Genomic DNA, 72,089 nt, shown 5'->3' with positions numbered 1-72,089 from the left:
TCTATGCCTTCACTTAGTTCTTCAATCTATGGGAAACTTTGGGAAGGCCTTTCCAAGTAGAAGCTGACCTTCGAAATTGTTGTGCATGATTTTTCGACGGCTAGATTTGTGCCACTTGTCTATACACCATACCATCCCACATGTCGCTCCAATATCAGGTGACTTCACCAACAAGCTCATCAGTATTAAGCATTGGTGTTCAGACTTAAGCATAGGCAGGGGCTAACTCAGATTAGGGGGATTATGCGTGTTATCCACCCTGTAATACTAACCCCCAACCACTATTAAACAGTGTGTATAAAAGGAGGGCACTACCTCCATTTTGGAAGATGGATTATTCACACAAACACAGAAAATCACCTAGAGAGAGTCTTAGCTCGTTATTACGTATGATCTTCTTGTAATCACCTTGTGTGTAATCCGAGTATAAGTAATAAGATAACAGTTGACATAGGCTTGTGTTTTCACATTACGGATTCTTCAATCCATTCCTAGCTGGTTATTTATAATCACTTACAGATCCTATCCAATCCTGTTGCGATCAACTGGGTATCTCTTGTTGTTGCAAGTTTTCGTAACAATATAAATCATGAATTGCATTGCTTATCAAGTAGAATTCCTGAAAATTAGAGCTGGAGATCTCCACATCACAAGCAAATCAATAGAACATACTTAGATTGATCTTCTAGAACAGATAAATGGAGAAAAAAAGCAATGGGCAATCGGACCATTAAACCCAGTAGCAGTCTGCAAGTACAGGAACTCAAATAGCCTAGATAAATGCTTGAACTGCCTAGACAAACAAGAACCAAACTCTGTTATCTACATATCTTTTGGGACCACAAATTCAATGACAGATGAACAGATAGAAGAGACTGCTACTGGTTTCGAACAAAGCGATCCTAAGTTCATATGGGTACTGAGAGATGCAGATAAAGGTGATATTTTCACAGAAAAATGTAGGAGAATGGAACTTCCAGAAGGGTTTGAGGTAACAATGGAAGGAGTTGGAATGATTTTAAGAGATTGGGCACCCCAACTGGACATTTTGGGGCACTCTTCCACTGGCGGTTTCATGAGTCACTGTGGCTGGAACTCATACTTGGAGAGCATTAGCATGGGTGTCCCAATGGCAGCATGGCCCATGCACTCAGACCAACCCAAAAATGCTGTGCTGATAACAAAATTGCTTAAAATTGGTCTGATGGTCGGGGAATGGGCACCAAGTGAGGATATAATCAAATCATCAGCTATTAAAGAAGCTGTTAGAAGGTTGATGGTGTCGGAGGAAGGGGATGGGATGAGGAGAAGGGCCAATGAACTGAGAGAGTGCATGCAGAAATCTGTTGCTAAAGGCGGAGTTGCTAGCCTGGAGTTGGAATCTTTTATTGCTCATATCACTAGATAGATTTGGGACAGCAACTGATAATGTTTAGTAAATGAATGGAATATTAAGCAAAAGTCTTTACTATAACTAAAGTAGCAAACATATAGTGGAACTTTGATGTTTTTCAATTAAGCTTTATAACTGAAGCTTGTGAGTGATCATGTTTTGAAACTTCACTGAAATTATGCTCCCTAACTGCTAAAATTCACAAACGCTTACCAAAACAGTACCCAGATATAGGATCATTTTCGGGATGGATTACTGAAACAAAAAGTAGTCCTCCAACTGATTAGTCAGCTATATAAAAGATCAAGAAGCCAATGAGACAGAGAAATATGCCAGATAACCAGTACTCACTCTCTCAAATGCATTTTAACCAACTGATCATTGAACTGAATTAATTTAGTTCAAAAAGAAGTAATTTAAAAGAAAAAGCTGTGCACCAGCTCAAAACTAAACATTTCAACACATTTTATCCATTTCTAGTTATAATGCTTTGACGATATACAATCAGTTTTCCAACTTACCTCATTGGCAAAATGAATACAAGATCTCATTCCTCTGGTTCATCTATTAACAACAGTCCAAAAACCACATACAAGAAACTCAGACTCTTCCCCAGTATATTGTTTATATATTCTCACCTATAGCCGCAGTTATCTTAATTTTACCATAAAATTTGATCATGCTTTATATTCACTCCTCTAATTCTTCCTTTGGAAAAATCCAAGAGGAAACTCCTTTTTACTTTAATTTTTATAAATATAATGCTGTTCTGCCAATCAAAACACTTGCGTATTTGAACTTCTAAGAAATCGATAAAGAATCTGAAAACCTTATAAGAAAGTCACTAAAGCCAGAATTCAAATGTTTCAAAGCATAAGATTAAATTAGCACAAGATTTTTGAATAAGACATAATTGTTTTTCATCTCCCAATTTTTATTTACAACAAAATAAAAAATATGATGGTACAAAAGATGAAAGGTGAGCTTTAATGAGGGTAATAACTCTTTTCTAGGTCAACAAAACTTCTCCGTGCTACACCTTGTATTCATTTTGAAATTTGATATAAACAACCAATATAATTAAAGAACATGGAGAAGAAATTCACCTAGTATAGATGAGGTGAAACTGTATACAAAGATGCCAATCAGGTCCATTGTTTTAAAAACCGGACCGGAGGGCAAACCGCTCTGATGGCCAGGTCACGGTTCAACCGGTCAACCGGTTGGACCGCGGTTGAACCGATGGTTTGATAGGTTTAAAATCTAACAAAAACACCCCTAATAATTACCATCAAACCCTAAGGTTTGAAATCTAACAAACACAACCCTGACCAAGACAAATCGACGATCGTTGGGAGAGCAGCGGCGGACACACCAAGGAGGGTAGATCGGATGATGGGAAGGGCGAATCAGCAGCTAGCAAGTAGAGCATCGCCAGAAATGGCAGATCGGTGGGAAAGTCACTAGTCGCGGTTGCTTTTTTTGGTGAGGATGACTGGATCTTCGTGAACGACGACAAGGGACGCTTGGGAGAAGGTAGATCGGTGGCTGAGGAAGCCTGTCGATTCCGGAGAAGGCCGATCGACGCTGGAAATGGAAGAAAAATCTCGCGCAATGGATGCTGGAGATGAGCGTGACAACGCGGAGAAGTTCAGAACTCAGAAGGTGGTTTCCGACGTAGGGAAGGGGAGGTCGCCCGGAAAAGGGGAGGTCATTGCCGATTTGCATTTGGCCAGAGGATGTGTTTGCTAATTTGAAACCTTCAGGGACTGATGGTTATAATCAAGGGTGCGTTGTTCTATTTTAACTTCAAATGTTAAAAAGAGTGAACCGACCCGAAGAGGCCCAGGTCCCGGTCCAACCGACCGGTTTTTTAAAACAGGATCAGGTCCACAACGCATAAATATGTACAAATTTTAAGGACAAAATAACAATCTACCGCAGCACTCTACTCAAGAATCGCTTGAGCTAGTGATTTTTCAGTAGCAGCTCAACACTGCAGCAAACGAAAGTCAAGGCAAAATGGGAAGCTCCACCCTATCAAAGGAAAAAAAACTGACTTGACCATGCTCACATGACAAAACTTCAGTGGAATGCTGCCACACTGTCTCTCAAGAACTTCATTTCGGCTTTGGATGGTGGACAAACCCTAACGAGACAGCAGTCAAGGAAGATTAAAATGATGGACTGTAAAACTTATTATCAATAAATCAACATGTGCTGTAAGAAATCAGTAAAGAACTACTAAGATGTATTCTAAAGCTCAACTCAAATGACAAACTAATGATACCTTCACTTGCAGCATAAGATGGCTTCTTGAATAAAGATTTACATTTTTCCTAAACACGTATGTACTTCCTCCTTAGTTTCCAGATGTCAATTTCAGAAAACAGGCAGTAAAAAACAGCCTTATTTAATTAAATGTTAACTAAGTACTTTAACATATGACAGTAACAATAATGCACATAATCTTATTGATACATTTTTTTTTTTTTTCAAAACCATTACCATCTAAGAAACGAAGCATACGATTCACATCCAAACTCAAAGGGTTTGTCAATAAAAGTAAAAAATTCCTGCAGATTCATATGCTTCCATGTAAGATCAATGGGTAGTAATTACACAACCTTCCCATATAAGCTCTAGAAATGCATGTTTTTAAATGAATATAGAGCAGCCAAATTTCCAAGCAAACACTTGTGCACAACTCAAATGCAAGAGTGAGCAAAAAAGCCAAATGAAGACATTATTGTCCTCCATCTTCACATGAATGATAAAAAAGTGTTGAACCAATTGAAAAACTTCTCAAAAAGAAGATATTAAATTCTCACAAAAGCAAGTATACATCTTTGAAGCCAGTTCATAACTCATTACGCAGGATACAGATATCACAAATAAAAAGAAAATTATTTCTCATCAATTTAACAAATAAGGAATGTAAACCTTCATAGGTAAAATTACAGTTTGATAATCCATAATTCAATATGCTCTAATGGAATGATTTCTAACAAAGTCAACAAAGGATTCGTTAGAGTGCCTCCTCAAAGAAACTTGACAAGCTTTGAAGTCAAAAACAAGATGTTGTGTATTTTATGCAAAATATTTTTCCAAACTAAAACAGTACAAACAACGTTAATGCCACAATGAGTAAAGTCCTTTAGATGTTGATGACCTAGTAGGTTAGCACAAGATTGTCAAATATTTATTTTTTTGGTTCATGATAACATGCTCTCAAAACATCTTTTTTCTCTGCCTAAAACAGGGCAGAATGTACCTGGTTAACAGAATTTTTTAGGGGAAAATGATGAAAATTCAGAAATGCAACATAAAATATTTTCTCATTCACCACTTCCAAAACCATTCAAGCTCTTAAAAATCACCAATATATATTTACTCTCGTTAAGTATAGCACAAAGCTTGGATCACCAGGGACAAGACTTTTTAAACTTTCTATTTGGAAGATAAACATCAAAAACTGGCCCCCATTTCATTAATCTGTAAATTACGGAATAATCAATAATAGAACCAGCTTTCCTTGATTCGAAATCCATATCTTCATTCTTTCTTGAGTGCCCTGAAGAGAAAACCAGAGCCCTGTGATGTCAACATTTACCTTATTGATTTTCATAGTCCAGGGAACACCATGTCGCCCCACTATGTAACCAAGATATTTTAGGTGCCTAAAACCTCAAAAAGCTCCCAAGAAAAATCCATTCTTCTCTTTGCAACCTTCTCATATATATATTTTAAAGGAAGACTCGAATCATTATCATCCACAGAGCATGCCCAATTTCGCCAAAAACCTGCAAGGAAAAAGTTAAAAGTTTACTAAGCCAACCGAATATCTGACAGTGTAAGATAATAGGCATCAGTTGTAATTAGTACTTGGATCTAATTATTCCATAACAACTAACTTTTTCAGGTTTGTTACTAAATATGCTACTCTGCACTTTACTATTTGTATGCATTGGAAGACTTATATTTCAAGAGCTCTCTGACAAATATATAGTATCTCATAAAAGCATTGAGTGTACTTCTAAAGAAGCACTTGATAATTTTTTTTAAAGCAACTATGTTTTAAGTAAAAATAAATGTTTTAAGTAAAAAAAAACTTCTCAAATAGATTCATTCAGAAAGAGTATTGATAGGATTTTCAAAAGCATTTTAAGTATTCTCTATGTTCCTATAAGAAAAAGAAAAAAAAAAAAGGGTACTTTACAAACTAGTTTTCATGTTGAAAACTGTTCTAAAGAACAATCCTATAATTTACTACAGCTTTAGCCATTTTCTTAAATAGTTAGTCAGCCAGTAGGTAACTCGAATTCTGTATCCATGACCACATATACAATCTATAAAGCAACTTGTAACACTAACTTGCAAGCAAACAATAACAAGAGTTGACCTACAAAGTCTCCTCAATTAAGCAATACGTCTTGCCATCCGAATAATTGCTGTTGTGTCCACAATCTTACCCTTCTTTCCACAACCTCAGCCATCCCTAATTCATCATTACAACGAGCCATAGAATATCTTTCCTGGAAACAAATTGCATGAAAGCATCAGATTGATTCAAAACAATTTGTAATGAAGAGATAATTTTCGTACCTGAATTGTAACTTGGATATAGAACCCATACAATATCTTCTTCATCATCATTTTGGGTCGGCATCATCGCTGATTTTTCGTGACAAGTTCATAGACGTTTTCTTGCAGTTGTACCAATCATCTGAACAAAAAATAAAATTTGATTTTGTAACAACAGAAGTTGTAATTGGAGAAATGCCGTCAATGAACACAGCAACAGATCGGAATGGATCAAGTTTTCTTTATGAAAGTTTTGGCAAAAATGTAAACTTGCGGCTTTTTGATCATTGGATGAAGTTACTAGGCAAAGCATTTGAATTCATTGGATTTTAAACGTGCTTGACGAAAATCTAAAAAAGTAAAAATTCAAATTCAAGAAGGGACGATCGATAATATGCTTAATGATTCAAATTACCAATTGTATATGTTCCAATGAATCAATTCACATAAAAAAAAAAAAGTTAAGAAAATAAATTTAATCTCATTCTAACACCTTAAATTTAGAACAGAATTGAGTCTCCAACAACCTAAAACAAATGTTAATCAATTTTTTCTTAAGAACCCAAAAAAAAAAAAAAAAAAAAAAGGACTACCTATTAGGCTGACGCCCGACAATTGACAATGTCAGAGGAGGGTACCGACGGGAACAATATCTTGACAGGAATAACAGCGGCGGCAACAGCCAAGTGAAGATTGGTCGGTTATGAACTTATGTTGGAGTCCTCTAACTTGGAGCACGGTCAGCAGCAAGTGAGAATAAAAAATACATTAAAAAACCAATCTGTTTTGTTTACACATGCGGTATTAAAAAGTAGCTAGAGAGGAGAAGGAATACGATGGTTTTCTTTTCTATTCACTCTTTCGTTTATTTGTTACATTAGATTGTATTTATACCTCTAGTATTATTGGATAAAACAAATAGTAAGAATATTTTTAAAAACTCTTTATTTTAAAGAGAAACAAACTTTTTATTCTTTAAATATAAATTAAAAAATGAGTTTAACTCTCCACATTTAGAGTATCTTCAATAATATTCTTTATTTTGAAGAGCATCTTCATTAATTTTAAAATATAAATAATACAATTTTTATTCAAATCCAATAAACATTTTAAATTTAATGAAGATGCTCTTTATTTTTAAGAAAGAGACTTAATGGGAGAGAGAATTAATAAATAAAATATATAAAAACTTGTAGTTTATTAATTAAAATTAGGATAGAGAGTGAAATTTGACTCTCTAAATGTGGAGAGTCAAATTTACTCTCTAATTTATATTTTAAAGATAAAGAATCTGTTGCACTCTTATTTTTATGAATAAACTCTTTATAATAAAGAGTTTATGAACATCTTCAAATGATTTTTTATATGACTCAAACTCTTTATTATAAAGAGTTTATCGATGAAAATAAGAGTCCAATAGATTCTTTATCTTTAAAATATAAATTAGCGAGTGAGTTCACTCTCTATCCTAATTTTAATTAATAAACTATAAGTTTTTATGCATTTTATTTATTAATTATCTCTCTCATTAAAATCTTTTTCTTAAAAATAAAGAGCATCTTCGTTAAATTTAAAGAGTATATTAGATTTAAATAAAAATTGTATTCTTTATATTTTAAAATTATTAAAGATACTCTTTATTTATATGAAAAATGTTCTTTAAAATAAAGAGCATCATTGAAGATGCTCTTTATCTTAATTTTAAATAATAAATTACAAATTTTTATACCTTTATTTATAATTTATCTTTTCTATTAAGTTTTTTTCTTGAAAAAATATATTCTCTTTCCTAAAATTTAAAGAAAATTTCAGGATTCTATTACATTTGAATAAAATATTTACTCTTTATATTTAAAAATCAATAAAAATATTAAAAATATTCTTTATTTATATAAGACGTACTCTTTGAAATAAATAACACAGTTAATGCTAGTTTACATCCCAGTTGATAATTGATCAACTAAATTACTAGTGGAGACCCAAACGATACCCGTCATTACTCTAAAACTCGTTAGGAAAAATAGAAAATCTCGAAGGCAGGGAACCGTTAAGTTGGAAAAGAGGAGCTTAGTAAGCTTGAAAATGGTTAGAGCGACAAGAATATTGAGTAAAGGACGCAAAGCTCCTGCGGATCTAAATTTGCTTAAAGTCTTGCAGTCTGAGATTACGCACGAGCTCTCCTCCAAACGCTTTCAGGTTTTTTTTTTTTTCAAAATCTTCTACCAATTTATAATTTTAAAGATGGGTTCATTATTTATCGTGAAATGATAATTGTAAATATCTTACTTGATGAATGAAATGGAACTTGTTTGCTTCATGTGGGATAAGTAAGGGGGCAATTTTTTTTTTGTTTTTATTATGATACTAAAAGCTTATGTTCAAAATGGAGCATAAATATCCAGTGTACTCATAATAAAAATTGTCCAAATTTGTTTCCTATATTTTAATGTCATATATTCAGGTATCTGACAAGTAACGGAGGAATTTGTTTGAAACAAATCCCAGTATTTTGAGTGGAGTTTTATGATGAAGGTTAATGATAATTACCCTAGTTACATCTTCTCAGTTACATAAGTGGGATAGACTTCCTTTTGATGGTTAGAATTATAACCTATATGGAATTTAATTATATATGGAATTTAATTATATATGAAGGAAAATGAATTCATATGCAAGATTCCTTTATGGATGTCGTGGTAGTAATTTTGTCATACTCAACTTGGCTAAGCCTTCTACATTTTAACCTTGGACCATCTAGCCACTACATAGAGAGTGAAACTGGTCTGTCTTTTGTAAATAATTCAAGAATTCTTGATCAGTTTCTTATTTATATATTTGTCATTGTATTTGCAGGGTATTCAAAATGGTCCCGTGGGGGGTTTTACGCTGGAATATGATGCACCACAGTCCCAAGATGTGGTTTTGCGGAGGAAATGTGAGTCAGGAGAGGAAATTGCGGTTTCAGCTATGCTGGGGCTAGATACCTTTGCAAGAGAGGGTATTTTTCCAAGGGAAGTTTTGATGAAAGTATGTGTAAAAAAGCCAGGGTTGAGCTCGATGTTGCATTTTGATTGCGGAGTTAGTGAGATGGATAGTGGTAGATCTGAGTTTGACATCCATAATGCATGTTATCTCCAATCAGCAACTTGTCCTGGTCCTTCAGTCTACAGAGGCCCTATGTTCAGGTAAAATTTTGTTGTATTATGAACAGAACTAGCTGCTAATCTTCTTGACCTGACGAGTTTTTGTTGTTTATCAGTAGTGTCAACTGGTATGCTTATTCACTAAGGTGAAATAATGAATAAAATATATAATGTGATTTAAAGAAAAAGTCTTTAAGATGAAAACACTGCTAAATGTTCTTTGTTTGTTTTGTTCTCATGTTTTGCACTGAGAGTCATGCTTCACTCCACTATCCTTCATTGCTCATTTCAAGAGGCCTCGCTAGGATGCAATTGGGGTTCTCTTTAGCTTAGTGCTATACATCGTCTTAGGAAATTAGTCAGTGAGATGGTTCTGGTGTGTTTTTGCCCCTCTTCTACCATGGCCAGTTCAAGGAAACCTCTTAGGTAAGAATTAAAGAATTTTTCTTCCAATGTTGGTTACATGGAGAAGGCACAAGTTCGGTTTAGCTATTGTGTTGAATGAAGAACTTTTCTAAGGGAAGGTTTTAGTACATGTTATCGATAGCATGTAGGTGGGATGGTCCATTCCCCATTATCACGTAAAGATGAATTTGTTACAGTTATTAAAAATTGTAAATGTCTCCAATCTTGTAGGTCGCTTTTATACACCTTTGATCTGAAAAGCAGGGTAAACATGCTAATGGTGCCTAGATCAGAATTGGCTTTGGTTTTCTTTTTTCCCCTACCCCTGTCGGTAGCTTCCTTTTTATTTATTTATTTCTCTATGAATGTAATTTTCCCAGCTAGATTAAGTAGGTGTGCTTGGATTCTGTCAACACTGCCTCTTCTTTGCTTTCCTTGGCTTGTTGTTGTAATTTAAATTTTTTGGATTCATGTCATGATATTCTTTGAGTTAGTTATTATAGGCCTTGACTTCGAACATATCTTGATTTATTTGCTATTGTTGGAGAAGAGGGATGCTAAATGCTTGGCTTAGATAATATTTTATCAATTTTATGCTTTATGCTAATAGAGTTAAATCGTATCTAATTTAGTGGGTCTTGATATTGGATTCTTCGAGAGGATAAATAGAACACATTGCATCTTGGTTTGGGGGTACTGAAGCTCAGTAACATTTAAGTCATAGATTGGGTTTTTAAAGAAACTATACCACTTATCATATCTGATTGCAATACCAATGTTTTTTTTCTTGCTCATGTCATAAATTTGTGGCCCATAGATAACAGCTAAATTTTGATTGGATGTCCTTTCTGTGCTTGTCTGTATCAGGGTGTAGTAATAGAAGGGGAGAATTGCTATTTCTTATTAATGACATCTAGCAGTTTTCATCATTTTTTAAATCTTTTATTGTACATTAAATGAAATCAACTGCTATGGATGCTAAGTGGAGACATGTAAACAAGATTGAATAAATTTGTTTTAAGGTTATATATCCGTATATAAATTCCAGTAATTATCATGTATATAAAATTGGACAATCAGTGGGCGCTCCATTTTGATTTCTTTCTTTATGTCACTGCAGACATGTTACTTTTCTCTCTCAATGTAATAACTGACCCAGCCGTGTTATGATCACTTAATCTTTGTGTTGGTTTCTGTAACTCACATGAAATAACTTTTTATTTATTAAACATCGTCTTCAAGTGATATGTTCGGAGACTCACATGTTGTTCTTATTAATTGCAGCACTTTGACCGTCAGTTACAAGGTGCGCTCAAGGAAATCTAGTTGCCAGAGGAATTGGAGAAAGTCTAACCAACTTCCTTCTCCCCACTTGCATAAAAAGGAGCAGAGGCCAATATGTGAACTGGTTGCAAAAACGAATCTTTGGTGGCTAAAGGCGAGTGACATATATGAGGATACGGTGAAGGGTTTACGTTATAAATTTTTTCTTTTAACATTTGCAGCATCCCTTTTTATTTGAAAAGGATTGTAGCTGAAATTATTCAACTGAGCTCAAATTCTAATTATAAACCAAAATGTTTACATATTCAAAGTTGTATCATCATCTCGAAATTGGGACATTTTTTTTCAACCCAGAGCTTATAGTTTGCGGCAACAAGTTACTTTCCCTGTTTTTATACTCTGACCGTAGTTTTATCATGGCTATATGTACTAAAATTGCCTACATGATTATTGGTGTTTCACGCTTGCAGCCTGCCCTGCAGTACAAAATTGATCCTTTTTCTATGATCGATATGATCCTGTGTATATATGACCTTGTTTTTAGTAGAATTGAGTTTGAATGGGTTTAATGATGAGTTTCTTCAAGTCTTCAATGAATTTCGTTTAGCTTTTCTTGTTCCTTTTGACCACTAGTTGTTTTTGTGGCATATTTTCCTACATGACCCCTTCAAGCTTGCCCGTTTCGCTACCAAATTTAGTCATATTTTGTTTAAGACAGTTTTAGTTTTGAGAAATGCCAAGCTCTCAGGTTCTTCTCCCCATTTACCTTTATCCCAGTGTTTTCAAATTTAAAATTAAAGCCTTCAATCGAGGTGAAAACATAAGTTAATTGTAAAGCTTCTGGTAGGTGATAGAAAAAAATGTTCCATATGTTAAATACCTAAGGTAACAAAGATGTGCTTTTTTTTATATAACAATAAATTTCTTATCTATTTGTGCAAAAAACCTTTTTTACACGCACCCATTATTCATATCAACAAAACTAATATAATCCAAAACTAATAGTTAAGTGTTGAGATTTCTAATCCCACTTATATTATCATAAACTTAATAAACAATCCACAATGTGTATGATTTTCTAAAGGAATGAAACACATATTCATCAAAGAGGATTTGTGATTTTGAATTGGATAGTTCTGCATATAATTATGAAGGACCGTCTGTGCTATGGCAGTTGGAGATGGGTCTAGAAGAAAAAAAAATTGTTATAATATATTAATTTAAGAATCACTTGGCTGTTAGTTTGCTTCACAAACCGTTTGTGATAAAGATTATAAACACCGAATTCTAAGTAATCTCTCTAGAACCAGTTTTTCTAATTAAATATTTTCGAAATTGATTGTTTACCATATTTTTTTTTAATAAAGTGATAACCAATGATTAATAAATAGGTTTGAAAATCACTTCTCAAATAAAAGAAATACTCTATGAAACAAATTGATATATTTATGGGTCCATGGAAGTAATTTTTCTTTCTAGGAAGTGATTTTTAGCTTCCATCTAATTTATCAAATTGCCCTACTTTTAAATTTTATTTTTATTTTTTTTAATTTTAACAAGTTTAGTTTTAATGAAAATCACTAGAAATGGCGATATTAAATATAAATACACTCATACATCAAGTTTGAAATAGGGAAGACGTGTAAAACAAAAAGACCTAATTAAACTTTGAGGTTATTTTTATATCAATATGAGACTTTTAACAAAATAAAAAATAAACAAAGATGTATAACTATTACAGGAGGATGGAGTTTTTTTTTTTTTTTAATCCCAAACAGCTTTCAGGTAACCCATTATAGCGCTTTTGAAATTCGAACTTGTTTATTTGATAAATGATGTTGGACAACCACTTACTCACTTGGACTATCTTTAATCCATTGCACAATTTAGTGTAAGTTTTGATGTAAAACACTGTTGTATCTCTAATCCATTATACCAAATAGTACACCAAAAAAATATTCTTTAGAATATTCTCTTTCCTTTCTTTTATTGTAATAATTAACAATTAATCTATTTCACTTATTATTTTGTTATATTAATTAAATATTGAATGATATTTTTATTATAATAATTACTTTGAAAATTATACTAATTTAATAAAATTAAGCATTTATTTAATCAAATAAACATTACATTTAATATAGAAAAATATTAATCTAATACAAAATGGTACCAAAAAAAAAAAAAAAAAAGCAACAACACAAAAGTAAAATTCTATATTGATAGTAATATAATTTTATGAATTAGTATGTTATTCCCACAAATGATCAATTAATGCATTTCGAAGAGCATGGTGAGCTTCTATATCCTTGATTTGTCTATGTCGACCAATAAATTTTGAAATCGGACATTTTCATCTATGACAATTTCAATTTCGAAAGTTGGCGCTTCCATCTGATTCTCAATCGATGCATCAACATTCGGATCATTATCGATTATCATGTTGTGCATAATAATACACGCAATCATTTTAGATTTAGTGTTTTTAAATTAGTATTAATTTTTATTTTGAGTTATTGTAATTTAATATTTGCATTGAATAAAGTTTTGTTTTTAATTTTTCATCATTTTTTGAATTATATCCTAATTATGAATTTATTATTATAAATATTAATATAAATAATAATCAAATTAAATTAAATACAAATAATCAAATTGGTGTGATTTTTGGTGCAAAATTTAATAATCAAATTAACTTAACAAAATTTAAAAAATAAAAATTTAATGGTGCTACAGTGCCACACCAATTTGGCGCAGCAATTAGCGTTGGGTTAAAGCAAAAACCCACGCCATTTTGGTGTTAGGTTGGAGATGCCTTACAAGTTGCAACCCAATTCCACTTGTCAGATTACATGTTTATCAATCAATTAATGACATCTTTAACCATCACCCTCTAAACCAAACAAACAAACTTTCTAATGATACATTTATAACAAAAATGCTTATTGGATTAATTGATTCGGATAAAATAGGGATATATTGGACTTTTCATAGGGTGATCTATGTATAAAAAGACATATTTGAAAGTTGGAATGCATGAACTATATGTGTTTATGCAGAATCAACTGTGATATCTCAAGTCTAAAGATTAATAGTACATTAGTACAATCTTATGATATATCATTGACTGCATTATAAATGTCCATGTGATTCATCATAAATTACTATATTCAATAAACAGTTCTCGGACCGCTTATCATGTTATCCATGCTAATGTCATAGTGATATAACTTTTATAATCACCCACACCAATACCATCATAGGATATTCAACGAAGGCATTCAGCATGCCTACTATGTAATATTATTACCCAATTAATATTACCTATGTAGGGAATATTTTGATGATTTTAATCTTTTAAGAATTTGTATCATCTAGACATTTCACATGTTATATATATATATAAAGCAATAAGTTACATGTGAAATAAGAACACTTTTTTTTATTAATAAGATAAAAATGTATATACAAAATACATGAACATATATATATAAAACATAATACCCTGGAATCGACAACACAATTGGTTCCTAGGGCATACACTAACAATATTTGCCCTTGATGAATTATGAACTAAAAAAGTGATTTAATGATGAGAGAGATAATGGTTCTCTCTCTTCATTAAGTCTGTAAATCAAATTTCTATGAGATATTTTCAAAATTTTGGATTTGTTGTAAACTATTAGATTTGTTACCAAGAACGAATCTAATATTTTTATTTAATTATATGATAAGAGTTATTATATATGTAATTCATGCCAACAATTATAAGTTTAATTATAATCAAGATATTTGTGATAAAAATTCAATGTCAAACAAAATCTATATTCTATTGCAGGAAAATCACTTGCTCTTCATAAATGCATAGTGGTCTAGGCTTTAATGTAAATTCAAAAGTTAATGTCAATTTAGTTATAATTTGCCACAAGTTGAAATTTGTTACATTTTGTTAGCTCTATAATCAATACCGACCACACTTCTACTATGCGGTTTTGTTGCCAGAATTGGAAAGGAATAAAGAAAAAATGATTGGATTCGTTCTGCTGATGCTCTTGTATATTGGTGGTTTGTAATTTTAGAGGTTAAGTTGGATAAATTGTCCTATAGTCTCTCCTCTTATTATGTGTGAATTCATGTAGTGTTATTAGGGGTGACTGAAATTGAGGTTTATAATGATGTGATTTTCCTCCCTTATTTTGGGATTTTTTTTCTACTAAAACAACTGTCGAAGTATCTACTAAGTAAGACTCTTGAATTGTTGATTATGATTAATTTGTCCAGTCTCTCCGTTTGCTTGTATGGTTTAAACTCTAAATACTAAGGAGTACATTTTGTATAAAACGTTCTGATGTATTATAAAGTGTTGGACCTTACGATTTGCTTTGTCAGTAATCTGACATGAAAGTCCTTTTTTTGGTTGGTAGTTGGCATCTAGTAGGTTGTTTATGTTTAAATTTTCCTGTGCCTCAAGTAAGTAATGAAAATCATTTCAATTGACCAGATTTCATATATGTCATAGTTCCAATGTCCGTCGGTGTACTAAAATTATGATTTTATCTATTGTTTGTTTTTTGATAACAAAACCATGTTTAATTAGTTTTTCAGGTCGGACTCTTTGATTTTTCTTGACTGGGCTACTCTTTCTGCAGGCAAATCACACTGATCAAGATTTACTAATCTTAAATTATTTTTATTTAATTGCATAAAGTATAAGTTGTTAGACCATCTACATTAAAGCAATAAGTTACGCATCTTATGAAGAAGCAATAAGTTAGACATTTGAATTATAGTACTTGCAATAAGGATTACAATTGCAACTTTGGGTGATAATACGGTGTACCTTTACATTTTTTTTTTTTTTTTNTTTTTTTTAATTATAATAATGCATAACATGTTTTTCGAACATAAACGAACGAACAATCGAACGATTGTTCGCGAACGGATGAATTAGTCGAACGTATAGTGTTCGCGAACATAATCGAACGAACAACCCCTGTTCGAACTCGATCGAACATATTATCGAACAATTATCGAACTGTTCGCGAACAAATGTTCGCGAACATTATCGAACAGTAATCGAACGAACAACGAACGTTCGCGAACTGTTCGGTTCGTTTGCAGCCCTATCTGGAACCGACAACATGATTAGTTCCTAAAGCATACACTAACAATATTTGCCTTTGATGAATTAAATAAGTAAAAAAGTGATTTAATGATGAGAGAGATAATGGTTAACTCTCTTCATTAAGTCTGGAAATCAAATTCCGATGAGATATTTTCAAAATATTGGATTTATTGTAAAATATTGGATTTATTTCCAAGAATGAATGCAATATTTTTATTTAATTATATGATAAGAGTTATTATACATATAACTCATGCCAACAATTATAAGTTTAATTATAATCAAGATATTTGTGATAAAAATTCAGTCTCAAACAAAATCTATATTCTATTACTGGAAAAGCACTTGCTCTTCGGAAATGCATAGTGGTCTAGGCTTTAATGTAAATTCAAAAGTTAATGACTTAATGTCAATTTAATTATAATTTGCCACAAGTTGAAATTTTTTACATTTTGTTAGTGCTATAATCAAATACCGACCACACTTCTACTCTGCAGTTTTGTTGCCAGAATTGAGAAGGAATGAAGAAAAAATGGTTGGATTCATTCTGCTGATGCTCTTATATATTGGTGGTTTGTAATTTTAGAGGTTAAGTTGGATAAACTATGCTTGAGTCTGTCCTCTTATTATGTGTGAATTCATGTGGTGTTATTAGGGGTGATTGAAATTGAGGTTTATAATGATGTGATTTTCCTCCCTTATTTTGGGCTTTTTTTTTTCTAATAAAACAACTGTCGAAGTATCTACTAAGTAAAACTCTTGAATTGTTGATTATGATTAATTTGTCTAGTCTCTCCGTTTACTTGTATGGTTTAAACTCTAAATACTAACAGATGATTACAGGAATATATTTTGTATAAAATGCTTTGATCTATTATAAAGTGTTGGACCTTACGATTTGCTTTGTCAGTAATCTGATATGAAAGTCCTTTTTTTGGTTGGTAGTTGGCATCTAGTAGGTTGTTTATGTTTAAATTTTCCTGTGCCTTAAGAAGTAATGAAAATCATTTCAATTGACCAGATTTCATATATGTCATAGTTCTAATGTTCGTTGGTGTACTAAAATTATGATTTTATCAATTGTTTGTTTTTGGATAACAAAACCATGTTTAATTAGTTTTTCAGGTTGGACTCTTTGATTTTTCTTGACTGGGCTACTCTTTATGCAGGCAGATCACACTAATTAGGATTTACTAGTCTTGAATTATTTTTATTTAAATGCATAAAGTATAAGTTGTTAGTCCATCTTCATTGAAGCAATAAGTTAGGCATCTTATGAAGAAGCAATAAGTTAGACATTTGAATTATAGTACTTGCAATAAGGATTACAATTGCAACTTTAGGTGATAATACGGTGTACCATTACATTTTTTTTTTTTTTAATAAAGCAATTTAATTATTACAATAAATTAATTTTTACATTCCAACTTTCTAATAAATTAATTCCTAGTTTTCAACTTCTATTCTTGGAAACATTGAAATAATAATTACTTCTTTCTCATCCTTCTATAATGTGAATAGTGTGAATTGTTTTTCCTCCAAAAAAAACAGGTTATAGGAGCAAAAAATAATTTTATTTTACTAAAGGTTAAATTTGTAAATTTACCTTCCTGAAAACAGTTTTTTATCATTATCAACTGAACCAAATAACACTTTCCTATTTATGAATAAAAATGATAAATGATGTTTGATGATGACCAAAGCATGTTATTGGAGAAACGTTAAAAACACACAAAAGACACAGTTAACGTGGTCGGGTTGATGATAACATGACTTCCTCTAATTCTGCGCCTCAACTTCTGCCTAATTGGTTTGATAATGGACAACTTTATTTTATTTGACCACTTTTTTAATTTCAATTTTATTCTTTGTTGAAAATTATTAAATAGGACAAACCAAAAGTAATAGATATATCTAACATATATAATCATTTAAAAAACTTTAATTTTTATCTACATTATAAAACTTTATTTTGAATTAATTTTAATGCATGTTTTTAACAATTTTGGTTCAACTTGCTTTCTTCTTCTTCTTCTCCTTTTTTTTATTTTATTAGTTTTTTTTAGAACAAAACAAATGTGTTATTGTTTTTGAGAAGCAAGGTTAAGAAAATTAAATCATTCAGCCAATAGTAGTATTTATGGATAAATAACTCAAATCATTTTGTACACCTCATATGTTAAAGATTTTCTAAATTACTTATAGTGTTGAATGAAAAAACGTTTTATTAGTAAAAAAAATAAAAAAATAAAAAAACAGAGAAATTTATCAATATTTCATTTTATAATTAAATTAGTTATTGATCTCTTCAATAATTTGATAATTGTATTGTATAAGTTTCTCAAAACAATGTATATATATATATATATACACACACACATTGTTTTGAGAAACTTATACAATACAATTATCAAATTATTGAAGAGATCAATAACTAATTTGATTATAAAATGAAATATTGATAAATTTCTCTGTTTTTTTATTTTGATATATATATATATAATGTTAAACCTCAATAAACTAATAATCGATAAATTAATAACTTGGATTAAATAATTTTTTTGCTTGGTCCCGACTTGGGACCAATATAATAAATTAATAATTCGCTAAATTTATAAGATAATAAATTTTAAAAGAAATACATAAGTATCACTTGATAAATAAATTAATAATCTCTTTAGAGATCAAAATTATATATATACATGACTCAATTAGGAGGTTTTTGAATTATTCCTTATACCACATTAACTTCTAACTAAAGGACAACTATTCTTTATACTACATTAATTATACACAATAGGTAAATCATTAAGTTCAATGTTTTGAAAAAAAATAATAATAATTTGTCTGAATAAATTAATTTATGCGATTAAATAATATATAGATTAATTGATAATTTTTCATAGTCCTAAAGATATTAATTTATCAATGATTGTTATTTAAATCCATAAAAAAAATAAAAGATTAACAAAGTATGAGATAAATAATTAAAATTTTGATAAAAGGATTACTTTTTAAAATATATAGGGTTTATTTAAATGTTTTAAGGCTTTTAATAATTTTAATAGGATTTTTTTTTTTTAATTAAAAAGGATCAAATTAGACAAAATATAGGGCCAATATGTGTCATTGTATTACGACATTCTGTCCCCCAGTAGTTTGAATTAGCCTCCACTATGGCAATAATTATTAAAATTATGTGGCTACTCACGCTGACCCACATGCGCACACCAACATCTTAATTAAAGATTATTGTTTCTTGATTGTGAAGATTTTCGTAAATTTTAGTGGAGACTTTTATGAATTTCAAAAGTGAAGATCTTCTTAAGAAGAGCAATTGGTTGAATGAAGATTTAACTTTAATGTTTAAAAGCTACTTTTTTTTTTTTTTTTTTTTTGGGTTAGTGCGAAAGTTGAGGACATAATGTCTAGAATAATATTACACATATATTATTTCTATACAATATTATGTGGCAAGATGTAATTGGGTGAAAGTTTAATTTTAACTTTACATTAGTCAATCATATCTTACCACATAATATTATATAGGAAATGTTGTATGAAAATGATGTATGTGTAGTATTATTGATATATAAAAAAACTTTGTCAAATTAAACCTAATAAAAATAGGAAATACAATACAAAGAAATTAAGCAAGTTTTCACAAACTTTCTGCACAGATTAAAACGGGTACCCTAGAATTAATAGAAAAGTAAAAGTGTATAACTAAGTAGCCATTACAAAAATTATAGAGAGGAAGTTTTGCCTTATCAAACATGAGCTTTGATTTAATAATGATTTCTTGCTATGATTACACCCAACCTTGAACAAAGAAAGAAAAATACCATTATTGCAAATCCTTTGAAGGTTAAAATAGGAACAAGAATCCAATTCAAAGAAAACATGTATGGTAAAAGTAACAAGACTGGGCAAATGCTAGATAACGAATATTATTTAGTTTAATTTATACGACATGACAAGCCTCAGCAAATGCCATCAGTCACCCAGTAAACCAATCACAATCTCATACTCAAGCTTGCTACCTGAGAGAAAATAGCTGGATCTCGTAATGCATACATGTATTTCAAACAATCTTCCTCATGGGTCATTCAAGCTTTCTACTGCCTTGATCGAGTTTTCGTCATACTTTAAGTCCTCAAGGCATGATAATGAAACAATAAAAAAAGACAAAACATTTAAAGGATAATACACCTCTAGTTTGTTGACATATTCATTCTAGATATTATAAGGCCAAAACATCTGCGACTTTGGTGTCTCCAGATAATCTCAAATAATGTTTACTTTCTGTTGTTGTAGATCCAGTCAAGCTTTAGCATTTCAAATCAAAAGTTGAGGCTGGTAAAAAAGCACATTGTTGCTCCATATAATGAATACCTGAAGAATTACACCCATTTAATTGGGAAGATCTTCTGGATCCATATCTTCCTTCCCAGCAGATGCATGGAAAAGCTTTAATAAGCCTAATCCAACAAGTCCAGCGACATAGTGGCAATATTCATCATAATCATCAATTGTGATATGCATTTGGTCTATCTGCTTTTTCTGTAATTAGCTCATCTCTATCATCATATATAGATTATTATTGTATCTTAGAATGATAGATACATGTTACATGATTCACAAACCTCCTTGCAAATAAAATTTTAATATATTAGAACAATGGAATATCAAGCATTTAATTAGACTCTAACAACTTACACAATTCACCAATCTCCTTGCAAATAAATTTTGCAATCCCTACACCGATTTTTTGGATATCAAGCATTTTAAATCTTGACTGTAAGGACCCTATGATCATATAAGATGGTCATTCTAGAATTGTTCGTGGCCCTAATATTATCCTAAAGTAAGGGCATAGATAATATAGTAAGACTATCATTGAATGACCTTATCGAAAGATAGTAACAAATCTTACATCTTAAAGTTGTTTGGTGACAATTTGGTGCAACGCATGGACGCTTGTATTTGACAAGTTCACTAGACAGACCCACTAGAGGATTTCATATGGATAATAACCCCAATATCCATGGAGTATATCCTCTAACAGATGGTAGAGAATATATATATATAACAANACCCCTGTTTTTTGAATGTAAAACATAGCAAATTTCAGTTCAGATTTTCTCTCTCTACAGCTCTCTCTCACGTCTGTTTATGGTCCTCTTTCCTTAGTATACTCTAGCTCTAAAAACCAACAGGAAGATCTTCTGGAGCCATATCTTCCTTCCTAGCAGATGCATGGAAAAGCTTTAATAAGCCTAATCCAACAAGTCCAGCGACATGGTGGCAATATTCATCATAATCATCAATTGTGATATGCATTTGGTCTATCTGCTTTTTCTGTAATTAGCTCATCTCTATCATCATATATAGATTATTATTGTATCTTAGAATGATAGATACATGTTACATGATTCACAAACCTCCTTGCAAATAAAATTTTAATATATTAGAACAATGGAATATCAAGCATTTAATTAGACTCTAACAACTTACACAATTCACCAATCTCCTTGCAAATAAATTTTGCAATCCCTACACCGATTTTTTGGATATCAAGCATTTTAAATCTTGACTGTAAGGACCCTATGATCATATAAGATGGTCATTCTAGAATTGTTCGTGGCCCTAATATTATCCTAAAGTAAGGGCATAGATAATATAGTAAGACTATCATTGAATGACCTTATCGAAAGATAGTAACAAATCTTACATCTTAAAGTTGTTTGGTGACAATTTGGTGCAACGCATGGACGCTTGTATTTGACAAGTTCACTAGACAGACCCACTAGAGGATTTCATATGGATAATAACCCCAATATCCATGGAGTATATCCTCTAACAGATGGTAGAGAATATATATATATAACAAGAACCCACCCCCCACCCCAACTTAAATTGCGGATGCTCAGATGGAAAATCAACCTGAGATCGTGTGTCTATCCACATTATCCCCAATTCGTTCTAACCATCTAGACTACCCACAAATGAGTCATATCAAAATATTAAAATTATGAAAAAAAGATAAATATCAAAAATATGTATTTTGATGCATTATTTTAAGGGGTCAAAACATAAAATAGAAATCACAACAAAAGTTATAATATTTTACTATAAAAGCTAGATAAATCTTTGAACATTTTATGAGTAGAAATTTTATTATAATTTAATTTAGAGGTGTTGTTATTTGTGTTGACTTAATAACTTGTTCATTAGTAAATTTTCTTGGTTTTGTTTTACACTCGTTAAAGTATTATAAATTTATTCCATATCGTCAAATATAATCATAAATATATTAATTATAAAGAGAATTATAAATAAATACTTATATTTTTATATAACTTATACTCAATATATTATTTATTATAAGTTTATTTACAATTATATTATTAAATTTAGTTAATGTCTTGACCCCCTTAGAATGAGTTTCTAACTATGCCCCTAAATGTAGCAGTTGTGGAAATGGTAAAATCTCAAGGAAAGAGTTCACATATTTTGTTTTTGTTTTTCTAAAAAAAAATTAATTAATTACAATAAATTAATTCCAACTTTCCAACTTCTATTCTTGGAAATATTGAAATAATCATTACTTCTCTATCTTTCCATAATATCAATAGAGGGAATTGTTTTCCCTCTAAAAGGCAGGTTTTAAGAGACAAAAATATATTTATTTTATTGAAGGGTAAATTTATAAATTTACTTTTCAAAAAAGGTTTTTGATCCGGATCAAGATCAACTAATCCAAATAGCTTCCTCTATTAAATACAATTTGCAACTAGAGCGAATCCAATACACGACACACATTGACACTTATATTTAATTGTCACAAAACTCAATGCACTACAAATCCTTACACCCACAATAGTCTTGAACTTAACTTTAAACCCTAACTCAATACACTTAAATCCTAACTCATTACACTTAGGATGTGTTTAGTAGACTATTCATATTCTACTCAAAATACATATTTATTTCAATATTCTTAAAATCTAATAATATTATATTCAACACAAAATATCTATTTTTTAACCCCATAATTTGTTAATTTAGCTAAACACCCCCAACAATAAAAATTTATAATATTCCCCAAAATTCGGCATTGTTAAAGAGAGTTTTACTGATAATATAAAGTGATATATTAAAATATAAATAATAATAATAAATATAAAAAAATTTATACAAACTTTTCATTTATACAAACTAATATGTCATAATTGAATGAGTATAAAAAATCAACTTATTAAATGCTTAATAAATATAGACAAATGACGTGTAAATAAAAGAGCAGTATCATAATTCTTAAAATATTGAACTTGTGATATATATTGTAGTTTAACTTCCAAAAAAACTTCTTCAAATAGTAACAATTCTCATGAATGCCCTAAATTATTTGATTTATAAACACAGTAATCATCACATTTCTACATTAAAATTATATATATATAATTTTATTTTATTGTAAATCAATATATACCATAAGATATTAAACATTAAAAATAGAAAGAAATTTTTTTTAGTAACATTATCAAGCCTAGTTGATAGGGTGCGACTAGGAATAGTATTTCTTCTATAATGTCAAAATTAATATATGAACATTAATAAAATACCAATTTAAAAAAAAAAAAATCAATTTTAAATAATGTACCTAATTTAGATCTTGATAAAAGAGCTAATGCGGTTTAGGTCTCTTAGTCTGATTCTTGAGATTTAAAATACTAAGATATAATCCCCTTGAATTAAGAAAAGGTAATAATGTTTTATATTTTATATTATATTATTATTTAATTAATTAATACTTCTAACAATATCAAAATAAGGAGTATTTTGATTTTTAAATAGAAATATTATCCTAATTAATAAATTATGTAAATATTTATCAAATTTTAGAGAAATAAATCTTAGTATTTTAAAATATAAGATTCAGACCAGTTAATTGAAAATAAAGTTTTTCCCCCATAAAACAAAATACGGAGAAGATAACAACCTCACAAAGAGTACAGTACAACAATGGATATAGTGTGAAATCATTTAATTATTTATTTTAAAATATTTGAACCCTTCAATTTTGATACTACATATGTCTTTCGTTTGATGTTAATGTTCAGTAATTTTAGGTCTACAACCTAATCTCATAATTTTTTCTCATAACTTCTAATGTGGTAGTTTGTAATTTGTTAACTCACAAATAGATAACGAAACCTATAGCAAGCAGACCTGACCCATTTGCAAGTTGACTAAGATGTGTTACATCGAGAATTGTGAGAGAAAGTAGTAAAATTGGGATGTTGACCTAATATTACTGTTAATGTTATATGTTGATAACATATGGATATCCCCACGACTAGAAAAAAGACATTTATCATAAGAGTTTACTACTTTTTTTTATCCAAATAATGACTTAACATAAGAGTTGTGAGAGAAAGTTGTAAAATTGGGTTGTGGCCTAATATTTCAGTTAATGTTATATGTTGATGGCATATGGATATCCCCACGACATAAAAAAAGACATTTATCATAAGTGTTTATTACTTTTTTTCTATCCAAATAATGACTTAATGACACTTTTCCGTCTATAAACTTTTAAAATATTATTTTATTATCCTAATTTATATTCTCACGGCGAACAGAGAGCAAACTTAGTCGAGACTGTTCAGATTTTTGAATAGAGGAGGCCAATAAGTCTTTTGGTGGTAAAAAGTTGGATTTTGGTGATTGTGATTGATTGGAATTTGACTTGGGAGGGACGGTTGTGTAAACCCTAATTGCTAGATTGTCGGCGATTGACAGGGTTGATAGGAGTAAGGTTTAAGAGGTTTTGGTGAATGATAATTGGAAAAGAGAATGATGGTGGTGTGGGGTCACAAAGATGCCATAATCGGAAATGAAATATAAACTAGGATGATAAAATGATATTTTAAAAGTTTGTGAGTGAAAAGTGTGATTAAAGCATTATTTGGGGGGAAAAAGTTGTTTACTCTTTGTTATAATAAAGATTTTTTTTTTCTTTTCTTCGGTGCGGTTCATTGGGCCACGAACCAAATAGTTAATAAATAAAATGGCTGTAGAAGGATATATGGCTGCATATCACGGAACACTCTCCCTCGCACTGACGGAGCAAACGCTAGCGCTTATTCACTAACCTCTGCGTCCTGTGGTCCTCTGCCATTCTTGACTCGCTTTTTTTCTTATCATCTATTTGGCCTAATAGTTTAGACGAAAAGAAACTGCGGGAAGAACTCCGTTTAGCTTAAAAACAAGCTCAAGAGGGAGCAGAATATTCAAAAATATGGACGGTCTTTTGAAAGACTTTGATTTGGAGCCTAAGAATCCCTCAGAGGAAGCCTTGAGACGGTGGAGATCTTTGGTCTCTATCGTGAAGAACCGCCGTAGAAGGTTCCGTAACGTCGCGGATCTCGTCAAACGTGCTGAGGCCGAGAAGAAAAAACGCAGTATACAGGTTCTCTTTACTTCTACCTTTAATTTTATTTTTTTTATTTATCTCACTTTATATTTTTCAACACTGCAAACTACACCACCATTTAGCATAATCTTTTTTTCTTTCCTTAATTTTCTCGGCAACCAAACGGAAAAATACGGAACAGTCAGAAAGCAGGCTGATCTCTCTCTACCTCATGTTTCTCTAATTAAATGCGCATTAATTAGTTTGTGGTTTTTATTAAACCTATTTTCTAATCTTATATAAAAAAAAGAGAGATTTAAAATCAGAATTTAAACTTTATTTAATTCTTTTCCGTGTTTTTTTTCTAAAGACTAAAGCAAACTTTACCAGTTTACCTGAGCATAAATTATTTCTCTTATCGGTATTTTCGCTAACCAAACAGAGGTTTGTTTGTTGGTGCATAAATACACGTCCCTTAGTTGGCCGTTCGAATTCTTTGACATTCTTCTAAATTGTAAACGTAGAAATAATCGCCATCCCCGGAGTTTGTGCATAAATATATGGTTAGATTTTCTGTCTTTTGAAGTCCCATCGTAGATCACGTGTTGGCTGTCCAATAAACTGTTGCCACGTCGCAAGAAATGGGTGACTCGGTTCTTTGACCTAAAAAAGTCCACTTTGTTTTAAGTTTTAACCACTCGTCCCATTTCATTTCGCCTAGCTGACACTGTTCTCTTTTATATTATAAAACATTTAAATAATTGTTTTACATATATTCGAAATTTTAACTAGAAATTTATTAAAGCTTTACAAATTTTAGTAAATTATTTATAAAGTTTTAAACTATATATATTAAGTATGAGAAAATGGGCATTTTTTTTTTTTTTGGTATGAATAATCTTGCTTATTTTTTTAAGCATAAGGCTTTTTTGTTTCTCTTTATAAATAACCGTTATATGATAAATATGAAATGATATTAAACCCTTAAAAAAAATAAAAAATTCTATTAAGATATTTAATACTTTTCTACTGAGAGTGAGTTTGATATAAATAGTCACTGTAAAATTTATAATAAGATTTACACACTACGCCATGAAAAGTTATATTCTCATATGTAGTATAATTAGATATAAAAATAACAACAAATGCTTGTTAATAATACAAAGTTGGGTGGCTTGAAACATTTAAAAATTCGACAAGTTTGTTTCCAGTTTTATCATATTTTGTGGTGAGGATTTTGTAATGAGTATGTGTATTTATCCACCCATTCATACACAGTTCTATCTATGATATCAATCGCAACTCGATTGGGCCAGCAGTATTATCGTTACTAGAAGTACACTCCACTTTCGTCTCTATTTATGGTTGATAACGAGGAATATGGACTGCTTAGATCTCCATTATCCTGCAGCCTTCATAGTTAATCTTGAAAAGATTATTAATTGCCAATATCTTTGATGGGAAAAGAAACGTAGCACTTTTAATGGGGAGTTCTGGGCTTCAATTTCTACCGGAATTTCGGTCTCTGAGTTTTCATGGTCAAGGGATTCTAATTTTTTTTTTTTTTTTTTTTCAACTGATAACATTAGTTTGAATTTAAGAAGCAATTGATTGCAAGAGCTACCCTACTCTCTGTATGGTGACCAGACGATCGCAAGTTCTTGTCAGGTAGACTTAGAAAAAATAGGCATATCCTGTTTGGCACGGCGGGATTATTAAATTCACATTCATGACTTTTTAATTCCCAATAGCGGCAACCCACGAAACTTCCTTGAAATTTCCTCAGCTTAACCGGGGTCAGTTAATGGGACACCTTTGTCTACTTTGATAGTGATGGGTCACTTTCCGTCCCATATGGGTACATGAGGTTCTTTGTCCTGTTGTAATGTTTGTTCCATTTTTTATTTTTTTATATATCCAAATCTAAGAAAGGTAAGTTGACAATTTCTCACCACTTTTTTTCACACACGTTAATGGCAGCTTGGCATTTAGTTAGGTATGATTCATTGTTGGGCAGGTAGGACATATTATGAGTTGACCGATTACATTTCATGTTTGTGAGAAAAAGTTAGTGAAAAGAGTTTGTGGGTATAGTATTACTGATACAAATTTTATATTCTTGGCACATGCTTATCACCCTTCACTTATTTTAATGGTGCCCTTCTCGGACTTCAACTATGTTGGCTAATGGGATCATTTCAATGGTCACCTAACCAAACTATTATTAGAAAATGTTTTGACCATGAGTTATGGAATATAGTGATAATAAATGTAGTTCAAACAGGTTTCAGTTGATTATTATTGTAATAAAATAATTTTATGTCAATATTTTGATTAATAAGTGTTGTCAAAAATTGCTGATTTTCAACCTCCCATTTTTGATAGTTAAGATAATGTTGATGTTTGATTTTGATACCAACGACTTGTATGCGTGAAATGTTAAACGGATTTAGAAATCATACGTGATGAATTCAAGAGATTTGAATATGATGTTGAAACGTAAATAAAAGATTGGAAAAAGGAGTTTTTATAGTGGTTCGGATGCTCAAAAGTGAATCCTACGTTCACTGTGATTTTATTATTCTCTGACTATGGCTATGATATTGCTTGTAAGGCGTACAAAGAATGGAGAGAAGCTTTGTTTACAGAGAAAAAATAATGAAATGAAGCTCAAATCTATGCCCAGCTCTTTTCTGCCTGACCCCTTTTTTTCGTGAAGAGAAGTGTTAATTTATACATCTTTGGGGTCAATGTAATGAGTGTTTTGTAGGTTGCCTTGACACATGGAAAGCGCTCATCTGTTATTCTCTTAAAATGAGATAGGGTTGGTATAAGATATCCTTGAGGCGGTATGGGCTTGACAGGAAGTACAATTTGTCTTTTAGGTACTTGTTGAGCTGACATCAGCATGACTATTTAGGTATAACAGAACCCCCCTGAACCGCCGTAGAAGGTTCCGTAACGTCGCGGATCTCGTCAAACGTGCTGAGGCCGAGAAGAAAAAACGCAGTATACAGGTTCTCTTTACTTCTACCTTTAATTTTATTTTTTTTATTTATCTCACTTTATATTTTTCAACACTGCAAACTACACCACCATTTAGCATAATCTTTTTTTCTTTCCTTAATTTTCTCGGCAACCAAACGGAAAAATACGGAACAGTCAGAAAGCAGGCTGATCTCTCTCTACCTCATGTTTCTCTAATTAAATGCGCATTAATTAGTTTGTGGTTTTTATTAAACCTATTTTCTAATCTTATATAAAAAAAAGAGAGATTTAAAATCAGAATTTAAACTTTATTTAATTCTTTTCCGTGTTTTTTTTCTAAAGACTAAAGCAAACTTTACCAGTTTACCTGAGCATAAATTATTTCTCTTATCGGTATTTTCGCTAACCAAACAGAGGTTTGTTTGTTGGTGCATAAATACACGTCCCTTAGTTGGCCGTTCGAATTCTTTGACATTCTTCTAAATTGTAAACGTAGAAATAATCGCCATCCCCGGAGTTTGTGCATAAATATATGGTTAGATTTTCTGTCTTTTGAAGTCCCATCGTAGATCACGTGTTGGCTGTCCAATAAACTGTTGCCACGTCGCAAGAAATGGGTGACTCGGTTCTTTGACCTAAAAAAGTCCACTTTGTTTTAAGTTTTAACCACTCGTCCCATTTCATTTCGCCTAGCTGACACTGTTCTCTTTTATATTATAAAACATTTAAATAATTGTTTTACATATATTCGAAATTTTAACTAGAAATTTATTAAAGCTTTACAAATTTTAGTAAATTATTTATAAAGTTTTAAACTATATATATTAAGTATGAGAAAATGGGCATTTTTTTTTTTTTTGGTATGAATAATCTTGCTTATTTTTTTAAGCATAAGGCTTTTTTGTTTCTCTTTATAAATAACCGTTATATGATAAATATGAAATGATATTAAACCCTTAAAAAAAATAAAAAATTCTATTAAGATATTTAATACTTTTCTACTGAGAGTGAGTTTGATATAAATAGTCACTGTAAAATTTATAATAAGATTTACACACTACGCCATGAAAAGTTATATTCTCATATGTAGTATAATTAGATATAAAAATAACAACAAATGCTTGTTAATAATACAAAGTTGGGTGGCTTGAAACATTTAAAAATTCGACAAGTTTGTTTCCAGTTTTATCATATTTTGTGGTGAGGATTTTGTAATGAGTATGTGTATTTATCCACCCATTCATACACAGTTCTATCTATGATATCAATCGCAACTCGATTGGGCCAGCAGTATTATCGTTACTAGAAGTACACTCCACTTTCGTCTCTATTTATGGTTGATAACGAGGAATATGGACTGCTTAGATCTCCATTATCCTGCAGCCTTCATAGTTAATCTTGAAAAGATTATTAATTGCCAATATCTTTGATGGGAAAAGAAACGTAGCACTTTTAATGGGGAGTTCTGGGCTTCAATTTCTACCGGAATTTCGGTCTCTGAGTTTTCATGGTCAAGGGATTCTAATTTTTTTTTTTTTTTTTTTTCAACTGATAACATTAGTTTGAATTTAAGAAGCAATTGATTGCAAGAGCTACCCTACTCTCTGTATGGTGACCAGACGATCGCAAGTTCTTGTCAGGTAGACTTAGAAAAAATAGGCATATCCTGTTTGGCACGGCGGGATTATTAAATTCACATTCATGACTTTTTAATTCCCAATAGCGGCAACCCACGAAACTTCCTTGAAATTTCCTCAGCTTAACCGGGGTCAGTTAATGGGACACCTTTGTCTACTTTGATAGTGATGGGTCACTTTCCGTCCCATATGGGTACATGAGGTTCTTTGTCCTGTTGTAATGTTTGTTCCATTTTTTATTTTTTTATATATCCAAATCTAAGAAAGGTAAGTTGACAATTTCTCACCACTTTTTTTCACACACGTTAATGGCAGCTTGGCATTTAGTTAGGTATGATTCATTGTTGGGCAGGTAGGACATATTATGAGTTGACCGATTACATTTCATGTTTGTGAGAAAAAGTTAGTGAAAAGAGTTTGTGGGTATAGTATTACTGATACAAATTTTATATTCTTGGCACATGCTTATCACCCTTCACTTATTTTAATGGTGCCCTTCTCGGACTTCAACTATGTTGGCTAATGGGATCATTTCAATGGTCACCTAACCAAACTATTATTAGAAAATGTTTTGACCATGAGTTATGGAATATAGTGATAATAAATGTAGTTCAAACAGGTTTCAGTTGATTATTATTGTAATAAAATAATTTTATGTCAATATTTTGATTAATAAGTGTTGTCAAAAATTGCTGATTTTCAACCTCCCATTTTTGATAGTTAAGATAATGTTGATGTTTGATTTTGATACCAACGACTTGTATGCGTGAAATGTTAAACGGATTTAGAAATCATACGTGATGAATTCAAGAGATTTGAATATGATGTTGAAACGTAAATAAAAGATTGGAAAAAGGAGTTTTTATAGTGGTTCGGATGCTCAAAAGTGAATCCTACGTTCACTGTGATTTTATTATTCTCTGACTATGGCTATGATATTGCTTGTAAGGCGTACAAAGAATGGAGAGAAGCTTTGTTTACAGAGAAAAAATAATGAAATGAAGCTCAAATCTATGCCCAGCTCTTTTCTGCCTGACCCCTTTTTTTCGTGAAGAGAAGTGTTAATTTATACATCTTTGGGGTCAATGTAATGAGTGTTTTGTAGGTTGCCTTGACACATGGAAAGCGCTCATCTGTTATTCTCTTAAAATGAGATAGGGTTGGTATAAGATATCCTTGAGGCGGTATGGGCTTGACAGGAAGTACAATTTGTCTTTTAGGTACTTGTTGAGCTGACATCAGCATGACTATTTAGGTATAACAGAACCCCCCCCCCCCCTCCCCCAGTTTTTGGAGTGCGTAATCGCTCTTCAAAAACTCAAGTCTTTGATCTGAATGGCTGTCGCACTATAGGCTGGAGTCTCGAACTGAAGAGCTCAAACTATGCTAGGCAATATCGGGTGCTGAGAGCTAGGACTGCGATTTGAGAGCTTAGAGCGATCCGAAGCTGAGCGCGACTTGATAACTAACATGAAATGTCTAGTAGATGAATCCCTGAGGAGAGCTAACGTCAGAAATCCAAACGCACGGTTTAGAGGCTTCAAACGGATAAGCCAACTTAAAATAATAATAACTTTTGATCCGGGAGGAGTTTTGGATCCCGTAAGATATCCACAGAAAGCTTGTTCTGAGCTCTACGTCGTGGCAACTGGAGAACCTAGTTGGGGCCATTTTCGAGACCAAAATTCACTGTTTCGGCATGTTTTAGGGCTGTTTTGAGTTTTCTACGCGTTTTTTCTGACACTGACAACTGGTCGCGATCTGAGAACTGATTGCGATCTGAGATTTGAGAACACGACCTGAAGTTGTTCACAATATCAGAGCTAAGAGCTGATCGCGATTTGAAAGCTAGGAGCTGATCGCGATTTAATAGGAGCTCGACCTGAGAGTTTGAGGCATGCGATCTGAATGATCTAATGCACACAATCTCAAGTAAACGAGCGAGCTTATGAGCTCCATCAGAGAGCATAAAGAGCTCGATCAGAAAGCGCGGAAGAAGTTTGATCAGAAAGCGCGAAGCTTGATCTGAGAACACAAGGAGTTCGATCAGAAAGCGCGAAGCTTGATCTGAGAACTCGAGGTCAACGATCTAAGTGTGTGATCAGCGATCTGGCCACGCGATCTGAAATTGAAGATCAAGACGATCTGAGCGTGCGATCAGCGATCTGGCCACGCGATCAGAGCGCTAAAGATCAGCGATCTGAAGCTGAAGATCAACGATCTGAGCTTGTGATCAGCGATCCGGCCATGCGATTTAAAGCTAAAGATCAGCGATATGAAGCTGAAGATCAAGATGATCTGAGCATGTGATCAACGATATGACCACGCGATCGGAGAACTCTGACGCGTGCGATCAGCGATCTGGCCACGCGATCGGAGAACTCTGACTCGTGCGATCGGAGAACTCTGACGCGTGCGATCTTCGATCTAGCCACGCGATCGGAGAACTCTAACGCGTGCGATCTACGATTTGGCCACGCGTTCAAAGAACTTTGATGCGTGTAATCAGCAATTGGCCACATGATCGGAGAATTCTGATGCGTGCGATATGTGATCTGGCCACGCAATCGGAGAACTTTGACGCGTGCGATTTGCGATTTGGCCACTAGTCCAGAGAACTCTGATGCATGTGATCAGCGACTGGCCACGCGATCGGAGAACTCTGACGCGTGCGATCTGGCCACGCGATCCGAGAACTCTAATGGGTGCGATCAGCGATCTGGCCACGCGATTCGAGAACTCTGATGCGTGTGATCAGCGATCTGGCCATGCAATCAGAGAACTCTGATGCGTGCGATCTACGATTTGGCCACGCGATTGGAGAACTCTGACGGGTGCAATCTGCTATCTGACCATGCCATCAGGGAACTTGGATGCAGGTTTGAGACCTGCATGGGCCACCAAACTGTTGATGCTTGATTTTGACACCAACGACTCGCACGCGTGAAGTGCTAAACGGATTTAGAAATTACATGTGATGAATTCAAGAGATTTGAATATGATGTTAAAACATAAATAAAAGATTGGAAAGATGAGTTTTTATAGTGGTTCGGATGCTCAAAAGCGAATCCTACGTCCACTGTGATTTTATTATTCTCTGACTATTGCTGTGATATTGCCTGTAAGGCGTACAAAGAATGGAGAGAAGCTTTGTTTACAAAGAAAAAATAATAAAATGAAGCTCAAATCTATGCCCAACTCTTCTCTGCCTGGCCCCCTTTTTTCGTGAAGAGAAGTGCCAATTTATATACTTTTGAGGTTAATGTAATGAGTGTTTTGCAAGTTGCCTTGACACATGGAAAACTTTCATCCGTTCTTCTTTTAAAATGAGATAGGGTTGGTATAAGATATATTTGAGGCGGTATGAGCTTGACAAGAAGTACAATTTATCTTTATGACACTTGTTGAGCTGACATCAGCGTGACTTTTTAGGCATAACAGATAATACATTGAATTACTTTCGTTTTAAAAATTCATTGAAAAGGACTATAAAATGATATAAGTTTTTATGTAATTTTCTTTAAGATAATATCTTATTGGTGAACACAGAAAACATTCATTTTTGAGTGGATTAGCTACTTTCTTCCACTTGTGTTGGTGAATAATGCGATTATATGGCTCCGTTTGGTTCCCTTTTGGGAATACTACTATTAGTATTCACAATAAAGTTAAACAGTAAAATTGCAAAAACTCACAATATTATTCAATATTATTCAACTTTTTTTAAACCCCTTAAATTTGTTAATTTAATTAAATACCCCTAAATATTTTTTTTAGAAATTGTAAAAACACCCCAGCAACCCACATTTACCAGATTCTGGCTACCACTGCCGGAAGATGGCCGGAATCTGGTAAAACGGTGTACTGCAGATTGAATCTGGCCGATAGTGCGCCAATCTAGCCTTTTCCGATAGTGGCCGGCTGTCCATAATTTTTGGGTGAGTTGGGGGTGTTTTTGTTAACTTTTAATATTTTATTATAGGGGTGTTTAGTAAATAAATAAATATAGGGGATATTTTTATTAATTTCTAAATCCTACATCATAATACCCGTCCAATTCAATTTTTTTTAACTTTTTTCACAAAACTTTTCTAAAAAGTGTAAAAAAGTGAACCAAATGGAGCCCTATATCTTTTGCTCGAAGAAAGTTATGTACGTAACTTTTATTTTACTCTCTGTGATCTTCGTGATCCCAAGAATGTTGATTTAATTGGTTGACACTCATACTACTAAACTTATCAAGGCCAACTGTGATGTTTCTCATGATGTTATGAAATGTGCATATTCCAACTTGTATTCTGAAATAACAATTGATTACTGGATTTTTTAAAGTTTGTGAAAAACACAACCCCTCTGTCTAAAATTGATCGATGAGCTCGTGAAGGATAAGCTAAAATCAAGACTTTTTGTTATTCCAGCTCGTTATTGGTTTTTCAGCTGTCAAATTTCAGTTACATTATACTGTCAGTGGTGTAACGATGTAGCATTTATATATTTAATTTATCGTGAACAGCTTGAACGCATCTTTTTTCTTAGAAAAAGAACAAGCTTTGATCACTTTGAAGATCAGTTATAGCCCGGAGCCTAAATTAGGTACCTTAAGAACACAAGGATAACGTGGATTGTAATGAGATTTAGCATGGAGGTTAAGAATGGCACTCGTTTTGTCAAGCTTATCTAACATACTGCAATTAAATGGCAAGCTTTTCTAACACATACAGCCATTAATTGGCTAATTTAGTAACTTATTTCTTTGACCTCATTATCGTGTCTCTGTACCTTTGTTTCATCTTACCCAGGAAAAGATAAGAGTAGCTCTTTATGTTCAAAAAGCAGCTCTGCAGTTCATTGATGGTATGATATTTAACTTCTCATAGTTTCATCAAAAGTTTGTCTTATGCCCTTGGGTCCCATTTTCTTAGTTCAATTTTTGTTCTTGTGCAGCTGCTGGACGAACTGAATACAAGCTTTCAGGTGAGGCTAGAGAAGCCGGTTTTACTATAGACCCAGATGAACTAGCGTTTATTGTTCGTGGTCATGATATTAAAGGCCTGAAACACTGTAATGGAGTTGAAGGGATTGCTCAGAAAGTTTCTGTCTCGCTAAATGAAGGTGTTCATGAAAGTGATATACCTATCAGGCAAAAGATCTATGGCATCAACCGTTATACAGAAAAACCTCCCAGAACATTTTTAATGTTTGTGTGGGATGCACTTCAAGACCTAACACTAATTATACTAATGGTTTGTGCTGTGGCATCTATAGGTGTAGGACTTGCCACAGAAGGGTGGCCAAAGGGTTTGTATGATGGACTGGGGATCATACTTTGTATACTCTTGGTAGTTATGGTTACTGCTATCAGTGACTACAAGCAGTCCTTGCAATTTAGAGATTTAGATAAGGAGAAGAAAAAGATTATTATTCAGGTCACTAGGGATGAACGGAGACAAAAAATTTCCATTTATGATTTGGTTGTTGGCGATGTTGTTCATCTATCTATAGGAGACCAAGTTCCAGCCGATGGGATTCTTATATCCGGACATTCTTTGGTGATTGATGAATCAAGCTTGTCAGGGGAAAGTGAGCCTGTGAATATAGATGAAGAAAGACCTTTTCTTCTTTCGGGAACTAAAGTTCAAGATGGTTCAGGAAAGATGCTGGTGACAACAGTTGGTATGAGGACTGAATGGGGGAAGTTGATGGAAACTCTGAATGAGGGTGGGCAAGATGAGACCCCATTACAGGTGAAGCTAAATGGCGTTGCTACAATTATTGGTAAAATCGGTTTAACTTTTGCTGTGATTACATTTTTGGTATTGACTGGAAGGTTTCTGGTAGAGAAAGCAATTAAACATAAAATCACAGATTGGTCTTCAACTGATGCATTGACGCTTATAAACTACTTTGCTGTCTCAGTAACTATAATTGTTGTTGCCGTCCCTGAAGGATTGCCATTGGCAGTTACATTGAGCCTTGCCTTTGCAATGAAGAAATTAATGAATGATCGTGCACTAGTAAGACATCTCTCTGCTTGTGAGACAATGGGTTCTGCTAACTGCATTTGCACTGATAAAACAGGTACATTAACCACAAACCATATGGTAGTCGATAAGATATGGATATGCCATAAAATTACAAAGATTCAAAGTAACAAGTATGAAGACATTTTTCAATCAGAAACATCCAGAGAAGTATTAAACATCTTCTTGCAGGCTATATTTCAAAATACTAATTCTGAAGTGGTGAAGGATAAAGAAGGGAAAACTTCCATTTTGGGAACACCAACAGAATCAGCACTGTTGGAATTTGGCTTGATTTTGGGTGGCGACTTTGATGGCCAACGCAGAGAATGTAAGATAATTAAGGTGGAGCCTTTTAATTCAGTCAGGAAGAAGATGTCTGTTCTTGTGGCTCGTCCGGGGGGCAGAATGAGAGCATTTTGTAAGGGTGCATCAGAAATAGTATTGGGAATGTGTGACAAAGTGATTGATGAAAGTGGAGAAACTGTTACTCTATCTGAAGAACAAGTAGGATATATCACAGATGTAATAAACAGCTTTGCCTCTGAAGCTCTCAGAACTCTTTGCCTGGCTTTCAAAGATCTAAATGAATCTTCTGATGAAAACAGCATCCCTGAAAGTGGCTATACATTAATAACAGTTGTTGGAATTAAGGATCCAGTTCGACCTGAAGTCAGGGAAGCAGTTCAAACTTGTTTAGCAGCTGGAATTACTGTTCGCATGGTTACTGGAGACAATATTAATACAGCTATAGCAATAGCAAAGGAGTGCGGTATACTTACATCAGATGGTGAGGCTGTAGAAGGACCAGAATTTCGTAATATGTCCCCTGATGAGATGAAGCGCATCATACCAAAACTTCAGGTTTTTTCCTTAATGTTAGGCATAGCATAGTTATGATATCTAATTACATGCATAAGAAGATGCTAACACTATATAAACTGTTATTCTAAATATAGGTAATGGCTCGCTCTTTGCCTTTGGACAAGCACACCTTGGTAACTCAATTAAGGAATACATTTAGAGATGTTGTTGCAGTGACTGGTGATGGGACTAACGATGCTCCTGCTTTGCATGAAGCAGATATTGGACTCGCTATGGGCATAGCAGGAACAGAGGTTAGTTTTCCTTTATAAAACTTGTTTGTGTTTATTTGACCAGAACATGTTTGAGTTCTTTTTCCAATATGTATAAGATCTTCGTGAATCTCTTTTTCTACCTACTAGTAAAAGATGTATAAACTGTTTTACTATGCAGGAGTATCTGAACGTTGTTGGCTTTTGGCCAAGCAGCTTCATGGTTTTTATTTCAAAATCCATAGGTTAACCGGGGACAGTTTGAATAATTCCTGTATACTGAAATTTCAAATCAATTATTTAAATTTTAAATTTTAAATTTTTTTTTTTGTTTTTTGTTTCTGTTCCTCATTTGTTATATTTGACTAATTTTAAGGCCAATATGAACTAGAAATACTCCTTCCTCACTTTACTGTGCCCAACTCTCTTTCTAAAGAGATTTTATGATCATCAGTGTAAGCATCCTTTTGGAGTCATTTATTTTACAAGTTTATTTTTCTTCCCTAATTCTAATATCAATTGCATGATATGATTCACAAGAATGAGAGATCTCTTATCTGCTAGTAGTATAGCAGTTTTTTTAGTAAAAGGAGCTCTTATTAAGTTATAATATGAAATAGAGTAAACGACATATTCCCATCCGAGCTTTAGTGAAATCATAAGTTGATACCCTTGGTTGTATTTATTCTAGATTCCCACTCTTAAACTAACGGTTAGTGACTTTTGGGAGATGCAATGGCTATAATTACCAAAATGCCCTTGAACCACCCATTCCAAACCACTTCCTTGCGACTGTCGCTTTTAGGCCAACCGACCTGACTCCATTGCAATTGTACCCCGCTGCCACCATTAGCTACTCCATCCCCTCCACACCAAAACTCCTTTATTCCCCATCGGCTACCTCATTGCCCAGCCAATCATTGGTTGTCGTTAGGTTTGTGTTCGCGCGATTGGTTGGGGCAAATGGTTGAACAGTTGGCGGGCGTTGTGCAAGAGGTAGGTGCGGTGATGTCCGACAATCGGGAAAATGGCCAGGGGGTTTGTACAATCAATCCACAACACAAACAAACTTCAAATCAAACCAAAATTTAGTCAAATCGAAGCCAAAACAACAAGAAAAACAACCCAAATGCGGTTGCAGGCAGTGCTATCGTGGACATCGATCAGTGAGTTACTAAGAGGTGGGGTTATGGGGGTTTTGAAGAGGAGGCACTACTGATGCCAAAAGTGGAGGCGGGGGGAGTTTTGGCTATCGGAATTGGCTGGAATTTGGCTGAGAAATCCAAAACCCTAACGTAATGGAAGTCGGTGATCGATGGGAGGTAGGGGTGCAAAAAAAAAACCGAACCGAATCGGAAAATCGGACCGAAATCGGTCCGAAAAACCGGTTATTCGGAGTAACTGGTTCGGTTTCGGTTTTTAAAATTAAATAAACCGAAAAACCGGTTCGGTTTAAAAATTAATTTTAAACGGTTAACCGGTACCGATTTTGCAAACCGGTTTATATATATATACCCAAATCCCTAAACTTATATATATAATATATATAAAATCCAAATCCCTAAAAATCCCAAATCCCTAAACTTATAATCTCCCTTTTCGTTCCCTCTTTCCCTGAGATTTTCCTTCTCTCTAATTCCTTCCTCCTTCCCCAAAATTTTCTCCTCTCTCTGATTCCAAACATTTACTTTTATTCAATGTCAAAGTGTCGACGCAATCACGCAACAAACTCCATTCCCTCTTCTCTCCAGTTCGACGATTCCGTTCACTTCTCTCCGTTCTCTCCTTACTTCCTTTTCAATTTTCTAGGGTTTGTTTTCCTCACTTTTATTTTTTAAATTAATCTCTTAATTAGTTAATTTTCCTTTCGCTTTACTGTGCCTTTACCTTTGCCAACTTGCACTTTACGGTGATAAAGAACTGGTTGCCATTTTTAGTCTTCAATTAGCACGAAACCACGACGGCGCACGACCAAAAATCACAGGCAAAAGCGTCTTCGAATTCACAGATGCGATTCTTTTAATTTTTGTGTATTTTGTTGGTTTTGTTGAAAGTTTTGATTTTGGGGTGTGTGGAGTGCGGAATTTTGGAGTATTGTATATTATTTTTTAATACTTTAATGATCAATTTATATTTTTAATACCTGTTACTTGAAGAAGACGATGATTATAATTTGTTTTTGGCTGTGGGTTTTTTTTTTTCCTAGTGAAACTAGTTTCTACCGGTTGTATTTGATTTTTTGGGTAAGTTTGAATAATCGGTTAACCGGTTTCCGAACCGAATTATCGGTTCGGTTACAAATCGGTTTATGGGATAATTCGGTCCAGTTTCGGTTTGGCATATTGCTTGAACTGAAAAACCGGTTCGGTTCAAAAAACACCCCAACCGGTTCGGTTAACCGGATTTCCACACCCCTAGTGGGAGGAGACAGGGGGAACCTTTGGGGTTTTGGTCAATGGAGGGTGAGGATGTCAGTAGTGGGGTCGGGGAAGGCCAATGGCGACGAGAACCGGCCAAATCAGGTCTGAGTTGTGGATCGCACGGTTGGGGAATTCGCAAAAAAAGAGACCAAATTTGGCCAAGAAACTGGTTGGTCAGGTTAGGGGGCAAAGGAATTAGGCTTAGGGTGATGATTTCCATCAGTTTGGGTGAGAAATCCGGTTAGGATCCAAGAAAAACGGGCGGCACCGGCAATGGTTGCGAGTTGAGAAAAATTTGAGATGTGAGGTTATTTTGACGCTTTTACCCTTCAATTGTTAGAATAAAGGAAATGGTGTTAGTTTAAGGATAGGAAGCTGAAATAAATACAACGAAGGGTATCAACATGGGATTTCGCTAAACCTCAAGAAGGAACATGTCGTTTGCTCTATGAAATAACTTGAACAATTATAATTGATATTTGGTAATTACTGTTATTAAACTCTTTTAAGTACGCTATCAATTTCTCAAATCATATTTTGGTCTTCAAGTGCATGCCTAGGAACTCATTTTCCTTCGGTTTTGGCAAATGTCTACCAGAAGTATTTTAAGGCTACTAAACCTTTATAAACTATGAATAGAACTGATGATTTTCTTTATACGTATGATCTTGTATAAGGGTAATCTGCCATAATAGGTATTACATTCATCTCATGGTCTTCAGGTTTCATATCATTCATAAACTTGTTGCCTCTTTATGGATGTTATTTACAGGTAGCTAAGGAAAATGCTGATGTTATCATCTTAGATGATAATTTTTCAACTATTGTAAATGTGGCCAAATGGGGACGTGCAGTATACATAAACATTCAAAAGTTTGTGCAGTTCCAGCTAACAGTTAATGTTGTTGCACTTTTCATCAATTTTTTCTCGGCATGCATCTCAGGTTCGTTAACTAACCTTTTATTTATTTATATAGTACCATTACAAGTATTATGCATTGTCAACATTATCTTCCACCCGACTTTCAGGATCTGCTCCTCTCACGGCTGTGCAGTTGCTCTGGGTCAACATGATTATGGATACTCTCGGAGCATTGGCTTTGGCTACAGAACCTCCAAATGATGGACTAATGAAAAGACCCCCGGTGGGGAGGGGTGAAAGTTTTATCACCAACATTATGTGGAGGAATATCATTGGTCAGAGTATTTACCAACTGATCATCCTTCTGGCTCTCTATTTCAAAGGGACGAAGCTACTGGGGCTTACTGGTTCTGATGCTACTGATGTACTCAATACTGTGATATTCAACTCGTTCGTGTTCTGCCAGGTGCAAATATCTAATTAAGCCTATTGTCTCTAATTAATATCCTCTTGCTTGATTGCTGCAATTGCACCATATTGACTAATCTGAAAATTTCCTGATATTGTTTCTTCTTAGAGGAAACTGTTTTGAGTACAATATGCTACTTCACACACCAATGTTTCAATGTATGATGGTTCCATTTTCATTAATGAGTTTTGTATACCTTTCTTCAGGTGTTTAACGAAATAAACAGTCGTGAGATGGAGAAGATAAACGTATTTAGGGGCATTTTCAGTAGCTGGATGTTCATCGGAATTATTGTAGTGACAGTGGCATTTCAAGTTATCATAGTTGAATTCCTGGGAACTTTTGCCAGCACTGTACCTCTAAGCTGGCAACTATGGGTACTCAGTGTTGTAATTGGAGCGATCAGCATGCCTCTTGCGGTTGTTATAAAGTTCATCCCAGTCAAAAACAATTCACCTAAACGCCAACACCATAATGGCTATGATCTGCTTCCCAGTGGTCCAGATTTAGCTTGAAGAAGGGAAGCATAAGAAGAGTTTTTGAAAGCAACTTGAAAGGGAAATATTTCAGATTTTATATATACAAAGTTAGAATCCTAACTTGAATCCCAACTGATGTGGCTGCTGGTATGTTTTACGAATCTTTCTTGGCTATGCTCTAATTATAAACAATATTGAGAAGATTGGAAATTTGTTGAAGACATTTTTTTTCCATCACTGCAGTAAACTTTTTGGACCAAATTAATAATAAATAAAAAAAAAAAAAAGTGCAAATTTGCCTTTGGATGATGGGATTGAGGAATTGAGTGTGGTAATTTTTGTTATAGTAGAGAGTAAGAAGAATAAATATGATGTAATTCGTTAAATATAATTTCAATGGATAAGAGAAAGCATGTTTTTCACATTTCTTACCGGACATTTTATTAAAAGGGCAAATCAAGTTCAAATTTATTTAAAAGACCATGTAGTTTGAAAGTGTTAAGTAAATAGTCTTATTATTGATTAAGGTTAATTAAACATGATTAGTGGTTAATTAAGATTAATAAAGTATTGTGTAATCTTTTAAAAATTACAATATGTCTCCAAAGAATCGAAATTCTTGCAAGCAAACCCAATTACCTTCGTCTTCTTCCTCCGGTCATTAACGCATCCCTCCCTTGGTTGTTGTTTCTTCTAAGTTTCATCTATATCTTCTTCTTCTTCTGCATCTTCCTCTTTGTTTCTGCATCTTCCTCTTTGTCTACATCTTCTTCTTCCTCCTTCCCGTACATCTTCTTCTTCTTGCCATTAACACTATCTTCTTCCTCCGTCATTAACATCTTCTCTGCCATAGATCCTCCTCCTCATCCTCCTTCTGACATTTCGTCTAGGTATGTGTATCTCCCCTTTTCATTTTATATTTCAATTTACAAAGATTTAATGATGGATTGAGTTTGAGTTATGATTTTGATTTAGTTGTTTAGGTTGTTGGGTCTTGTTTGATGTAATGCAAGTTGAAAGGAGCAAAATTTGTTGAATATTTTTTTGCATTGTGGGTAGCTGAGGGTGGTAGCACCGATTGTAGGTGGAGATGACTGAAAATGTGTTCTGGATATGATGGATCGCTTAAGCGATCTGGTATGTCTGGTATAATGCAGTAGATTGTAGATCGCTTAAGCGATCGGGTATATGGCAGAAGATCGCTTAAGCGATTTGCTATAAGTCTGGTATATGGCAGCAGATCGCTTAAGCGATCAGGTAAATGACAGAAGATCATTTAAGCGATCTGCTATAAGTTTGGTGTATGGCAGCAGATTGCTTAAGCGATCAGGTAAATGACAGAAGATCGCTTAAGCGATCAGACTTATTTATACCAGATTAAGCGTTCCATTATATCGCTTAAGCGATCCAGTAAACGATATACCAGATCGCTCAAGCGACTCTTCAGATACTTTTTTGAATATTTTGGTGAGCGGGTGGAGGAAGAAAGTCGCTGGAAGTGGATTGGGAAGAGCAAAGAAGTTAAACCAATTGCTATGAGCATAGAGGTTAGTTTTGATGAGTTGATTGATGAAATAATTAGAAGAGGTGATTTGAGTTGCTCACGTAGTGATATAGTTGCGAAATATGTTTTAAGTAGAGTTCCTGAACATTATAAGGTACCTCCTACTATATTAAAGTCGGATGAAGGTATGAAGTTATATATGATTGATGTGGGCGATAATGGTTCGAGACCGATTTTAAGGGTTTCTTTTGTAGATAAACCGTTGGAAGTTGGTTCAAAGGAAGGGGATAACGAGGAAGTTGGCGAAGAGAGTGCTGGTTTTAATTTGAACTACGAGAGCATTGATTTCTTAGTTGAAAAATCAAGAGTAGGTGGTGATTTGGGTGGTGAGGAGGACACTGTAGAAAAGGTTGGTCATGTGCGGCAGAATGAAAATGTTGAGGAGGAGGACCTCGTACATGTTCCCTCAAATGTATAGATTCCTTTAAATACAGATTATGCAGAAGGTGTAGTTTATGAGGAAGAAAATATTATGGTCTTTTATGCAGGTTCAAAGGGGATAATTGTAGGTAGTAGTGAATCAACTCATGTTTTTACAGATGAAAATGAGTTGCGTATAAGGTATTTATTTGACAACAAAGAGGAAGTGGTGAGGAAGTTAAAACTTGTTGCCTTGAGAGGTAATTTTGAATTCATCACCGAAAAGTCTAATTCATCGGTTGTGACGGTTGCATGTCGTTACCAAAAGTGCAAGTGGCGCGTTTATTGTAGAAGGTTGGCGAAGTCCAGAAAATATATTCTTAGCACATATACTCGTGAGCACACATGTGGTTTGAGACATATTTCAGGTGAGTATCGACAAGCCTCCGTTGATGTTATTGGACAATTTGTCAAAAGTCAATTTGTTAAAGGGAAAGGTCCATCTCCTAAAGACATTCAGAGACTTGTGCGCACAGAGTTGGGATGTGTTGTTAGTTACTGGAAATGCTGGAAAGGGAGACAATATGCACAAGATTTTGTGAGGGGCACGTTGGAGCACGGGTATGCAGTATTAGAAGTGTACCGTTATATGCTTGAGTTGACAAACCAAAGTAGCAAGACGGCTTTGAAGTGGGACAAGAATATGAGGTTTAAATATTTTTTTGTTGCTTACGGTTCTGCTAGAAGAGGTTTTGTAAACATGAGAAAGGTGTTGGCTGTTGATGGTTGCTTTTTGATGGGAAAGTATGGAGGTACATTGTTGGTGGCCATTGCACAGGACATCGAGAATCACACATATCCCTTTGCATGGTGTGTGGTTGACTCTGAGAATGACAAGTCGTGGACTTGGTTTTTTCAGCAATTACGTATGATAGTACCTAACAGTGACAAGTTATGCATAATATCCTATAGGCACAACTCTATAAAGAAGGGGATTGCCATTATTTACCTTCAAGCATATCACAGATTCTGTATGAGGTATTTTGGTGAGAACATAAAACAAAAGTTTAAATGTGTTGGCCTCCTTCAGACATACTACATGATAATAAAAGCTTATCGAGTTGATGAGTTTGAGGAGCACTTGCGGAAAATCCGAATCAAGGATGATAGAATTGCTAAGTATCTTGAGCATGATGTTAGTTTCGAGCGATGGAGTAGAGCTTACTTTCTTGGAAGAAGATTTGATGTCATGACCACGAACATAACCGAGTCCATAAATTCGAAGTTGTTAATAGAAAGAAAGTTTCCAATAGTTGCCTTTGTTGATTTAATCCAGAGGACATTGTCACGGTGGTTCCATGAGCGTCGTACGGAGTCAGATAATTTTACCACTACCCTTGTTCCATTAGCTGAAAAATTATTGCGAGAACGTATGGAACTGTCAAATGCACTGTTTGCCTATCCCCTTAATGCTCAAGAGTTGTCTATCCTCTTTATGCTCAAGAGTTCATCGTGCGTGACTATGGTCCGGATGCCCTAGTTAACCTTCTTAGTAAAACTTGCAGTTGTAAAGTGCTTGACATTCAACGTTTACCTTGTCCTCATGCACTAGTAGCACTAAAACACCAACAGAAGCCGAATTTTGGTTCAAGAATTTACATGGAACTTTGCTCCCCTCTCTATATGGCAAATCACTACATGTTGGCTTATTCAGAAACGATATATCTAGTTCCTCCAGAAGAGCAGTGGGGTGGTCCTGCCAGAGTTGGTTCACATTATCATCCATCTGACATTCAAGAAGACAGAAAAGAGGAGAAAAAAAGTTAAGCATATTCCATCAGCCTTTGAGGTTCTTCGGAGGATGAATAAGTGCTCAATTTACAAGCAAGCTGGCCACAAGAAAAACAGTTGCTAGAATCGATCACATGCAGATCTAGAAAATTAGGTTTGAATTGATTAGTAGCAAGAAAGCAAGCAATCTGCAGATAAGATCGGATTGCTTAAGCGAAATAAGATCACTATTTGCAGATCTGAACAACAGATCGTTTAAGTGATCTATTGCTCAGATCAGATCTAGTGGCCACCAGATTGCTTTAGCGACGTAAGGTCACTTAAGCGATCTTTTCTTATATGCAGATCTGACAAGCAGATCACTTAATCTGATGAAGTTATTATGTTTCTTTTTTGTGATGCATTAAACTGATTTTATGTCTTTGTATTTCTAGCTATGTCATCAAGAAGAAGGATAAAATCGAGAGAGTTGTTAATGCTAACCGTTGATGAAGAGTTGTTGTTTTCAATTTTTTATGTTTTCAATTTTATTGTTACCTTGAATAAATCATCCTTATAACGTATTAAATCAAATTAATTATTTTTCATTTTCATCAATTTTAAAAAGAGTTTAAGTTAATAAAATTTCGCATATTACCTCTGAACAGCACTGATACCTACCTAAAGAAGCACGACAAGCAAAATAAATATTATCAACATCATTGTCGTATCAAGACAATCAATTAATCAATCAATTTATTGAATTAGTCACGAGTGTAGCATGTTAGTAGAAACGTACCCCATTTCATAAATATGGATGGTTATGATTGAATATAAAGCTTTGCCATAATACGGAATATAATTTCTCACTCAAACGTGCACAATATCAAACGATCGACAAGATAAGAAGAAAAATGGCCCTGGTCGCTTAAGTAAGCGACCAGGGCCAAAAGTGAAGAATCGCTTAAGCGTCTAAGGGTAAAAGCGAAGAATCGCTTAAGCGATCGTGCATCTGGGCAGATCTTGATTCTGCCCCGGACTTGATTGCTTAAGTGATCCCAAATCGCTTAAGCGACCAAGGGTAAAAGCAAAAAATCGCTTAAGTAAGACCATAAATTGCTTAAGCGATTGTACACCTGGACAGATCTTGATTCTGCCCGGACTTGATCGCTTAAACGATCCAAAATCGCTTAAGCGACCAAGGGTAAAAGCAAATAATCTCTTAAGTGAGAAATTAAATCGCTTAAGCGATCGTGCATCTGGGCAGGTGTTGATTCTGCCTTATACATGATCTCTTAAGTGATCATTGATCGCTTAAGCAACCAAGGGTAAAAGTGAAACATCGCTTAAGTGATCCTAATCTTCGCTTGTATGTGGTCACTTAAGCGATTGGATGTGATCGCGTAAGCCACTATGTTTTAACATACTAGATCGCTTAAGAGAGACTAAAGCGATCCACTGTAATCGGATGACCTTTATTCTACCTTTGACAAGATCGCGTAAGCGATTTATTATTGCTTAAGCGACCAAGGTTAAATAGATAAGATCTCTTCAGCGAAACCATATATCGCTTAAGCGATTAAAGGTAAATAGACGGGATCGCTTAAGCGACATCATATATCGCTTAAGTGATTAAGGGTAATTTACTTCGATACTTTCAAAATCAATGTTTTGAAAACCAGAATGAACCTTGACTCGGTCAAGAGTCAGGTTCCCGGTTTGACCGATCCAACCGGTTTAACCAGTCGGTTAGACCGCTGACATCATTAAAAAAAAGAATTTATTGAATACATAAAAACTTCAATCTTTTTCACTTTCTCCTTCTCACTCCTTTTCTTCAGCATTCCTTTCTCTTTAATTAATTTCTTTTCATTACATATTCCCAAATCCCAAGTCCCAACACTTTTCAATTTCAAATCTCCATTCTTTAGCCGCCTTTTTCATCAGCAAAAAGCCTCTTCTTTTTCTCTTTCCTTTTCTCCACCATTCCTTCTTCTTCTCTCTCATTAATTAATTTCTTTCTTTTCATATCCAAACACATTTCAATTTCAAATATCCAAGCTTGCCCTTTTATCAATAAATAAAAATAAAGAAAGCAACAATGGTCAATTAATTTTCATGAGGAAGACTGAAGAACGGAGAGGGAAGTGAGGAACAAATGAAAATAAAATCCATGGGAGAAGGAAGTCAGGGGAGGTGCGTGGATCAAAAGTGAGGGGAAAGTTGGGGTTCATTTTATAGATTTGATGGTTTCTATTTTATCAATCAATAAAAACAAAAAAACAGCAATTAGTTCTCACTGGAAAGACTGAAAGCAACAAATAGAGAGGGAAGTGAGGAAGAAATGAAAATAGAATCCATGGGAGAAAAAAGCTAGGGGAGGTGTGTGGATAGAAAGGTGAGGGGAAAGTTGGGGGTCATTTTATAGATTTAGCGAAAATTTTCATGGGGAAGACTAAAATGGATAAGTTCTGAGAATTAGAAAGAGTTAGGATTGAAGATGAAGATGAAGGTGGGTTTTTTCTTAGTGACCCGATTTTTCTACTAGACTGGTTGGACCAGCGGTTAGACATTGTTCCTCTGGTTTAAATCCGGTCCAATCCGAGCCAAATGTTATAAATGGTTCTGATAATGTCTTAGACCGGATAGAGGACCAGTCGACGGTCCAACCGGCCGGTCCAGTCTAGTTTTTAAAACACTGTTCAAAACATTAAATACTTTAATATTTCTTTTCCATGTTTATGTACCATGTTTAATACAAACGTAAAAGAACTAATTTAATTAAAATATAATTTTGAAAAAAAATCGATTAAGTGATATAAATGATCAAATCAATTGACACAAGACAGATCATGGTCTACTGAACTAATCGTACAGTCAAAATTGAAGCTTATTTCAATCTCTAATCATTCTAAAATACATCATCCATATTTATGAAATCAGGTACTTTTCTACTAACGTGTCATGCTAGTGCGTTATGACATTCATCCATATATCATACGGTTGTAACCTTAATATGTGTTGATGGAATTAGGTTGCAAATAATCCTTCTTAATTGGCCTTAATAAATGTTACTAACTGATGTCGCTTAACATTAACATTAATAATCATGTAATGTTGTGAACGTCCGAAGTTCACATTAACGTCACTTAATATGGGACAACCTATTCCAAAAAAAAAAATAAAAGGAATCGCTTAAGCGATCCTATCATCGCTTAAGTAATCTAGTGTTGATAAGCTTTCATCGCTTAAGTGATAGTGTTAATCGTTTAAGCAATCTTGTGAAAGACAATAAAAATAATCCGAATACACTGGATTGCTTAAGAGATTTCATTTATCGCTTAAGCGATCCTGTGTATTTAGCCTTAGTCGCTTAAGCGATCTGATCCCGTCGCTTAAATGATCACGTACAAGCAAGAATCAAGATCACTTAAGTGATGCTTCACTTTTATGTACAAGGCATAATCAATTCCTGCCCAGATGCACGATCGCTTAAGCGATCTAATTTCTCGCTTAAGCGATTGTTCACTTTTACCCTTGGTCGCTTAAGCGATTTTGGATCACTTAAGCGATCAAGTCCGAGGCAAAATCAAGATCTACCCAGATGCACGATCGCTTAAGCGATTCTTCGCTTTTACCCTTTGTCGCTTAAGCGATCAAGTCCGGGGTAGAAGCAAGATCAGCCCAGATGCACAATCGCTTAAGCGATTTAGGGTCTCGCTTAAGCGATTCTTCGTTTTTACCCTTAGCCGCTTAAGCGATCTAGGCTGAGGCAGAATTAAGATCTACCTAGATGCACGATTGCTTAAGCGATTTATGGTCTCGCTTAAGCAATTTTTTGCTTTTACCCTTGGTCACTTAAGCGATACCAAATCGCTTAAGTGATCAAGTCCGAGGCAGAATCAAGATCTGCCCAGATGCACGATCGTTTAAACGATTTATGGTCTCGCTTAAGCGATTCTTCTCTTTTACCCTTAGTCGCTTAAGCGATCAACTTCGAGGCAGAATCAAGATTTGCCCAGATGCACGATCACTTAAGTGATTTATTGTCTCGCTTAAGTGATTCTTTGCTTTTACCCTTGGTCGCTTAAGCGATCAAGTCCGTGACAGTATAAACATCTGTCCAGATGCATGATTGCTAAAGCGATTTATTGTCTCGCTTAAGCGATCCTTTATAGAAAACCCTTTGTCGCTTAAGCGATATATGTAGTCGCTTATATATCGCTTAAGCTATTATGGGCAATACATATTTTTTTTCAGCTTTTCTCCTGAATTTTGAAAAATTAAAATCACCAACACATATTAATTCCATATTTCTCCTGAATTTGACAACCTAATTGCATCAACACATCAATGCCGTGTAACAAGAATACTAAATAAACTCAAACTCAAAAAAGTGAGAGAAATACTGAATTGATTTTGTATTAATCTGAAATGTGTCAATTACATTCAATTACAACATTATATACAACAAATAAATCTCCTATATACACCTAAAACAAAAGCAGGGCCGACAGCCTCCATCCCCCCTCTTCATCATTCTCTTCAGCCACTTCCCCATCCTCCAAAATTATCTAGCACACCTTTAGCATCAGCATCAGCATCAGCAGCGGCACCACAACCCAAGTATCAATAGCTTGATGTCTAACAACACCAGCTGATCCAATTCAAGACAACTCAATAAAACAACATCACATAAACTACAAAATTCTAAGTCCCACTTCTATACCTTTTGATGACAGCATCAACAATGACTTGGATTGGATTTTGGTCAGTCAAAAGGGATCCATATGCCCATGGAAGCACTCAACAGTCCATCACTCTCGACAGTTGCTCATTGTTTTGTCATTCAAGCCATCCATTGGGGTGTTGGTCATGTCGAACTCAATAAATTCCAGTGCATATGCCCTGTAATCAGCACTACAATAGGAGGAAGACATTAGCATTAGAATTAGCTTATAGAACAATTGTATTATGTAAGTTTTATACAAAATTTACCTTGAGTCATTTGTCCAGATGGGAAAGCGCTTGAGTGGCCACTTTCCCGTTAGTACTTCATCATCGAAGTGCTAAAACATCCCGCTGTCGCGCAACAGTCGTGGGAACAATACGCACAGTGGCTCCAACTCCGTCTCCAACTGCCTCTCTCGAAAAATACTTGTGTTATAGTCAAGGATCTGCAGCAAGCCCTCCTCTAGAAGCGCGACAAGGATTATCTAGTGCATATCCTTGATGTTGATGATACAGTATACTCTTTTAACCTTTGCCCAACTGTGGCCATGTTTGGGCCTTTCCCCCCGTACATAATGCATCATCCTGTCATCAAACTAAAAATCATCAAGGACATAGTCGAAGTCATTTGTGGCCAATCTTTTTTGCTTGCCTCCTCTTGCTGCACCTCTACCAATGACCTTTTTCATTAAAGTGTCATATGTCGTTACTAGCGTTTGGCCAAAGGCCACATCGGTGATGGCACAATCGGGATACAATATATCACCATTACTGCTCTGTCGTAGCCTTATGAGTGCCAATACCTCATCAATGTGCTGCATCAAATAAAAATAACATGATAAGTGTACAATACCTCATGGAAAACATAAGCAAAAATAAGAAAAAATAACTCACCGAATCGTCAAGCCACCTGCCCATCGTCAATATCTTTTCAAACCACTCCCGGGGATAATCCCCGGTCTTGCACTTCACACGGGCGTCACTTCCAGATTCATTGTAATAGGCATATAATAGTTTTTTCTTTTCCTCCTCTATTGGCCTATGCAAATTGACCTTTAACTCCTCCATTTTCGCTTGCCCACTTCCTCCCCATTCCTCCATTTGCACATCCCCACTTCCTTCGCGTCCCGCCTCACCCTCTTCCATTATCACTTCCCCACTTCCTCCACCAACCTCTTTAACCTTCTCCATTTTTGCTTGTCCACTTTCGTGGACTTCCTCAATTTTTTTCTTCATTTTCCTCTTCTTTTCATACGTTACTACGGTGTAAGGAGATTTGACAAACTTACTCTTTCGGCTCTCTCTTTTCAGCTCAGGTTGCACTTCAACCACTTTCAATACTCCACCCTACCAACTTTCTCTGCCACCTTATCAACTTTCTCCTCCACGCTTTTCATCCGCTCTTTCATCTTGTCAAACCTCTCATAAACGGCTATTGTAAAACTCTCAAACAAACCGTTTATGAGGTCAACCACCTCATTCTCTCGACCCCGACGCCTCGACAAAGCGATAATTTTTGTACCGATTTGCCAATTGGGTGGAGGCGTACAAACCTCTTCATCCTCCTCCTCCTCCTCCTCCCTCCTGCCAATTGGAGCTTCATCATCCTCGGCGAGTAATAGCTTATTTTCTACTAGTATACTTAGAAAATATACTATGAAAACATACATATTTATTGAATGAAAAGTATATGGGCCCAACATTTTCTGTTTACATAACATATAATTCTTTACATAATACAAAATAGTAAATACAAAAGCTTTAGCAATGGTGGACAGTGGTGCCATTTCTCTTCGCTTCTCGATGTCCATACGACCGCTTCTCACCAATTTCCTGCAAAACATGGAAAAAATAACGGGGTGAGCACAAAATTGCTCAGTTAGTAAATCCTCTACTCTTCCATTCCCGTGACTTTCTCTTGAATTCTTTCCTTACTCTATTCTTTCTCTTCTTCATTCTCTCTTTGTTCTTTCTCTTTTCTTTCACTGTTTCTAGTTCTCACTGTTCTTTTCTTTCTTTCTTATTCTCTCTGTTCTTTCTTACTCTCTGTTCTTTCTTTCTTCTTCTCACTAACCATGATGGAAATCATGGTAACATGCATGAATGAAATGCACATGCAATAATGCATAGTAATTCATTTTCTTTCTTCTTTTCTATTTCTTATTCTTGTTCTGTTTCTTTTCTTGGTTGTTCAAGCTCTTCTTTTCTTTTCTTTCTTTTCTTTCTTGCTCAAGCTTTCTCATTCTTATTCTTCTTCTTTCTTATTTTTTGCCGATCGGACTCGGTTGATGCATGGATTCGGAACCTTGGCCGTGTGAGTGAGTACAATCCTTATCTACATGCACTCTTGCAGACTGTACAAATTCTTTCTTCTTGTTAGGCCACTCAATTAAGGTGGCGTGCATGTAGGAAATTCTTCTTGGTACAGCCCTCATACACATACACTCTTACGGGCGGTACAAATTCTTTTTCTTTTTATGCCGCTCACTTAAGGTGGCGTGTATGTGGGAATTCTTCTTCTTGTCACCCACGGGTTCCCCATTGCAACAACCTATTCTTTTCTCTTCTTTAACACTTTTCTTTCTTTAATTCTTTAGTGCTTTTCTTTCTTTCTCTTTATTCTTAAAGTTCTTTATTCTTTCATTAACTTCTCATGCATATGCAAATATATGCATGTAGATGGCTTATGCTCATAATTCTTTTTTAAGTGCAAACATGTAATGCAAAAATGCAATGTTGCATAAATTAAGTTTTCTTTACTCATGCATGTGTTTCTCTTAGGCATTTCATCAAACAACAAGCATGCATACTTAAATTCTACTTTAACTATAATTCTCCTTCTTTCTTAAACCATCCATAATTGGAGTAAAACTCCCTTGAATCATCACAAATTATGGCTAGGAAAATACACTTCAATATTCTACTCAAATTCTTTCTAAATTCATCAAACTTCACTTGGTCACCATCATACCAACTCCACTTATCATGGCTTAAATCTACTTATCAAAAGCCATATACTTAACAATAGCATCATTCTTAACAATCAATCTCAAACTCATAAGCATGTACATGCATATCAAATCATTTGATTACTTAAATCTTAGCTTAGGTTGGATTTACTTACCCTATGCTTGAGTAGTTCCACAAAAGCTCTCTATCTTTGTTAGACTTGTCATTTCTTTCAAACCCTAAGCATAAACTCTATAAGAATTTCATACTAACATAAATTAATCTCATGTCTAGAGCAAGAATCCTTACCTCTTGATGCTTAGGATCAAATCCCTATCAAAATCCAACCAAAAGCCCTCAATTTCCTTAGCAAATTGGATGAAGAGTTGAGAGAAATGGAGAGTGGAAGTGATACATGGGGTGTAGAGAATGGGAGGGTTGATGAGACTAAACCCTTAGTAGCTCATATAAATAAACATTCTTTCCCATTTTGCCCTTACACTTTATTGGTAATTCTATTTTTACCCTTTAATTCTTTACAAATAGAATCCCATCTCAATGCATTCTCCATGAAATTTTCTTACATTTCACTCCCAACTTTTCCTGCTAATTAGGGGTAGAATGGTCACTTTACCTTTATGGAAAATTCCTCTAGAAACTTCTCAAGAAATTCAGCTAGCTCGTCGCCCCGGTGAAGATTTTTCTTCGCCTCGGCAAAAAATTACAGAGCATACGTCGCTGCGGCGAAGTTCCTTTTTCACCCCGGCGAAGTCTGTAATTCCCAACTTCGCCAAGTCTTCACCAAATTTAGGGCAACCACACTACAATATCACCCTACCAACTTAACTAAGGACTAACCAACAACATTTAAAGGCCATTAAACACATATAAGGGACGTACCTCAAAGTGGGCATTACACGGCGTCAACAACATTCTCAAGCAGTGGCCCTGCAACTACACTCACATGCGTGACCCCTTCTAGGTCCTACATTAGGCGGTCTATCCCTTCATCTGCTTCATCCTCCCTTGCTTTGAACGATGTAACATACTCCTCTCTCGCTTCACCCCTAATAATGGTGAGGAAGGGACGGACGACTCCCTGCAATAAGAAAAAAAATCAATCAAATTTAAGCCACATTTAAAAGCAATTGCTTATTCAAAAGATTAATCTTTTAATCTTACCCGAGCCACTTGAATTTTCGTGTCTATTTTGTCATAATCCCAATGGGTACACTTCTCGATGTGCCACTGCAACATCCTAGGAAATTACGGTCGCTCATCGAAAGTCTTCATCCTCCCCCCCGCCTTAGCCAGGACAGGGACAACCTCATACATCCAAGCCTACATTGTAAAAAAAAAAAAAAATAGTCTATATCATAATTAAAACACATATAATATAAAAATTATAACAAAAAGCTATTAATATTTACCTACATAGCCCATGGAAAGCCAAATAAATTGTACGTGCTCGGTCTATTCTTCTCAACAGATTGGCGATGTTTTAACACCATGTCTTTTCCTTGCAGGGAGTCCATGGTTAGCTGAAATGATACCCGTCCCCACGGATAAGCATTAAATAAGTCCATGTTGCTTGCAAACTTCACCTAATTCATATTAACCACTTTTGTTGAGTCTGAAGCCATTAGGATCGAATGAACGAACTATACCAGGCATATCTTGAACCTCTCTGAAGAGGTAAACCAAACTTCTCCTAGCTTCTCCTCTAAATCGCGTCCCGTAATAGATGCCTTCCCCCCAAATCCTTTTTAGCCAAGTTATCAGCTGCCCTACTCTTTTTTATTCTCTCTTGCTCTTTCACATCTGGAAATGCCCCGCATCTTAAGCCTATCACCAGGGCATATTCCATCATCCCAAATCTAAGTGGCTTCCCATCCACTACGAACCACATTTCATTTTTTTTTTTGGGTTTTTACTAAGTGCAGCAACTTATAATGCACTCCCTGCCCCCAGAAAGCCTTTTTCCAATTTTCTCCAATGTTCACAAAATGACCGAAGCAACTCTCTTTAAATCGGTCCATACCCTTCTTCTGTTCCTTTAAAATCTCCATTATTCTCGTAAAAACTTGCTAACTCGACCTAACTGTCACCCTTACGGGGAAGTACGGTACCTTATCGCTTACAATCTCCAACCCATAGTCTTTATAATTTACGCTTCGCAAAATCTGCACAAACGATATAAATTAAATATCAGCAAAAAAAAAAAAAAAAAAAAAAAAAAAAAAAAAAAAAGACCAAAACAACCAATAGGGTGACAATTTAGGGGATATGGCCTTCGAGGGAATCGAGAAGTGGGTGTTTTTGGCCTCGATAGGACCAAGGAAGCCAATGCAAGCCCTACAGAGCCTATTGTGGCAAGTTTCGCACAACTGTGCGTGGCCAGCCCTGCAGTATGTAGGGCAACCCTCCAGCCCCCCTATTCTGCCACCTCCTGCCATCCCCAACCCTCCAACCTCCCACAAACAGCCTCTCTAAGGCCTCAATTGCCTTCCCCCATCCTTTGGAACCTAAACAAAGCCACTCCCCCCATGCTCGCCAATTGCTCGACAAAACGCCACAACCATCATAGCAATAAAACCAACTACATATCCCTAAATTTGCACAAATTGCTCATCAAATTTAAAACAAAAAGTAAAAAACGTGCCATTTCTTCGTCGCCGTCCTCCTCTTCGCCTGAATTCTCTTCAAAGTCCTCTTCAGAACCATTTCCCGATTCTTCTCTCTTTTCTTGTGTCGCCATTGTCTCCTCTACCTCTAGACCACCTTGACTCATCGGATGATCCACCAAAGCGTCTTCTTCGACAGCCTTTGAACTGCTGGCGCTGTCGGAGTCTAGGGTTTGGAGTGGGGTTGGGTTTTCCTTCTCTTTATGAATGTTAGCCATGGTTTTGTGTAAGGAAGCTTTAAGATCGAATATTTTTCGGAATTATGACACTGTTGTCGTTGGAAATCGTAGAGAAGCGAAATGTGTTCGTTGATTGTTTTTTGGGTATATGGCTCGATTAAGTGATTTTGAAGGGTGGGGGTTTGTTTTCTAATTTCAAAATTTAAACAAACTTCTGTTAATTATGATTTTACTCACATATGTTTAAATCTTTTCAGTTTAACCCGTTTTACATGTTTAATGAATCCTAAGTGTGTCACGTCAGCTTTTCTAAATTAAAAAAAATTCAAAAATATTTTCAAGGTCATTTTTTTAAATGCAAACTTGGGAGATCCGGAGAGTTAAATTTCCTCCATTTCTTACATATAATTTAACAATCATATATTAATGACACATCACTTAGGACACAAGAAGCACGAATAGTTAGAGATTTTATTCCATCCATAAAAAAATTAGCTGTGTCATATGAAGAATTTGCGCCAAATTATGTTTCAGCAAGCATAACAAGACTACCCCTTTATGTTCTTTTAGTTCCGTTTCCACCAATGTTTTAAAAACCGGACCAGATTGACCGGTTGGACCGTTAACCGGTCCTTTATCCGGTCTAAGACATAATCAGAACCATTTATAACATTTGGCTCGGATTGGACCGGATTTAAACCGTAGGAACAGTGTCAAACCGTCGGTCCAATCAGTCCAGTAAAAACTGGGTCACTAAGAAAAAACCCACCTTCATCTTCATCTTCACTCCTAACTCTCTCCAATTCTTAGAACTTATCCATTTTAGTCTTCCCCATGAAAATTTTCGCTAAATCTGTAAAATGGCCCCCAACTTTCCCCTCACTTTTTTATCCACACGCCTCCCCTAGCTTCTTTCTCCCATGGATTCTATTTTCATTTATTCCTCACTTTCCTCTCCATTTGCTGCTTTCAGTCTTTCCAGTGAGAACTAATTGTTGTTTTTTTGTTTTTATTGATTGATAAAAGATAAGTCATCAAATCTGTAAAATGAACCCCAACTTTCCCTCACCTTTTGATCCACGCGCCTCCCCTGGCTTCCTTCTCCCATGGATTTTATTTTCATTTGTTCCTCACTTCCCTCTCCGTTCTTTAGTCTTCCTCATGAAAATTAATTAACCATTGTTGCTTTTATTATTTTTACTTATTGATAAAAAGGAACGCTTGGATATTTGAAATTGAAATGTGTTGGGATATAAAAAGAAAGAAATTAACTAATGAGAGAGAAGATGAAGGAATGGTGGAGAAAAGGAGAGAGAAAAAGAAGAGGCGCCTGGAGAATGGAGATTTGAAATTGAAAAGTGCTCGACTTGGGATTTGGGAATATATGACGAAAAGAAATTAATTAAAGAGAGAGGAATGGTGAAGAAAAGGAGTGAAAAGAAGAAAGTGAAAAAGATTGAAGTTTTTATATATTCAATAAATTCTTTTTTTTTTAATGATGTCAGTGGTCTAACCGATCGGTTAAACTGGTTGGACCAGTCAAACCGGGAGCCAAACTCTTGAAAGAGTCAAGGTTCAATTCGGTTTTTAAAACATTGGTTTCCTCTTCACATTTCCCAGTCTGCAGTTGAGGAAACTACGTACTGCATGTTAAATCTTTCTTAGTGCAAGCTTGTAATTGTTATTCTTTACTCTTATGAATAAATGAAGATAGAAGGCGATACAAGGGCATATATGTTCGTGTACATAATAAAAAAACAATTATAAAAATGGTACATGCACACACTCTTCCCTCTATCTCTAAATAAACCAATATTCCCGTCTCTCTAACTTCGCTACCTTCTTCATCAAAACAACACTCACCTAACCTAAACCAAATTTCTGCAACCAGTGAATGGTTCACCGAAATCGCCGCTTTGCTTCTCCATACGCAACCACCCCCATAACCGTCATTGTGTAGCCAGCAATTCCAATGAATGTCACAGGATTTCTGAATAGGAGTATTGAGATTACAACTGCCACTGCACCCTTTGCGTTGCCCTAATTACCGGTCACAATACAAAACTAAAGAAATGAGAATTTAAGAAAAAAAAAAAAAAAAAAAAAAAAAATCCTGTCCAGAAAAAAATAAATCCTCAAGAGGAATGAGTTCCTGCAAATTTTTTTATATACATATTGTAGAAGTGTGCTATTAAACTAGTTTGCTTTCCAATGTTTGCTTCCACAGGACATGGTTAGTTGAGCTGCCCAAAAAGCACCATATGTCGTGTAATGTAGGCGATGTGGTGAGCAGCAAACACTAAGATAGCATGACACAACTGATTGAGATCAGCCTATACCTGAATGAAGCTAAGTATGAGATGTAAGTGACAAAACACTGGTTGCCAATAATACTATATATATTTCCACTGCATGATTGACTAACATGGAGGGATTACTATTGGTCAAATTATGGAAAACATTTCATGCATTATTATATATATATATTTTTTTTTTTTTTTTCTAATAAATTCTGTATACTTAGTATTAGTGACAACAAAGATTGAAGTAAGAACAATTAAGGCACATGGTATTACCTGAAGCGTTAGCGCACTTGTATGTTCGTCACCAAAAATTTAACAAGTTTGCTGATAGGCCATTGTTGAATTATGAGAAGAAGCAGCCACAAAAATTATGTTGTTTTGCAAGGGACAAGTGACTTCTAACACATTGGGCTCCATACAAGTGCTGCAGGCAATAAAACTATCACCGCAATTGGGACTTGTACAGCATCAAATTCATTGAGTTCAACTTTTCTCTGCAAGAAGAAAACAAGATAATACAAGTACAACTTGGTTAATGGATATAAGTGTGACTTTTTAAAATTGAGAAGCAGACAAAAAGAACAGAAAAATTTTGAATTGAACAATGCCATCTCAACCATAAATATTTAAAAATATATAATTACAGGATTTTTAAATTTTAGCGGGGAGTGAAAATTGGAAACTTCCTAATCTTTTATCGATCTTATCTAACGATACAAAAGACAAATCAGAAAGCTCTTTTATGATTAATTAGAATGCCAAAAATAAAGTTGGTACTTGTCTTTATGTTGATCGTTACAGGCCTCTTGGATCTTCTATTTACCTATTTCTTTTTCTATGATTTGTTATTTTTATTGACAGAGAAGAATAGTTAAAAGATGGGAAAGAAGAATAAATACAATATGTTAATGCCTCAAAATTAGAGAAGCAATAAGCATAAGACCTTGGCATAATCAATCAATGCTGCGAGCACAAAGAAAAACTAAAATTGTTTTAGAACTGATCTGACTTAAATTTTAGCAAGATTATAGACCAAGTACTTACCAGTCAAGCTTGGACTGTTTACTATGAACAAGCAGCAAAACTGTTCCAAGCCAAATGCTGTCACTTAAACGGAGCTAAATACCAACAAACTCTTTCTACAGTAAGGGAAAGGACAAAGTTACAGAAATCATTTCTCTTTATATTATGAAGAGTTAGAGAGGAAGTCTGCATGAGGTATATAAAGTCAGCCATCTTCATGGACACCATTAAGAAATTTGAAAACTACAAATAAGCACAGTTTAGCTGCGAAAAGGAGAGTGCATCCCAGTGGAATTTGAAAAGTGCTTATGAAACCCCTTGGTGATAAATTGTGCACATTGACATGGTCACACAAATACCTCCCTTATAACCTCATGAACAAAGGCTGCTCAAAAGTATTACAGAGAAACACTTGGATAACCAACTTGAAAAACACCTTTTGAGCTCCAAGACTGTTTAATATATCATTAAGCGACTAGAAGGATTCAATAGAATTGTTTTTCAACTAAAACATCTAAATAGACATTCAGTACTAAGAAGTTATTAAAGGAACTTAATTAAAGCGACACATATATGGTACTTGAGAACAAGCGTTCATCTCTATGCATGTTCACTTCTCAGAATTGGCAAGTGTTCAATTGTGGACAAATTTTTTCTTATTTTCATTTTCAATGATAATTCAATTTGATGCAAGGCATAAAAGAGGAGGAAAAAATATTATTGCTACAGTTTAAAGTGGAAATTTATACACGCATCCTCAAAAATGACTAATTCCTTTGACTATGTTTCAAAATGCCACAATTTTCTTCAAGAATAAATTTTCTCTCAACCAGCTTTTGAGAAGATACCCTCCACTATATTTAATTTCTTTTCCATTAAAAGAAATGTAAAAGTTGCATCTTTTTCTATGAACTGACATAAGCAGTTGACTCTACTAATTTGAATTTTAAATGATAAGTATGATTTATTTTCTAAAAGAAATAGATTTCTAATGGTATTAGCTACATACAGAATGCTAAGTATAGCTAAAGTAACGAAAGCAATTAAGCATTTACCCTTCAGAAGAAAGCAGGATACCCTGAAGAACAGACTTGAAGGCCCTTGCTGCAGTGCCTAATGCCCATTATAAATCCATATAAATGAAAACCTGGCTCACCCTGCCACCACAGCGAATTCAACTTATAATTCTGGTTAAAGAGTTATAAAACAACAAGAGAAGAAATTACACAATAAATTTACCAAACACAGTAAACCCAGATGATATCTCGGTACCATATCTCTAGAAAATTAATTCTCTAAAACTCAGTAACCTAACTTGTTTTCAATTAGGATAACTCTATCACACCGATGATCTTTAAGCTTCATCACACATTTCAAGCAAATTTGGAAATTTATTCTACATCTTTCTGCAGTGATAGAGAATTTATTAGTACATGACGTATATAATTGCATGTTACATATAAGATGTGTGCAGAGGCTTACACAATAAGACATAAAGAGTCATGTCTCCTATAAGAGACAATAACTCTTCAGACAAGACAACAACTGCCATATAACTTCCCATCAATTCTTGAAAGTTGACACAATAACTATCTATAATAACTTCAAAAATTTATTCAATTCTCACAAATACTTGGATATTGTAACATTAGTTTCGTGATTCTTACAGTCACCATCAGCCTAACAACCATGTCAAGATCCTATATCAATTTCTTCATACCCTCGTGTGGATGAACAGTGACCGCCTTCTTCCTCCCTGGCACTTGTGTTGCACATGCTGATTGGTTTTTCCAACTAGAAACGATTTACGTTTCTGGAATTTTCTGTTCTTGCCTATCCAATCACCAAATTTGATTTTTTTGGCCCTAGAACATTCCTAACACATAGTACTCCATGAAAATAAGTTTACCACAATTCAAGTCAAAATGATAAATGTTGAAATACTTGATGGTAAACTGCGCATTGATAACCCTTCTCTGCCCTTGATACCGTTTAGACTATGTGACAGGCAAGAACCTTTTAAACATACCTGGTACTCAAGTTTTTTGTAAGAATTAGAATGAATCTTAAGGCTATTCTACTTGATATTTAAGATCATAGCTATTTGTCTTTTCCCATGACAAACACTTGTCTACAAACTACCATTAACAACCTAGAAGTTATAATGAACATTGTTATCTTGTCCTAGGAGTTATGTTCTAACAAGAGACATGACTCTGATGTCTTAGTGTGTGTGCTGCATACCTATATCTTTCACATAACTATTTAATCACATTGTATACTAACAGAACTGCCTCACCACAATCATAAGAATTTTACACAGCTCGTTTAACAGAATGTTTAAACTCTCTAGGTCATTTCTACAAGAATAATACTAAAATATAAACAACTCATCTTCTTCGAGTAAGTGACAGAAAAACATATGTGTGCCACAAAGACTGCAAGTGCTAACCTACATCTGCAATTTTTTTTTTTTTTTAACCAAATACAATATTGAATATCTAATTCCCCTATAAACTTTGTTCGTAGATAACTCACCAGTGTTTAAGCAGAGTATATTGCATATAATTATCACATGTGAAGCACAAATATCCACAACTAATACTTATAACAGAATTCCCAGATCTATTCACTCGGCCTGCACAAAACAATGATAAATCCAAACATAAAACAATCAAATCTAGATCAAACTCCAAAACAATCACCGAACCAAATTTTGGCTATTAAAAAATGAAACTAAAAATACATACCCCACTAGCATGACAACACCAGCAACAACAGCACAAGGGCAGCATAGGTAACCCAAGCCTCCCTCTTAAGGGTCATCAAATAAGCGAACAAAGCTGAAAAAGGTGTCGTAGCACCCACGCTTGATTAAACGAAACAGGAAGATATCTGAGCGAAATAGCCACCCACAACAGACCACAAAAACACGGCACTTAAAGTTGCAATCTTGAAAAACTGAGACTTTGATTTGATAGTTGTAAGGAACAATTTTGAGAAACGCAATGGAGAAATAACTAAGATTGCACAGCTGACTGTGACACATTGTAAGGAAGATTGGGAACCTGAAGCCATAATTGGAGAGTAAGTACTTGTTGAGTAAAAGACACCAATGTTGGAAGTATACCAGAGAATTACAAGAGATAATATGAAAAGGGTTTGTTTTCTTGGCGCTGAAAAAGACATTGTTTCGAAGGTTTGAACAAATTGAGCTGGGATTTGTTGGAGAAAAGCTCTTACTTGATCAGTGATCTTCCATGGAAAATAGTTTTTATTTATTTTATTTTTTAATTTTTATTTTGTTTATATTTCTAATATATAATTGTTTTTTATGTGTCGGTGGAATTTTGGTTGTTTGTGTAGAGTGAAGTTGCCTTAAAAACGGTTGTGTTAATTTTATAATATTGACTAAGGTTCACGCTCTACCATTTGTTGGGTTCTTATTTAAAATATTATTTTTATTTATCTAATAATTATCAAAGAAAATATCACAATAATTTTTAAATAAAGATTTCATACAAATAGCTTTGTATGTTTTTTCCTATTGTGTTAAATATACATATCTTATGAAAGGATAATATTTCAACGTTGTTTTTCATGTTTTTGATAATAATTGAAATTGAAAATAAAAAATTTGAGGAAATTACACTTGTTCTACATGTTTTTAATAGAATATATTAAATAGAAAAGGACTACAATGCAACACTGAGGAAATCCAACAACAAAGAAATAGCAGTATCTATTGAAATAATGCAAGACTTCGAAAACAACATGCAATTAGAATAAATAGAATGCAAAGGATTACAATAATTACTAAATCATTGCAAAGAATTAAAATGGCTTGCCTCTTTTTATTGTCAGGGTCCAAGCGGCTTTTGTTGGTGATAGAAGGATTGGGAATATATCTTTGTGTCAAGAGTTGTTCATCACTAAAATAGACTTTCGGCCAAGGAGAAAAGATGTACTTTGAAGATTGATTTGAGAAGGCCTATGATTCAGTTAATTCGAGCTTCTTATCCAAGTCCTCAAGCTTTTTGGTTTCCCTAGCACTTTACTTATTGGATTGAGCAATGTATTACTTCTCCCAAGTTTTCGGTGATTATTAATGGTGAGCTTGTGGGTTTCGTTGGAAGTTCTAGAGGCCTAGAAAAGGGATCCCCTCTCCCCCTATCTTTTGTTACTGTGATGGGTCCTTTCTTGGTAGTAAACCCAACTTTTAAGTTCCATTGGAGATGCAAAAAATTGGGGCTGACTCACCTTTGTTTTGTGGACGATCTTATGCTTTTTTGCAAAGCTAATGGTAATTCCTTATCCCTCATCATTAATGCTTTACGTACTTTTGAATTATGGTCGGGTTGAAAGGTAATTTGGGAAAAAGCAAATCTTCCTTATCGAGGTGATTGTGATGAGAAAAGAGAGTTGTTGAGAGATGTTGGCTTTACCGAGGGCAAACTTCCCATAAGATATTTAGGAGTTCCCCTTCTTACCTCTAAGTTAGCCTATGGGGAATGCTGCCCCCTTTTAGATACAATTTTGGCAAGAATCTCCTCTTGGAGAGTAGTTTTTATCTTATACGGGAGGGCTATCCTTATTAAGTCCATTCTTTAGAGTGTTCAAATCTATTGGGCTTCCCTTTTTATTTTTCCATCCAAAATCCATAAAGAATTGATGCTAGCTTAAGCATTTTTTCTGATCCGAGGTCGATTTGAAAGACACAATGCTAGAAATCTTGGGATGAAATTGGTGCCTAAAAATGAGAGTGGTCTTGGCTTTGTGAAATCTAAGGAGTGGAATAGTGTGCTACCTAAAGCATATTTGGAACCTTTGCAACCATAAAAACATGACGTTTGGTTGAATGGGTTCGGGTTTATCTCTTGAGGAATAGGAGTTTATGGGAAACCAAAATGCCCAATGATTGCACTTGGTCAAGGAGACATATTCTCAATCTTAGGGACTTTGCTAGGGTGAAATTAAAAGATGATGGGATGGTAAAACTACTTCTCTTTGTTAGATAATTGACACCCTAGGGCCCTTTGATTTGTAAGTATGGAAATAGAATTATGTCTATGCGGGGATTTCCAAGATGCCATGGGTGTTGTGATTGATGGTTGTAATTGGAGTGTTTGGTTGCAAATTATTGGGATCTTATGGATATGAGGAATTCGTTAAACTTTTCTCCTTCCATGATGATGATATGGTGGTTTGGACTCCTTCACCCTCGGGTTTGTTCTCTATCAAACTAGCTTGGAGGAAATTGGGAGAAGACTAATGGTTGATTGGAGGATTTGATGTGGTTTCAAAAAGCCATTCCTAAACACTTTATGTCTATGGATGGCAATCAAAGGAACTCCCTACGAAGAAAAACTATTAAGGTATGAGATTATTTCTAATGCTAATTGTTGCTTTGTTATTTGGGTATGGTAATCTTGATCATCTCTTCTTTAATTGCTCTTTCACTAAAACCATTGGTATAATATTATCAAGCTCGTTGATGTGTAGTTATTCTACTAAAACTGGCATGATTATATACACCACTTGACAACAAGATGGAAAGGTAAAACTCAAATACATGATTGGCAAACTTTGTATAGATGTAATACTTTCTCTCTCTTCTAATAACGAAAATAATAGTAAAACTCACTAAATATTATATGAAAATATCATGTAGATGAGTAAAAATAATGGGCCCATATCTAATTTTTCTTTATATACAAATCTTTACAAAATATAATCAGTTGCAAAACAACAACTCGACAGTGTTGCCAAACCCTTCCACTTCTTGACGTTCCAAGTGACCGCATCTCCCCTACTCCTGTAAAAACATTGAAAACAACGGGATGAGCACTAATTGCTCAGTAAGTAAACCCGCTATACTACTCTTCCTCTCTGTTGCTTATATTTTAATTTCTTTCCTTACATCACACTTCTCTAATCTTCACTGTTCTGTCTCTGTTTTTCTTATTTCTAAGTTCTCACTACTCATGATAGTAGGCATAATATCATGCTAGGTATGATGCAAATGCAAAAAACATAGATGTGCATTTTCTTTTATGTTTTTCTATTTTATGTTTCTTTTCCCTGTATTTCTTTCTCATGCTTTCTTTCTATTCTTTCTTTCTTTTCTTTCTATTCTTTCTTTTCTTTTTCTTTCTTTCTGCCGATCGGACTTGGTAGAGGCATGGATTTCAAACCCTGGCTGTGTGAGTGTATTCTCTAATTCGGTATAGGCTCATCCACATGCACTTCTAACGGATTGTACATTCTCTTTCTGATTCTGAGCCGCTCACTAAAGGCGGCGTGCATGCAGGAGATTTACTCACGTTTCCCCATCGCAACAATCTTCTCTTCTTTATCTTTTTACACTTCTTTAAATAAATTCAGATTTGAACTTCTTTAATATTTCTCATTCTTTCTATTGTTCATCTACTTTAATGTTCATTATTGCTCTTTAATGCTCTTATGAGTATGTATGCATGTAGATGGGCTCATGCTTATTATTCTTTCAAATTCACATGTTTGGATGCAATAATGCAATATGGAAGTAAACATGTCATTCTCTACCATCTCCAAACTCACTCAATACAAATAATCATAATCATGTATGTACTTCTCTTTGACATTTCATCAAACAATTTATATGCACACATCAACTCTAATTGGCTACATTTCTACCTCTCTTCTAAGCCACCAAAATTTGGAATAAAACACACCAAGATTACATCAAACCTGTCTAGGATTCACACTCCATAAATTCTATTCCAATTCTTCCATAATTCATCCAAACTCTCATCAAACATCAAGTACACAAACACTACTTCTCATGGATAAATTCTAACGATCATTCAACATCCATTCCATCAACATTCTTCATATATAGCACATACTGCATAAAGAAAGTTCTCTACACAAGTTTACTCCAATCATAACTAGGGTTGGATTTACTTACCTTAGATGTGCAATCCAACACTTTAGTAGTCTTCCTTGATCCAACTCACTTCTCTTAAATCCTATGAACACAAATAATAGAATCAACACTTAAAAATTAAATCTCATATCTTAGTGCAAGGTCTACTACCTAGGATGCTTGAGGTTAAATTCCACTAAAAATGAACCAGTCTCTATGAATTTCCTTGAAAAATGATAGAGAAATTTGAGAGAACTTAGATGGAAGGTGACGTGAATAGAAGGGGAAGAATGCTAGGGTTTTATTCTTTAACTCTTAATATAACAAAATATTACTTATAGTTTCCCATTTTACCCTTGCGCTTTCTATGAAATTTCATCTATGTCCCTAGTCAATCACCATAATGCCCTCATTTTATTAACTTCCCATGTTTATTCTCTTTCTCACTCTCCACTTTTCAACAATTAGAGTGAAAAGACCATTTTGCCCCTAATGAAATTTTTAGGGAATTTTCTTCACACTTGTTCAAAATAATTTTAACAAAATTCAACTAAGGTATTAGGGCATAAGTAAAGCTACGTACCTTGATGTGGACGTTCAATAGAGTTACAGTCTATTGGGTTGGGAGGAGAGAAATAGTAGAATGTTTGGAGATGGGTGTAAGGATGCCGACTATCATCGATACTATCAAAGGTGTGGTGAGAGATAAAAATGGGCATCAAGAACTTCAAAGCCTCTCTATCAACAGGAAATTGGCAGATTCTTGGGGCCTCCATAGAACCATTTTCAAAGCCATTTACCATGATTCTATCCCATTGGTGATTTGACGAGGACAATGATGCTTCTTAAAGTTTATGTGGGTTGGTTTCCTCCTTGATGGGTGAAGACTTGTTCTTGTTTATTGGTTGTATTTTCTTTGTTTTTCCCATTAATTACTATTTTTTGTTTGTTCACCTAACCTAGGGGGTGTTCCTGCGGTAGGCTGAGTTCCTTTGGAAAAAGTTTTGTATGCTCATCTTGTATCCTTATCTTTCTTGGTGATATAAGATAGGACCACAAGGAGATTTTTTTTGGTCGTGAATTAGGTTTTTTCTTTCTTTTGATCCCTATCTCGGGCATGTCCGCATATAGGCGGTTCCTTTATTAGGCCTATGTATATTCTTTCCCCTCTTTGTTTTTTATAAATTTATTTACTTAAAAAAAAAAGTTGCTGCCTTTGGTATTCTTTTCACTGGTTTCTTAGTAATATAATGCAAGACTTTGGAGAAGTTGAGAATTAGAAATAGATGACAAAAGAAGGAAATAAAGGCAAGAAACAACTAACAATGGCAAACATAATATGGTCTATAAGATTTCATTTATAAATGTTGATGCAAAATTCCGTATCGACTAGAAGTTGAGACAGAACATGCGTCAACCAGAGATATTCAGTTGACTACGAGAGGAACTAAGTAGGATGGGTATGTGATCCCGGGGGATCAGCGAAGACGAGCGCAAATTGTTGGAAATCAGATTTAATTGAAATCCCAGGATCTTTTATTTCAATAATTATAGGGATAATAGTATCATAAGAGTAATTATAAGGATTCAGTAATCATAGGATTATAATCAGTTAGCCGCAAATAGTAGTAATTGTTTCATGATTTATAGGGATTATGTTAGAGTAGGTGCACTAGAGCCAAAGATTTAGCTCTTGTAAACTCATTTCAAATTAATGAATAAAAGGCATTGCTTATTATTAGCATTTATTGTAGCATCTATTTACTGCGCATGAGAAAATAGTATATGTCCTCAAAAGGCTGGAACCAGTGACGAGGGATTAAGTGTTATAAACCTTAATTGTGAGAACCGTTATGAGCACCAGTGACCCTCTTAAATTGTCTATAGTCTAGTATAAACTAACCAGGACACAAATTATACGGAAAGACTATCACGTGTTGAACAAGCCTATTGAAAGGTAGTGACAGATCTCACATGTCAAGGTGGTGGCATAAACCTGGTGCAATGCATGGGTGCTTCATTGTGCAAGTACACTGGACTGACCCATCAGAGGATTCCACGCGAGATGGTAATCTAGTGTCTGTGGAATATATCCTCTTACGGATGGTGGTGCATGTGGTGCTTCGACTTGAGATCATTAGAACACCGTGTGTAAATATCAATGTGATTTGACACTAGCCTAATGTTGTCTCTTTAGGGATCCAAAACGATGGTGATTCGTTGTATTGAGAAGTCACTATGACTATGGTGGATCAAAAAAGATTCATCACTCCTAGTTGCAGGAGATCTTATCTCGATGAGATATTTGGTTAAAGAACTATAACCTCAAATCCGTCGCCATGGTGAAATCGAGTCATGCTCGAATCCAACAGTCGTTAGATTTAGGAACCAAATATAGAATAGTCGATGAGATATTTGGTTAAGTAAAGGTGGCTTGGCTCGGCTTGGCTTGGTCTTATGTCGAGCCGAGCTCTAGCCATGAGTGGTGAGCTTGTCAAGCTTGAGCTCGGCACCGCCCCTAACACCTACGAGCCGAGCTCGAGCCAGCCACTACTCAGCTCGGCTCGGCTCGTTATGCACCCTACCCTAGACTCCCAAATTACGAAATACCATTTTCGACCCAGGACAAGATTGTCCTTCTATTTCTGTTTCTCCTACCACCTTATGTGTGCGTGACCCAAAGGTTCTTCACTTTGCCAGTTTGTCCCACAACTAATTAAGCGTCAAGCAATTAGTGTTTTCGTACACCAATCAAGATTGGCCTCTAGCAACGCATCATGATTCCCCGTAAGTAAAGAACCACTGATTTAGGCTTACTTTGTCTTCGGTATGGTTACCATGCAATTCGATATTTTCATCATCTTTTATCTCATCAGGTTTGAGGTACAAAAATAGTGTCTACCTCAAAAGCACACTTTACTTAACCAAATATCTCATCGAATCCAACACCGAGCCGAGCCGAGCCGAGCTGACTAGTGGCTGGCTCGAGCTCGGCTGTAGTGTTATGGGGCGGCTCGAGCTCGAGCTTGACGAGTCCACACTCATGGCTAGAGCTCGGCTCGACATAAGACCAGCCGAGCCGAGCCAAGCTCGGTTAAATCTGCTAAACAAATGAAAACTACTCATGCTTCTATAGTTCTACTGTTTTTGAAGCAAAAAATCAAACACTTTAGGTGCAAAAAACCACCCATTAAATAACAATTGGTATTCTCATAACAAACCAAAATTGAAATTAAAAATGCTGATGATTGATAAAACAAAAAATTATACAGAATTCAATCATTCAATTAAACTCTATCCAACAAAAACTTGATATAAGTCTACACTTTTTCGGTATTAAGTCCTTGTTCTTTTCCTACACAACTCCAAAATAGCATGCAAAATTAATTTTCAAAGAATTAGCTGTTCTTTGTAGGAAATTTGTTGTTTCTTTTTCTTCAGGGCACTGTTAGGCTACCCTTTCAAACACCCACCTCTCCAACCAAAGAAGCAACGCCAAGCACCCACCCAACGTCCCACCTATTGTCCCCTCCAACTACCTGCACACAAAACATGGCGGCAAACAAACCAAGAGGAAGCATTTGTTGCACAATCAACCCAGCCTCAAAAACCAAAAACATCATTCAAAGCAAAACCATTAAGCATTCACTAAAATCAATATAAAAAGGGCCCATAACAACATTCAAAGAAAATACAAGGAAACATGCATATGGAATTAGTCCATGAAACAAAAATCCAGCCTATAAGCCCAACAACTCTCTCGCAACAAATGACCCACCAGCAGCACCTAAACATATTGCATGTCCATTTGGCTAACAATAAAAAAATAATTGCTCTGAAAAAATCAGAAGCATTTACTACCAATAATTCCCAAAAGCCAAGGTTATATAATAACCATCCACATCTAATTGACCAACCAAACTACAAAATTACAATGACCATAAACAAAGACATTAGTTTTTAAACTGAAACTATAGAACTTCACAATTGCATGCTTGTTAACTAATGGATTAATATTAATACAAGCATTTCTCATAAACAATACACATTACTATCACTAACTTGCCAAGATTCCACGCAACTTTATAGGATTGGAAGCCGAAACTGCTTATTTGTCTTATCCCTCTAAACAACAACAAGGAAACAATTGTTTCAGTATGAATAATGTTAATAAATGACCAAATAAATACAAAATTTTAATAAATTGCATAATGGAAGTATTCTTTACCTATAGAGACTGCGACACCAATCACAACCATAGAGTAGCACCTCCATGGTATCGGGAGACAACGATGATCGATAGTGTCAATAACTCGACCTTCCAACCTGAAAGTTGCCTCGAAGCGATTATGGTGATTGGAATGACAAGTATTTCATGAGCCATCATGGTAAGATACAATAGTTCATTTGATTAAACTTCCACCACTCTAACGCATCAAAAAGAATATCATCCTTGTCCCATATCAAACACTTCTCTTCCAAAATGATCTAACCATATTTCTCATTTCACTGTTTGAGTTTTCTAACAAACTGGTTGAACCGTGAACTTGTACGTTAGGGTGTTCTACTTCACTTGCACAACCTTATTGATTTCTACAGGTGGTTCATCATTGGAAATTGACTTTCCACTGCATATTCGTCTGCCCGCACTTCATTAATTTTTTCTTGTACTTCTTCATCAGGAAAGTTGTGGTAGACAAATTGCTGTAGCCTCATTTTCATCCTCAGATCCAATACAACTGCAATTGCCATTAAGAAATTGCATTCTCCCCAATATTTATCGAATTTTTCTTTCATCTTTCCCACCGTTATCGAATGAATCATCATCATCAAACACTTTTCATCTAGCAACTCTTTATGTCACAACTTCTTGAAAAAATAAGTTAGAAATGGGGTACCCCCCTGATATGACATTAGTTGCATAGTTGAAGGTTTTCAAAATCTCACACACTTTCTCAAGTTTCTCCAATCTTCATCTAATGGGGCACAAGTAAGTTATTATCTAGTGTAACTAACACCGGAACACCTTCTTGTACTTAATTGCAGGCACCAACATCTCATAAGTGAATTCCACCTCGTTTGGCAATCAAGTTTCAGTTTCCGCTGTGGCAACTGCAACATCTAAGTGATCTCATAAAACATAATTGCTTTGACCTTTGATTGCTTGACATACGCAATAGACTGATGTATGTCTTGAATATGGGCTTAATTTAGGAAAGCCCATCTGACCATAAGATTTAGTATGTGTCGCGCACCACACATGAAACAACTTCCTACTGCACATAGCTTCTTGTTTCTTCTTAAATTCTCTCTCAAGATCGATTGTCACGTCATTACTTGAAGCTTGTCACTGAGATACTAAACACCTTGTTCTCATTCCCCATTCTATTAGACACTATATGAATAGCACAGCAATCTGAACACTAGGTCGAGGAGAGGTATACGAACAAATTGGAACACGCTTTTGCAACTTCCAATTATATCTATAAAATGTCTATGAGAACCATGTACTCAAGATTCTGATTAGAAGAATTCCATAGATCAGTTGTCAAACTAATCTTCTTAACTTGTAAACAAAATCAAACACTTCTTCTTTGTATCTCATACACAGTCACCACAATGTTGTCAATGTAGTATCGTTATCTTCTCCCATTGTGGATTACCACATCTTTGCATCATGTTAAAACCCTCATCCTCCACAATTGTAAATGGATGCTCTGCATACACTCAATTAGCAGCTAGTTCTCGATCTTGCTCTATCAAACTTGGCATCTGAAAATGCAAGTGCGATTGCATTAAGACTTCATCTGTTGAACTGGCTGGCCGAAAAAACAACTGTGTTTGCCTTTGACTAGCTATTCTCTTCAAACAAGATTTCAAGTGTCTTGCAAACTGAGTTGTGGCTCTTGGTCTTCGTTATTACGAGCTTTGCCTTACAATGAATACACTCTCCTTTGTAGAACCAATCTGGTAGGACTACTACCTCTTTAAATTCATTCCAAACCCGCTTATGTCTTTGGTCTCTTTTTCCTCTGAAAAAGGATTAACTTGCTCCTCTTCATTACCAGGGGTAGGAGCATCAGCATCAACATCAACATCATTTACGGTATGAGAAATAGGTGTGTTTGTGGGTTGTACATCATCATCGACTAGGTATCAAATATCATCATCCTGGAAGCTTTCCTGAAGTGGATGGGTGTGTTCAATTGGGGTGGATAACGACTCCATGTGAATTAAGAAATCCCTCTGCAAAAATTATATAACTGGCATTAATGATCTCACATGGACATTTATATATAGATATAAGAATAAG

The 72,089-nt window shown here is 34.7% G+C and overlaps 1 protein-coding gene and 3 pseudogenes across 2 annotated transcripts; 3 read left to right on the top strand and 1 right to left on the bottom strand.

The window, feature by feature from the left end:
- LOC116128925 overlaps positions 1-1,408 on the top strand; it is a 1,891-nt pseudogene extending 483 nt beyond the window's left edge.
- Positions 1,409-7,985: 6,577 nt separating this feature from the next.
- LOC116128909 lies at positions 7,986-10,971 on the top strand (annotated as a pseudogene).
- A 14,117-nt stretch (positions 10,972-25,088) lies between these two features.
- Positions 25,089-41,507, top strand: LOC116128911 (putative calcium-transporting ATPase 11, plasma membrane-type). 2 transcript variants are annotated; one of them, XM_031414669.1, is made up of 8 exons: positions 25,089-25,348; positions 28,309-28,372; positions 34,780-34,834; positions 34,925-36,864; positions 36,960-37,118; positions 40,269-40,440; positions 40,526-40,824; positions 41,034-41,507. In XM_031414669.1, exons 1-8 carry the CDS (start codon positions 25,242-25,244, stop codon positions 41,340-41,342), a joined length of 3,105 nt encoding a protein of 1,034 aa, XP_031270529.1. In that variant the 5' UTR covers positions 25,089-25,241; the 3' UTR covers positions 41,343-41,507. The 2 variants fall into 2 exon arrangements, with proteins under 2 accessions (XP_031270529.1, XP_031270528.1); XM_031414668.1 differs by lacking the exon at positions 28,309-28,372 and having other exon boundaries at positions 25,089-25,412.
- Positions 41,508-57,218: 15,711 nt separating this feature from the next.
- LOC116128945 lies at positions 57,219-62,058 on the bottom strand (annotated as a pseudogene).
- Positions 62,059-72,089: the final 10,031 nt, after the last annotated feature.

This window comes from Pistacia vera, unplaced genomic scaffold (assembly GCF_008641045.1).
Source record: "Pistacia vera cultivar Batoury unplaced genomic scaffold, PisVer_v2 Contig205, whole genome shotgun sequence".
In the NCBI taxonomy this organism is placed as follows: domain Eukaryota; kingdom Viridiplantae; phylum Streptophyta; class Magnoliopsida; order Sapindales; family Anacardiaceae; genus Pistacia; species Pistacia vera.
The sequence above is the reverse complement of the archived record's forward strand: the minus strand, read 5'-3'. Positions and strand labels throughout refer to the sequence as shown.

What these genes read in the sequence shown, in the direction of transcription:
- LOC116128911 (XM_031414669.1), top strand. Translation starts at nt 25,242, where the DNA reads ATGGACGGTCTTTTGAAAGACTTTGATTTGGAGCCTAAGAATCCCTCA. An exon ending in TTTCTCGGCATGCATCTCAG is followed by an intron (nt 40,441 to 40,525) that starts GTTCGTTAACTA and finishes CCCGACTTTCAG; the next exon opens with GATCTGCTCCTCTCACGGCT. An exon ending in ACTCGTTCGTGTTCTGCCAG is followed by an intron (nt 40,825 to 41,033) that starts GTGCAAATATCT and finishes ACCTTTCTTCAG; the next exon opens with GTGTTTAACGAAATAAACAG.